We start from the raw sequence: 71,501 nt of genomic DNA on the forward strand, positions 1-71,501 counted from the left end.
GGGGGAGCTGAGATTGTTCTACAAGGACTCGTGGCATGCTTCAGGGGAATGGAGCGTCAGTATCAGCAGACGTAGGTCGGACGGCTAGGGTCTGCAGTCAAAGACGGTGGGCGCAAGGGGACTGAGGCTATTCTGCTCTCAAGGATCTTGTCCTTGGCCCCTCTAGACGCGGCCCTCGAATAAACTGGCCAGCCTGGTGAGGCAGCTGCAGAGAGCGCGGAAGGGGCTGCCCAAGAAGGTGAGTGTGCCTGAGGGACAGGGCCTCCAAGGCCAGGGGAGAGGGGCTCCTCCCTGAGGGCTAGAAGCATCCAGATCAGGACAGGTGGGACCTGCCACTCCAGCTCCACCTCCTGCCACCACAGTTGCTCAATGTCTTCTTCCCCCAGTGACCAGGAGGAAGTAGTCTAGCAGGCTGGGTAGAGAATGGATTTGGGGCTGGGGAGGGGCCCAGGGCTCCATAGCCAGGGGTTTTTTTTGAATTTCAAAAAGCAGGCCCTGGAGGGGATTAGGAGGAGTCTGATGTGTTCTGGGAGGGTGAGGGGAAAGCGAATCCAGGGGAAGCAACTAAGGGTCCTAGGCCCTTTTCCATGTGGGAAAGTGGGGTGGGCCAGGACGCTGAAGTCTTTTCGGGGAGGGCCCCTGTGGGCACCAGACAGCAGGGACTCATCCATCCCAAACCTACCCCTCATGACACAGGGTGTCGTCCCATACCTTGGCACTTTCCTCTGCGACCTGGTGGTGCTGGATACAGCAATGGAGGACTACCTGGAGGTGGGTGAGCCTGAGGATTGTGGAGGAGGGACCAGAGTCCTGAGGACAGGGAGCAGAGAGTCCCCGGACTGAGCCCTGAGCTCTGAGTCCTTCGGAGACCTCCCTTCCCCACAGCCTCACAGCCGCCCCTAAGAACTGGCATCTCTTGCCCATCTCAGTGCTGAGGGAAGGGACTCTGCGCCCATCTCCGTGCTGAGGGAAGGGAGTCTGCACCCAGACGGGTGGCCCAAGACTGGGCAAGCACCAGCGCATCCTGAAGGTGAAGCTGCATGCGCTCTGTGTGCATGGGCTGCAGCCTCTCCCTCAGACCTTGCCTGTCGGGGACAGTGAAGTCAGGACCCTGCACATCAGCCACACTTCAGGAGCCCAGCAGGCCCTGCCTGCCTGAGGCGTCTGCCGCTCCCTTCAGTCACCACAGACTGTTGTGCTGCAGGGGGCTGACCTGGAGCCCTTTCACCAGCCCCCAGTCTTCCTTCCTCTGGACCCCAGGGCTTGCCCTAACCCCAGTCTCATTGTGTGTGTGGCTTGGCGGCCCCCTCCTGGGTCCTGGCCTACGCGCAGCCTCAGAACGGGTGGGTGTAAGGTGCTAGGACTGACCGGGGGCCTCTTTCTGAAGGACAACGGTTGTCTGCTTTCCAGGGCAATGAGATCAACCACCGCAAAAAGAATAAGGTGAGCATACGTAGCCCAGGCTGTAGGGAAGGGCAGGCAACCCCCTATCAGAGACGCCCCTGGGAAGAACATTGCTTGGCTCCATCCACTCCCCTCCATCTCCCATTTCCTGGGACAGGTTGCTAAGAATGAAGTGCAGGACCCATCGAGTCAGTCAGTAGGGATCCAGAAGGGCATCAAGGAGAACTTCCCTTGATGGAGGAGGGGCTAATTCTACTAGCCTCTGAGAACAGTTTGGGACCAGATGAAGTTGCATGCAGGAGGGTGGTCATGTGTGCCAAGACCCAGGACCCGTCCCCTGTCCCGCTGCTCGGCCCTCACCTGGCCCTGTAGCTTCCCCACCCAGGCTCGGGGTGCATCCTGTGCCCTCTCTCCCGGCCCAGGAATACCGAGTCCTCACGGACATCATGCTGCTCCAGGCGGCGGCAGAGAATTACTGCCTAGAGCCCCAGCATCCATTCACGGCCTGGTTCTGGGCTGTGGAGCGGCTCAGCGAGGATGACAGGTGAGGCCCACTCAGGAGCTGGGTCAGGTGACGGCGGGGTGGACTGGACTCTTTCTGCTGGCCCCGCCTGGGATCCTCCTTCTAGGGCTCCCTGGGCAGCCAGACACCAGCTGTGGGAAAACCCTGGGAGGGACTCCTGAATGCCAGCTGCTGCTCAACTCACAGGTGTCCCTCTGTCCTTAGCTACACCCTGTCATGCCAGCTGGAGCCGCGGTCCTAGCTGGCCAGCAGAACACAAGCACCAGGACCACTGGCTACAGCCACCATCAGACCTGAACCCGTGCACACTGGCTGAGCCAAGGATTGCCCCTCGGCCCCTGGGCTACTTGTGGTGCACGAGCCCCATCCGCTGCTCAACACCCCTTCCTCTCCCCTACAGAATTACTTGTTCTGGAGGGGGCAATATTGAATATAAATAAAGGGTTGTTATTTAACCACAACAACAACAACAATAACAACAACAAAAAGGAATGAGAACCCTTGGGATTCAAGTTTTCTTACCAAAATAGTAATAGTAATAATAATAATAATAATAATAATAAAGGTTTTTATTTTCTCCTCTACCTGCCCACGTGTGCGTTTGGTTCTTTTATTTCCTACGGTAATGTACAACGTGTACAGACTCTCTTCTTCATTCCTGAACCCAGAAATCTTACAGAGTCAGCAGCTATTCAATGGGGCAGAAAGGAGAGGAGCCAGCCCTCCTCACTTCTGGTGGCACTACTCAATACTGGTGGCACCTCCAAATGCCGTTTCCTCAGAGGACAGGTTCATTTCTGTGTCAGGCATCTGGGCAAACAGCAGAGACAGCCCTCAGGACCCCTGAGATGGAGACGTTGCAGGTCCTTCCCCAGGAAGGCAACATACCCTGACCAGGAGAGTCCTGGAGAGTTCCTTCCCCTCCCCAGAACTATGTGCTGCCCAGGAGAGAGGGGCTGCTTCTCTCCCCTCTAAAGCAAGGAGGACGATGTCTTGCTTCCTTGGGGATATGCTATGTGTGCGTGTGCTTGTGTGGGTTTGGACCCAGTATTTGGGACTGACGGTTGTCGAGTTCAGTCTCCTGAATTGCATCAGCACGATGTAGGGAAAACACATGCAAAGAGATCCAACCCTGCCTGTGGAAGCTCCAAAACCTGAGGAAGATATTTTGTAAATGGAAGAAGGGCAGGCAGGACATCCCGTCCTCAGTTTCCCTATAGGCTCTCCAGGTTCACCCTTTACCAAGACTGGAATCCCCCTGGGATCCTTATCCAGGATCTCTGGATTCCTTTTCCCTGCTTCTTTTGGGTGAGGCTGGAGAAAAACTAAAGAAACTGGGAGGTGTCCCTGGCTCTATTCACATCTATGCTGACCGATTAGCTAGGATGTCCAGCCATCCTGCATTTCCTTACGCAGTTCTTGGCAAGGCCGTGGGGCCCTTCAGGCCCCTGACCCTCTTGGTCAGGTCCATGGTAGCCACTGCTCCCTGGCTGGGGCCTGATGGAGCAGAGATTGGTTCTCCCTTGCCAGGATAAAGGTTCGGATCCTTGACCAGAGAAACCCCACACTCTCCTGGCTGGCCAAGGGCACTGTCAGGTCCAGGTGGTTCTGAAGTCCCTGGTCTCCATCATCCACCAGGTGACACACCCATGTTCCACTCACTTGTCTGAAATGGGGAACTCGCCTGACACGGTAGACCAACACACACAGGGAATGTGAGCAGGGGGGAGAAGCATCTATCATGCAAATGGATGTGAAACGAAGCAAGGGTAGGAATCCTTCTCTCCAGACACAACAGACTCTGAACCGAAGGGGGGAGGTACGAAGCCACAGAGAAGGACACTACTTCCTCGCAAGGGAGGCCATGTAATAGGAGAGAACATCTCGAAATATGTAGACACGCACCAGGGGAGCACCCAAAGGCATCCAACAGTGCATAACAAATTAAGTCACCTTTGACAGCAGTACCATGCAGTGGGGGACTCTAACACCCCACATCTGCTAATGGACACAGGATCCAAACTGACAATCAACAAGGAATCTATGGCTTTGAGGGATGCACCCGTTTCAACACGTAGATGCAGAACCTTCCACCCTGAAACAGCAGCATCCGCAGTGCTTTCCAGTGCACATGGAACATTCTCCAGAGTAGATCACACGTTAGGGCACAACCCAAGTCTCAACAAACTCCAAGAGATGGATATCATCCCACGCATCTTTTCTCAGCACGATGCTACGGAACGCCAAATGAACCCTAAGAGCAACCCTGGAGAGACCACGAATCCATGGAAGTTCAATTACATGCTACCCAACCAGCACTGGGTCAACCCGGAATCCAAAGAGGATGTCCAAAATTACATGGAAGCAAAAGGACACGCCAAGGGTCCCCAACCTTGCAGATACAGCGCCAGGGAATCTAAGAAGACAGGATCCAGCACCACAAGAAAAATCCCCAATACCATCAGCTGACACATAAGGACCTAGCCAAAGCACAACACAGAGCTCCTGAGCAGTCGCTCAGCCTGGGCGAGTTGGAGCTCCTGCTGTTGGGTGCAGGCTTAGCTTCCATCTCGACTCTAAGTCCCAGCCTGGGGGGGGGTGTTCTTTCCTTTCTCCCAGAACCATCCCCACCAGGGCCACTGGGGAATCAACCCTTCAGGGGGTTCTCGGCAGAGAGAAATGGCCCAAAGGGCCCAGGAAACAACCACCCCTTCCCCGCTGGTGGATCAAGGTGGCCCATTCGCGTTCCCTCTGTGGAACATTCCACAGTGCTTTTGGGGGGACGACCCTCTCAGGCTCTGATGCCCAGGGTTTCTCGGCAAAGGGCAGATTCCGACTGAGTACCCCTGGGAGGGACCTGACACTCTGCACTTCCAGCATGCTCGCAGCTAATGCCCCGGCCACCTGTCCCCGGAGCACACGGAGAGACAACTTGCCAGCGGACCACTGGACAAAACGTCCTCTCTTTCACCACCAGGAAGAGATCGATGCGCAACCGTCTGGCAGCCACAAACAGGTGTTTGATTGTCAGGAAGATCAACAGCCAGGCAGGGCTTGGTCCACCCCCCCCACAGGCCTCTCCTCCTCCTCTTCTCCTCCAGAGTATAGGGAGGCAGGATGGCAGGAAAGACAGTTTGTTCAGTGGAAGCGAAATCCTGAGCTTGAGTCCCTTTCTCCCTAGTAGCCTGGGCACTCCTACGCTGCTTCCACTGTGGCCTCTGTGCAAGGCCATTCGAAACACCAGTGCTGGCTTGCCAAGTTCCGGGATACTGGGGGCAGAAAGCGATGGAACACAAGAGAGTCCCAGGGAAGTGACAACGGGTTTGGTCATGAAAGCTTGAAGCTGTCAAAGACCATCTCTTGCCCTATGTTCCCTTGGTCAGAAACCTTTCAGCAACCGCTCAGAGGAGAGACAGGCAGGTACAGAGCAGGGATGGGGAACCCTGGGAGCCACTGTGGACCGAACCTGGTGGTCTCTTCTCCACAATTCACACAGACCAAGATACAGACGGAAGACTTAACATCCGTGGGTGTTTTGTTAACATGGGCTTTGATTCATGTGTGACTTTCAGAAACAGAAAAGAATAAAGGGAATCAGGAAAGAGAGGCGATCAAAAAACACCGGCTCAAATATAGGGAACATACTGGTGGGAACCAGGTGGGCGGAGGGGTGGAAGTGGGGGGGGTGGGGATTAAGAAGACACTTACTGTGCTGAGCACGGAGTCACATACAGAACTCCTGAATCCCTACTCTTCAACTGAAACGACGAAAATACTCTACGTCCATTAGACTGTATTTTCAAAATTGTCTTTGAAAGGTGGGTATTAGGAGATGGAAGATGAGATTACGCTCTGAGAGTTTCCCAATCAGGTCTCCTCAGGCTGTACGTGAATGCACATTAAAGATCAGTGAAAGAGCCCAAAGACAAAAGTGACATCTGTTGATATGGAAAGGCCAGTGCCCACCTCTGTGATCACAGAAAAAACACACCTTCCTATGATATTGGCTGTCGTAAAAGCATTTCACCCACGTCCCCTTGGAGCTACGCTCCTCTGGTATTTCCATTCTACTTGGTTGTGTGTCCTCATGAAGTAGTTGAAGGAAATATTGCTACCCCGTGTTTGGTGGACTAAAGCAAAGCTGGCTATTTCTAGCCCCTGGAAGACTGGAGCTAGAGGGCCTTCTGGAAAACACTGCACAACTGGATCTCTCATCGTCTTCCAGAGAAGGAAAGGGAGGGGCCCCACAAGGGCACCAGGGGAACAGGAACACAGAGGAGGTTCTCCTGACACCAGCTTCAGGATCCCAACTCCCTGAGCAAGAATGAAGAACCCCCGTCCCCCCACACACAATGGACACATATCACTGGAATGGGTCAGTTCCCAGGAAAAGCGAAATGCGGCCAAACATGGAAAGGTACACAATAACCTCACTGAAAGAAAGCCCACTGGGATCCCCTGCCCTGGGTCTTAAGTTCCACCTATGCATGAAGCCATTTGATAATCACAGGGGAAGGGAGGGAAAACGGAATGGGAAGCCACCAGAGAGGGAGAAAAACGATGCGAGGCTCTTCCCTAAGAAACAAGCAGAGGAGCCTAACAAATAGCAGGGAGCACATGGGGAGTTAGAGAGGAGAAGGGAGTTGGGGAAAACTGGAAGGGGAGGTGAACCTTGAGAGACTATAGACTCTGGAAAACAATCTGAGGGTTTTGAAGGGGGGGGGGGGCGTGGGAGGGAGGGGGGGGTACCAGGTGGTGGGTATTATAGAGGGCACGGATTGCACGGAGCACTGGGGGTGGTGCAAAAATAATGAATACTGTTATGCTGAAAATAAAGAAAAATTAAATAAAAAAAAAAAAAGCAAAAAAGAAACAAGCAGAGGGTTGCTGGAGGGGAGGTGGGTGCGGGTATGGGACGATTCGGGCAGGAGCATAAAGGAGGGCATGCGATGGGATGAGCACTGGGGGCGAAACGCAACTGAGGAACAGCTGGGCACTACCTCGGAAGCTGAGGAGGTACTGTACGGTGGCTTACTGACTTTCCACAACAACAACAAAATACAATCCAAGGTTCTGTGTTCCCTTGATTTTCAATGTGGAAAATACGGGATGATTTCTTTTCTTCCCTCAAGCAAGGAAATGACATAGCCTATTCACGAGGAGGCAATGCTCAGGACATTCTACCCCTTTCAGCCCTAGAGAGGTTTTCAAACAGGCTTTCACCAGTTGCAGTCCTCATGCCCTTCTAGTCATTTCGGAGCACTCTTGACAGGGGGCAAACCCTTTTTTTCTTCAAGGTGACTCACCCCAAGCAGGTAATATCCCTACGTGCCACAGGAGCGACTACAGGTGCGCCCCCTCCATCCTTTCCGAGGGCCTCACTACAAGTTTTCCAGAAAGGTGGCATGGCATGAATAGTAGTGGCTGGAAGGTGGATGCTGCATGACATCCATCCCTTTGTTCACTTGAGGGATGACTAGGGGCAGGGTCTCCATCTCAGTCGTGGACGTGCCAGAGCTCTCCAGCTCCCCTTCAGACACGGCCCTGCCCTCTCTCCCATAGAAGAACCTGCAGAGAGAACTACGTGACCATGAACTGGGAACACACAACAACGGTACAAAGGTCTTACCTGAATTCAGCTCAGCATGGCAATGACAGACTGGTCCCTCTTGGAGGTTGTTCCCAGTGTCCTTGAGGCATTCGAACCCCTTCTTGGCGGCTGACTCCAGACAGTGGCTCACCTGTCACAGTGGCTCACGACAGAGGGATGAGAAGTTCCTCGGAGACAGGTGTCACACACACCACTATCATCACCCTTTGTCGTGGAAGAAGTCTATGTCCCTCGTCGGATTAAGAAACCCTTCAAACAGGACTGGAGCAGGGTGCAATAAAAGGCTCCCTTTGAAGAAGGGCTGAGCTTGGGGACATGTCCAGTCCTATGTCTCACTGCTGCCATCACCACACACAGTGCTGCCCCAAATGGGCAGGGTACCATTTCCAGTACACGGCTCCTGCTCGCCCACCGTACCTATTCCTATCATCGCGCCATCGCATCTGGTCAGGACCCCAGCATCAGGGGCCTGTGCGTCTCCAGTTCCTGCTGCTGCCTGCCTCCACCAGCGATCCTGTTTCATCTCTGAATTCCGAGCGCCGCGGCATCCATCTTCCTCACCTTCACAAAACAGGATTGCGCAATGATTTCATGGATACGGCCTGCAAGGCACAGGATGGAAAAGAAAAGGAAACTCACACACGGGACATTCAGGACACTTAAAATCTTTGTGACTTGAATGACGTTATCAACCAAGGGAAAGCACAGTCCAGAAGTCGGGAGAGCATGTTTGCAAACCATGGATCTGGCAGGTTCTCAATATCCACAATAGCGAGAGATCCCAGGAACTCAACAACATCAACAACAAAGAGAAAAACAAGTCAAATGTGATGTGTGAATGTACACATGGGCAAGAGACCTAACCTCAAAGCTATACGCAAGGAACGAAATTGCAAGCGATGAGATACCTTTATGCATCCATGAGGTTGGCTCCCCATGGAAAAAGAAAAACAAAACAAAACACAACAAAGCAAGCAAAGCAAAACAAAACAAAACACTCGGGAGAAAGGAAAAGACCAAGCCATGGCAAAGATAGAGAGAATTAGGAACCTTGCTGATTGGGTGTGGTAGGAATGTTTAAGGGTAGGGTTGTGAAATCAGTATGACAGCTCTTCCCAAAAATCGACTTTAGTGGGACACCTGGGTGGCTCAGTCTGTTGAGTGCCTGCCTTCGGCTCAGGTCACGGTCTCAGGATCCGGGGATGGAGTCCCGCATCGGGCTTCTTGCTCAGCCGGGAGCCTGCTTCTCCCCTGCCTGCTCTGCCTGCCACTTCTCCTGCTTCTGCATGCCTCTTTCTCATGCTGACAAATGAATGAATAAACTGTTTTTAAAAAATCAACTTTCGCACTACCGTGTGTTTTAGTACTTGCCCTTCTGTGCTAGGTACCCACATTCATGAACAGGATAGTGTGGTCCTGGAGACTTATCTGAGCACACCTTCTCATGGCAGCATGGTTCCTAAAAGCTAACCCATGAACGCAATCCAAGTATCTGTCCAGGGAGGAACAGATGTTGTATATACAGACGTTGGGATAGTATTCATTCGCTAAAGAGGACAAAAACATTGACATGCGCCACCCCGTGGGCGAACGTTGAGGAGGGTATGCTAAGTGAGAGGAGTATGCATGAAGATAACCAACTTTGACTCCACTCTGAGGACCTACCTAGAGTGGATTCCGAAGGACAGAAAGTAGAATGGTGTTTGCCAAGGGCTGGAAGGAGGCGCTCGCGGGAAGAGTCTGACGCACGCTAAAGAGCTTTAGATGGACAAGATGCCAAGGAGATGGGAAGGTGGGTTCCAGGGAGCTTGGACAAAGACATTAATGCTTTTTAAGACATTTAGAATGTACTCCGTGAACTTCATGGACTTCACGACCTAAAAATAAATTGCACTGAAAAGCTGCAAAGATGGAGAAATGAACACAGGACCACTTCATCTGGCCCTTTATACCCTTTCCAGGTAGGTCCTCTCTCAGCCATTCGACTTCTGCCATTTTCCTTGAGACAACATGGAGCCAACAAAATGTCCTTCTGTGCCTACTTCGAGGTTGAAAACCAGAATTGCCCCACCCGGGACAACTTTATGTGAGAAGGTATTTTTCAGAGTTAATTTCTTGAGGCCTGTTATTCCTTGATCATGTTTGGAAACAGAACCCAAACTGAACATTCTCCTTCGTCTGCTTGATTTTTCCTTCCCTGATTTTTTCCCCCCCCACTCAGAACCCATTGTTGATGCAAGGGCTTGGGGGTGTTCCTATGCCTGTCGTCATCTACTGACTTTAGCTTCTGCTGTTTCCAGTTTTGCTTACGTGTCATTCCTTTACCAAGTCAACTTTCCTGAGGCTCATTATGAATAGTAAAATATTTTCGGCCCCAGTTGGATTGAAAGAACTGACATCGAGCACTGTGCACGTCTCAGCTACACAACACAATGACTTCATTTTCCTAGGCCCTAAAAGGATGACCAGAATAAGTGGTGTTCACAAGGATTCTTGACCATGGGGGTGGGCGCAGGGAGTTCTTGGACATATTCCTTGGCTGTCTAGGAGTATGTTCCCAGGCGTGGAACTCTGGGATCCTACGGTAGATTGTTGGTTGGGAGCATAGGAGCTAACAAATGCCGGTGAGGACACGGAGAACAGGGAACCCTTGGACACCATCCGTGGGAATGCACACTGGGACAAGTCACTGTGCAACACAGTATGGAGGGTCCCACAGTCTAGAGATGGACCAACGCACCAAACAGTGCCATGCGAAAGAAAAGAGCAAGCGTTCCGTGAGACAAACGAAGAATACTCTGAAAGAAGGCTGCAGAGTCATTGGAGAGAAAAGGCCCGAAAGGCCTCACTGAGGGGGACAGCGCTGAGGACAGAATGAAAACAAGGGAGCTAGTCCCGCACAAGTCTGGCTGCCCTGTGTCATGAAGAGGGAAGGCACCTCTGCCTTAGAGCCTCACTACCAGAAGAGCTGGGTTGGCCAGAGGACATGAAAGAGGCATCCAGTGTGGCTGGAGAGCAACTGGGAGCAGAGCAGAGGGTAGTGAGGAAGGCAGGGACAGGGCCTCAGGCCTGGGAGACAGGTAGCGATCTCTTGTCCCTCTGCAACGGCATTGCCCCAATACCCTGCATCTTCAAATGCACGGACTGAATGCCCCCACGGTTGTTGCAGCAGAAGAGGAATGGAGGCACCATTTCGCATGCTTCCTCCACATCACCATACTTGTGAGCCCGTGGTTGTGACTGAGGCTGGACTAGCAGAGGATTTTCCCCAACTTAGCACCCATCATTCGGGGAGCCATTCAACTCAGAATCTGAGTTTCTGGGCGCATGTTGGCCTTGCCACTGCCTCCGTTCCTGGCACTGTGAGCCTCGATGGATGGCAGCCCCAACCATCTGGGCATGCTTTTCGCTTCAGAGTCCGAGAAGAAAAGGGGAACAAGGGAGAAGTGGACCATGAGCAAAGAAACTAGGAAAGTGCGAAACTCCTTGCCTGACATCTAGAGAAACACGAGGCATGTTATTTCATCACGTTGAGTAAGTACATCGTGTGGCTCAGAAGCCACTCGCTAACCACCCAGAGCTTGGAGAGTGATGCCTCCACCACAGGTCAGGATCCCTGGGAGCCACTGTGAAGGCTGCTCCCCTCATATACCAGAACGAGGGAAAGAGGTCTCATTCTAAAGCTATGTGGGAAACAACTGAACCGTTTCACTACCGAGGATGACCAAGTCTGCATCTGCGTGCATTTCCACCCCATCATGGTGCCCCATTATAATGACGCCAAGAGAGAAAAAGGGACGGTTCCAAAAAACGACACAAAGCCGGGACCCAGGCCTCCTCGGAGTGTTCCTCCAGGCCACGTCCCACCCCTTCCTGAAATTCATCTGGCCTTCTATGTGTGCCTCTGATTCCCGTGACACCGTCGCACACATACCACAAATACGGTCTACATACACCCTAAGATGTCCCAAGGAACTAGATTCTCCCTGGTCCCCACTATGCAGGTTGGGAATGTGGGCACTAGGGGAGACACACAATGACTGAGGACACAGGAGTGGGAAAGGACAGAGAACAAACGTCTGACTTCAGCTCTGTCTCCTGAAAGGGAGGACCTGAGTGCCAATTCCAGAGCATGGTGCCTCTGGCACTTTTGGCTCATAGTGTACAGTCCCGGGGAAGAGAGGTCAAGAGTCAAGTGAAGGGGCTGCAGAGAGGGGGTGACTTTAAGAAGGGCCCCAGGTATTAGAATCCTGAAAGCGTGACCTCATATTCTTCATGATAGGCCCCAACCGAACTTAGAACTCTGGTAACCAGGCACCCACTTTCAAAGGGCAACCTGCTCTCCAGCACACTTGAGTGGAGACCTTCGACAGAACACCATGTTCAGTTGTTGTCTTCCTACTTCCAGGGGTGCTGGGCCCACGGGAGCCCAGAGCCAGAGACATTACTGCAGTTGCAGACAGTGCTTCAGCCCTCTTTTCCGAAGCTTCTGGTCATGGGGCCGGAGACACCAACAGGTAACACAAGGCAGCTCGGGGCAGCCCACTGGAGAGCGGGCAACAACTGTGGTCCCACCTCAGCGGGCACACACCACTGTCCCTTACTGTGTGGGAGCGCGTCTCTCTCTCTCTCTCTCTCTGTGTGTGTGTGTGTGTGTGTGTGTGTGTGTGTGCTTGTAGAAGTGGGGACAGGGGATGAGGGATATGCCCTTCCTGGGCAGAAGCAAGCTGCCTGGTGTTGGAGGCTGGACCCATCTGTCATGTTCATACCCCAGGTCATAGCAGGCTGGATGAAAAGGGGAGGGCTGACACAATGATAAGGCTCATGGTAGTCATGAGCCTTAGAGTGTCCTCTGGCTACCTCCTTGCTCGATGTCTTTTCAGCCATCCCTCTTAGCCTGAACTGGAGAACACGATGTCTAGTGGGGGTGTCCCCTGGTGGCAATGTTCCGGGAGGCTGCTAATGGCTCTTGGCCCTGTGTCTATGGGGCACTGCATTTTCAGAGCTGCACCCCAGAGACTGTGAATGAGCTGGCTGGGGACTTCAACGACTCCAACTCGCTGGACAAGGGTCAGGTGTCCCAGGCCACCCAGGATCAGTGCTGCTCTGAGGTGAGAATAGGAAGAAGCTCCTCCACACCCAGGGCCCCCATGCAACGATGGGGACAAACCTGGGGCCTTCCCAGAGTGTTTCCACTTGACTATTCCACCGGCCCCACCCCAGAGTAACCCACACCTCCGCACATATGCCACACCTATGAGTAAGTAAGGGAGGAAGACACTCTTCACCTACGTGGGACTGGTAGACAATAGAGTGAATGCTTTCCGTGGCATGGGGGGGGGGGGGAAGTTGTTTTGTTTTCTTTCCTCTGGCCTTGTGTTGCTTTTCACGAAGCCATGAGTATCTGGGCCTTTTCCCACGGGTTTTACGATTTTCCCTACTCATGCCAGCTAAGCTGTGGAGAACCCAGCTGGGTTCTGGAGAACTGGCCCACGCCCTTCTAAATCCTCATGCCAGATAGGGTGATTGAACCTACCAAAGGGCCGGTGGGATCAAGCCATTCTACAGGTCTTTCTGGAATGTATCATCTCTCAGAACACATCGAATCCTAGGAGGTCCACCAGCTCACAGGCTCTTTCCCTCTAGGTCCTCACAGTCCCCCCTAAAGGACGTGGTCTGCCACAGTGACTCGGTCTAGCATTGCTGCTGGAACTTGACGTGACTCAAATTGCTTGCCCATTGCAGCAATGCTGCAAGGAACGGGCACCTCAAGGGTCCTCACAGATGATTTGGGTCACTCCATCTGCCAGACCGTAGACCCAAAGATTGGGTGGAAGGCCTCCGATGCCTCCTGGCCCAGGTAGCTGGCTCTGGCATGAGCTGCTGCAAGGCTTCAGCTACTCCACCTCCCTTGACAAGCAGCAGGGACCTCAGGCCACCAACAACATCCAGTCCTGGTCTGGGGTGAGAACGGGCCCAGGTTCATGGCCAGTCTCAGGACCCAGAGATGACCGGGGCCAGGCCACAACCCAGACTAGACACAACTGGCTGCCCTGGGGCCTGCCAAGGAAGGTGGTTTCCCCCTGAACCTTTCTGCCCCTGACAGCAACAGGCCAAACCGCATCAGCATAGGCGAAATGCCATGCAGCCCATGCTTTGGACAGATCTCAGACCCAACGCGGATGATCTTGAGCAGGCTTGGAGATTCTCAACCTCTCTTTTGTCCTCTCGACAGCAGGGCTCCTTCCTCAGGACTCCATGGCATACACATACAGATCTTCATACAGGCTGGGAAGAGACAGACAGGCTATTGCTGTCCAGCTAACCACACATGTTGAAGGCACCAGTACATTTAAGCCTAGATGGGTCCTTTGGAGGTTGCTTTTAGGTTTTCAGCCAAGAACCTTTTTTCTGGGTGGGCACACAAGTCCCTCGTCGTCTTGCCCAAGTTCCCAAAGGGATGGGAGGATGCAGTCTGAGCTCCAGACCCTGCTCTTCCTGGGGCTTCACGGCGTTGAAGCTGACTATGTTGCTCCCCACCCCGCCCCCTTGTCTGCCTGCTGGAAAAGGCATCATCCCTGTCCCCGGACGAGGCCTGCACGATGCTGGCGCTCAGAGAAGGCGCAGTGCAGAGATGGGGACATTCCCTGCTGCTATCCTTCCCGGATAGAAGCCTCTCAAACGTCACCACCATGTGCTCCATCTATCAGATGTTCACGTCAGCCCAGCAGGTCCTGGATCAGCAGTTCCCGAGGTGAGTGCCCACCCCATAGCCAGCACAAGGGGGAGCCTTCCGTCTACTAGTTGTAGGTCTTGGGAATGTCACTGCACCTCTCTGACTTTCCCTCTCCTGTCCGGAAAAGTGGAGGTGCTAAGAGGATGAACCTCGTAGGGCGACTGCAGGGAGTCATGGGAGGAAACATGGCACGCGCCTCTCTGGGGCCCGGCTCTGCAGAAAGGGCTGCTGGACATGCTGGGCATCTTCGCGCTGAACATTTCCCTCTCCAGGGAAGACGCGTTCAGGCTCAACCCTCACAGGCCTGTGGTCCTTCTGGGTCTGTAGAAAGGAAACGGAAAGCTGGCAGCTTGCCTATTGGCAAAGGACCTCTGAGATGCCATCTAGCTGCTCCTGACTGTGGTCCTTTATGTGCCCAGGTCGAGGGGACACTGGGAGCAGGCAGAGCAGCCCAAGGGCCACTCAGGATTTGCAAAGTCTTGTTTGGGATGATTTCATTCAATCATGGCTCTTAAGCACCTAGGAATGCAGGCACTCTCTAGTCACCAAGAGCAGTGAATGGGTAACGTAGAGACAATGTCTGGGTCTCCATTCTCGTCCCAGGGTCACATAGGCACTCTCCACATCCTAAGCACGCATGTCTAGCGTTCATCAGATGGGGCATCTCTGTGACCTACTCTAGGGAAGAATGGATCCACCTCTCTTGGGACCACGAGGATGCACCTCTACGATCAAGGAAGAACAGGATAGGTCTTTGGGTGCCAGAGGAGGTCCTGCTGCCTCCACAGAGCAGGGTGGGAGGCGACAGGGGATGTTGCTGGCGAGGGATGTTCGGAACCATGGATCTCCCAGGACTCTCGATTTCCACGGGAGAGCTCAGTGGGGCGGCTTCCTCTGAAGAAGCCAAAGAGTCCGAGAGAGGTGTGGACGGGATGCCAAGCACTCTGGGAAGCAGAGCCCATTGTGGGCTGAGTTGGTGCCTACAACAGCCATCCCTTGGATGGTCCATTCTTGCTCCGCCTGCCCCTATCCATACCCACCTCCGCCGACCACCGCCAGTGGGGCCAAGGACAGAAAGGGTGGGGACCGGACCACTCAGCCGTCGGCCTCCAACCAAAGCCCAGACACTGGTCCGCAGGGAGGATGCATGACTGAGGGGCCAAAGGACAGACCTATGGGAGGTCCCTCCCTCATCCCACGTGGTCAGCAGTCAGCAAGGACAGCTCCAGAGGGGTTGCACGTGGGCTGGCGCCATTCTGTGGGGCCCACACCGAAAGAATGGTGCTGTGGGAGTAGCGTGGAAAAGGAAGGGCAGGCCAGGTCTCTGACTCTGCCCCACATTTGACTTTCCCCAGCACTCTGTGTCCCATCTTGGGAACCTGGCCCGAGCAGACACGGCAGGATATCGGGCAGTCCCTGCACACTGCCCATGTGGAGGTCAAGGGGGCCTATGTGCACGTCACGTGGCATGACCGGGACCTGAACACCCATGCCCCCGTTCCGCTGAGGCAGCGGCAACTTCTGCAGCTCACAGAGGCTGAGGCGGAGGGTAAGGGGCATTGCAAGCTGGGAAGGCCATCTGGGATGGGGCTCATGGGCTGGGTATTCCTTGAAAGGCCACGGGGTCCGTCCTGTTCAGGGAAAGGCACATGGAGTGTCAGTGATGTGGCTGAATCGTTCCCCTTACTCCCCCCCCGTGTCCGCTATGCGACGCGTTCCAGCAGCTGAGCCGGCCAAAGAGCCTCCCATGGAGCGAGAGGCAACCCTGGCTCTGCATCAGCCATCACCTTCAGGGTCCGAGCCAGCCTCCCCTCCACCGGCTGCTCCAGAACTGGAACAGGGGCTCCTAGGTTACGGATGGTCGCCGGGTCCTGAGGCACAGACGGCTGGGCCATCGGCTTGCCTGGGAGTTTGCACGCCAGCTGTCTCAGCTGCCACTGAGCCCACTCCAGCCGCAGAGGCATCCTGCCAACCCAAGAAGCGGCTCAAAGAGAAGGAGCCTGACCTCCTGGACTTCCCTCCCAAGCTGGTGGCAGAGCAGCTCACCTACATGGATGCGGTGAGCAGCTGGGCCCCCAGGGCAGGAGGGCAGGGCCGGCTTTTCTTCTGCTCTCCGCTGCCCTATACCGGCTTTTCCCTGATGTGGACTCCTAGGATATAGGGCCAGATCTCAGCTGCAGCCCTAACCGACCGGGGAAACCCATCAGGGTTTTTTAGACCTGAGCTTTCACTGTCCAGCTGCGGACTGTGGAGACAGGCACGGAGAAGGACTGAGGCAGAGGTACCACGCAGATGCAATGAGTCAGAAGCGAGAGCCCGTAAATGGGAAGGCTCTGGTCCCCCGCGGGGAGGAGGGCAGCTCCCTGGGTGCAATCCCGTCCACGGGTCGCCCCCACCCATCTGCCTGGGAGCCTGAGCACCATCAAACCGGGCTTAGGCATCTGATGCGTCCTGAAGGACAGGCTAGACACGGAAAGCCATGCTTTCAGCCACCAGGTGACAATGGGCACCTGAAAGGAGACAGGGACCGCAGGGAGGAGCATTTGGAGGAGGAGATGCCCCCTTGGGAGCACCACCTGGAGCGGCCCCCTGGACATGGAATGATCAGGGTGCACACGCCTTCCTCCCTTCCCTTGCCTCTCTTGGCTCCTGGGGCATCCCGCACTGGCTTCCCTCGGAGAAGAAGAGGGGCATGAAGTCCAGGCTCTCTAAGCAGGCTCCGGCCACATTCGCAGCCTCCTGAGCTCCCAGCTCTGACCTGGGACCCCTCCCGAGGACATGAGCCTTGCATGGGCGAACATGTGTGTGGGGCTCAACACACCTCCCCCTGTCCCCTAGGAGCTGTTCAAGAAGGTGGTGCCCCATCAGTGCCTGGGCTCCGTCTGGTCCCGGAGGAACAGGCCTGGCAACGAGCACCTGGCACCCACAGTCCGGGCCACCATCGCCCAGTTCAATGCTGTGGCCAGCTGCATCGTCACCACGTGCCTTGGCGACCCAAGCATGACAGCCCGGGACAGGGCCGTGGTGGTGGGCCACTGGATCCGGGTGGCCAAGGTATGCTGTGGGAGGCCCAGCTCCCTGAGGCTCTCCTGAGCCTCGGGAACTGCTCTTCTGTCTTGCTCCCTTCTCAGGGCTGAAGGCCCTGCTCTAAGGCCTGTGGTCCCTAGGCTCTTCCTCCCGGGGGCATGGCCCAACGTTGGGACGCTCAGTTCCCACGTGACTCCTCCTTTGCAGTGAGGGAAAATCCTCCCTCTCGCCAGCGCCAGCAGTGTTCCTCTTTAGGGCTGACCTGTGCCCTTCTGCAGCTCCCTGGACATCAGCTTCACCCGTGGGGGAGCCCTAAACCGAGGGGGGCACTAAAGCTCTCGAGCATCTGGGGCTCCTGCTCTCCCACTGACAGCTCCTTCTCTTCCCTCCCCCAGGCCTGTCAGATCCTAGGGAACTACTCCTCCCTGCGTGCCATCCTGGCGGCTCTGCAGAGTGCCTCCATCCACCGCCTGCAGAGGACATGGGACAACGTTTCCAGGTGAGGAGGCTTCTCTGCAGGAGGGACCAGGATGGAGGCGGGATCTCCCACAGGCCTGTCCTTTGCCCCCCTCAGTCAGCTTGGACCTCCTGGGAGGCAGCAAACCCCGACCAAAGGACCTGGGCCCGGGGCTGCTCCTCTCAGCCTTCCTGGGGAACAGGCCACCAGGCCTCTTGCTTGAGAAATCCAATGTCCTCCATGCCCCACCCTGGCCTCAGCTGAATCCCATATTTCCACGTGGTGACTTGGCAGCCACTGAAGTCTCTGCCCATGGTTCAGCCAGAACCCCACCCAAACCGAGCTGTTCAATTAAGCTGGGAAGGGACGCCCAGGGGGACGCCCAGGAGAAACTCCCTCCCATGTCCTACGAAGATCCCAGTGCTCAGAGCAGCCCAGAGCAAACCCTCAGCCAGCCCCGTGGACATGCGGGGCTTCTCCAAGAAAAGGGACTCGCACTCTACCCTGCCACCTTAGGACTCCCCTGAGCCTAACTTCTTTCCCTCTCTTCCAGGAAGAGCTTCCGAACATTCCAAAAGCTCTGCAGAGAAGACAACCCCCAGGGCAGGGAACTACTCATCAAGGTAGCACGGGAGGTGCAGGGCTCCAAGGACAGGAGAGGGGTGTGAGGAGGCATGATCCTGTGTGGATGAAGTAGGGAATGGCCTGAAGCATTCCTCGGGGAGCAGAAGCCTTTGGCAGGAATGTGCTGACAGCCTGGGCTGAAGATTCCCCCTGGGGCTGGGGACAAGCGGGTGCTGCCCATCCACACTCCCTAGGCTAGATTTCAGGTCTCTCTGTGTCCACCGAGAAGGTCCACCTGGGGGCCCACATGAACGCGGACAGCCCAGAGGACAGGCCCCTGCTCACAGATGGGGTGGGGATGGGTTGTGGGCCACAAAAATGATGATCCTAAGAGGATCCTGAGTGCTCAGGAGACCACAGGAGGTAGGTGGAGTTCCCCCTTCTGCCCATGGGAAAAACAGGCTCAGGGAGGCCAGGCTCCAAGCTCCAGGTCCCCCATGGACTGAATGGGGGAGCTGAGATTGTTCTACAAGGACTCGTGGCATGCTTCAGGGGAATGGAGCGTCAGTATCAGCAGACGTAGGTCGGACGGCTAGGGTCTGCAGTCAAAGACGGTGGGCGCAAGGGGACTGAGGCTATTCTGCTCTCAAGGATCTTGTCCTTGGCCCCTCTAGACGCGGCCCTCGAATAAACTGGCCAGCCTGGTGAAGGCAGCTGCAGAGAGCGCGGGAGGGGCTGCCCAAGAAGGTGAGTGTGCCTGAGGGACAGGGCCTCCAAGGCCAGGGGAGAGGGGCTCCTCCCTGAGGGCTAGAAGCATCCAGATCAGGACAGGTGGGACCTGCCACTCCAGCTCCACCTCCTGCCACCACAGTTGCTCAATGTCTTCTTCCCCCAGTGACCAGGAGGAAGTAGTCTAGCAGGCTGGGTAGAGAATGGATTTGGGGCTGGGGAGGGGCCCAGGGCTCCATAGCCAGGGGTTTTTTGAATTTCAAAAAGCAGGCCCTGGAGGGGATTAGGAGGAGTCTGATGTTCTGGGAGGGTGAGGGGAAAGCGAATCCAGGGGAAGCAACTAAGGGTCCTAGGCCCTTTTCCATGTGGGAAAGTGGGGTGGGCCAGGACGCTGAAGTCTTTTCGGGGAGGGCCCCTGTGGGCACCAGACAGCAGGGACTCATCCATCCCAAACCTACCCCTCATGACACAGGGTGTCGTCCCATACCTTGGCACTTTCCTCTGCGACCTGGTGGTGCTGGATACAGCAATGGAGGACTACCTGGAGGTGGGTGAGCCTGAGGATTGTGGAGGAGGGACCAGAGTCCTGAGGACAGGGAGCAGAGAGTCCCCGGACTGAGCCCTGAGCTCTGAGTCCTTCGGAGACCTCCCTTCCCCACAGCCTCACAGCCGCCCCTAAGAACTGGCATCTCTTGCCCATCTCAGTGCTGAGGGAAGGGACTCTGCGCCCATCTCCGTGCTGAGGGAAGGGAGTCTGCACCCAGACGGGTGGCCCAAGACTGGGCAAGCACCAGCGCATCCTGAAGGTGAAGCTGCATGCGCTCTGTGTGCATGGGCTGCAGCCTCTCCCTCAGACCTTGCCTGTCGGGGACAGTGAAGTCAGGACCCTGCACATCAGCCACACTTCAGGAGCCCAGCAGGCCCTGCCTGCCTGAGGCGTCTGCCGCTCCCTTCAGTCACCACAGACTGTTGTGCTGCAGGGGGGCTGACCTGGAGCCCTTTCACCAGCCCCCAGTCTTCCTTCCTCTGGACCCCAGGGCTTGCCCTAACCCCAGTCTCATTGTGTGTGTGGCTTGGCGGCCCCCTCCTGGGTCCTGGCCTACGCGCAGCCTCAGAACGGGCGGGTGTAAGGTGCTAGGACTGACCGGGGGCCTCTTTCTGAAGGACAACGGTTGTCTGCTTTCCAGGGCAATGAGATCAACCACCGCAAAAAGAATAAGGTGAGCATACGTAGCCCAGGCTGTAGGGAAGGGCAGGCAACCCCTATCAGAGACGCCCCTGGGAAGAACATTGCTTGGCTCCATCCACTCCCCTCCATCTCCCATTTCCTGGGACAGGTTGCTAAGAATGAAGTGCAGGACCCATCGAGTCAGTCAGTAGGGATCCAGAAGGGCATCAAGGAGAACTTCCCTTGATGGAGGAGGGGCTAATTCTACTAGCCTCTGAGAACAGTTTGGGACCAGATGAAGTTGCATGCAGGAGGGTGGTCATGTGTGCCAAGACCCAGGACCCGTCCCCTGTCCCGCTGCTCGGCCCTCACCTGGCCCTGTAGCTTCCCCACCCAGGCTCGGGGTGCATCCTGTGCCTCTCTCCCGGCCCAGGAATACCGAGTCCTCACGGACATCATGCTGCTCCAGGCGGCGGCAGAGAATTACTGCCTAGAGCCCCAGCATCCATTCACGGCCTGGTTCTGGGCTGTGGAGCGGCTCAGCGAGGATGACAGGTGAGGCCCACTCAGGAGCTGGGTCAGGTGACGGCGGGGTGGACTCTTTCTGCTGGCCCCGCCTGGGATCCTCCTTCTAGGGCTCCCTGGGCAGCCAGACACCAGCTGTGGGAAAACCCTGGGAGGGACTCCTGAATGCCAGCTGCTGCTCAACTCACAGGTGTCCCTCTGTCCTTAGCTACACCCTGTCATGCCAGCTGGAGCCGCGGTCCTAGCTGGCCAGCAGAACACAAGCACCAGGACCACTGGCTACAGCCACCATCAGACCTGAACCCGTGCACACTGGCTGAGCCAAGGATTGCCCCTCGGCCCCTGGGCTACTTGTGGTGCACGAGCCCCATCCGCTGCTCAACACCCCTTCCTCTCCCCTACAGAATTACTTGTTCTGGAGGGGGCAATATTGAATATAAATAAAGGGTTGTTATTTAACCACCACAACAACAACAACAAAAAGGAATGAGAACCCTTGGGATTCAAGTTTTCTTACCAAAATAGTAATAGTAATAATAATAATAATAATAATAATAATAATAAAGGTTTTTATTTTCTCCTCTACCTGCCCACGTGTGCGTTTGGTTCTTTTATTTCCTACGGTAATGTACAACGTGTACAGACTCTCTTCTTCATTCCTGAACCCAGAAATCTTACAGAGTCAGCAGCTATTCAATGGGGCAGAAAGGAGAGGAGCCAGCCCTCCTCACTTCTGGTGGCACTACTCAATACTGGTGGCACCTCCAAATGCCGTTTCCTCAGAGGACAGGTTCATTTCTGTGTCAGGCATCTGGGCAAACAGCAGAGACAGCCCTCAGGACCCCTGAGATGGAGACGTTGCAGGTCCTTCCCCAGGAAGGCAACATACCCTGACCAGGAGAGTCCTGGAGAGTTCCTTCCCCTCCCCAGAACTATGTGCTGCCCAGGAGAGGGGCTGCTTCTCTCCCCTCTAAAGCAAGGAGGACGATGTCTTGCTTCCTTGGGGATATGCTATGTGTGCGTGTGCTTGTGTGGGTTTGGACCCAGTATTTGGGACTGACGGTTGTCGAGTTCAGTCTCCTGAATTGCATCAGCACGATGTAGGGAAAACACATGCAAAGAGATCCAACCCTGCCTGTGGAAGCTCCAAAACCTGAGGAAGATATTTTGTAAATGGAAGAAGGGCAGGCAGGACATCCCGTCCTCAGTTTCCCTATAGGCTCTCCAGGTTCACCCTTTACCAAGACTGGAATCCCCCTGGGATCCTTATCCAGGATCTCTGGATCCTTTTTTTCCCTGCTTCTTTTGGGTGAGGCTGGAGAAAAACTAAAGAAACTGGGAGGTGTCCCTGGCTCTATTCACATCTATGCTGACCTAGGAGCTAGGATGTCCAGCCATCCTGCATTTCCTTACGCAGTTCTTGGCAAGGCCGTGGGGCCCTTCAGGCCCCTGACCCTCTTGGTCAGGTCCATGGTAGCCACTGCTCCCTGGCTGGGGCCTGATGGAGCAGAGATTGGTTCTCCCTTGCCAGGATAAAGGTTCGGATCCTTGACCAGAGAAACCCCACACTCTCCTGGCTGGCCAAGGGCACTGTCAGGTCCAGGTGGTTCTGAAGTCCCTGGTCTCCATCATCCACCAGGTGACACACCCATGTTCCACTCACTTGTCTGAAATGGGGAACTCGCCTGACACGGTAGACCAACACACACAGGGAATGTGAGCAGGGGAGAAGCATCTATCATGCAAATGGATGTGAAACGAAGCAAGGGTAGGAATCCTTCTCTCCAGACACAACAGACTCTGAACCGAAGGGGGGAGGTACGAAGCCACAGAGAAGGACACTACTTCCTCGCAAGGGAGGCCATGTAATAGGAGAGAACATCTCGAAATATGTAGACACGCACCAGGGGAGCACCCAAAGGCATCCAACAGTGCATAACAAATTAAGTCACCTTTGACAGCAGTACCATGCAGTGGGGGACTCTAACACCCCACATCTGCTAATGGACACAGGATCCAAACTGACAATCAACAAGGAATCTATGGCTTTGAGGGATGCACCCGTTTCAACACGTAGATGCAGAACCTTCCACCCTGAAACAGCAGCATCCGCAGTGCTTTCCAGTGCACATGGAACATTCTCCAGAGTAGATCACACGTTAGGGCACAACCCAAGTCTCAACAAACTCCAAGAGATGGATATCATCCCACGCATCTTTTCTCAGCACGATGCTACGGAACGCCAAATGAACCCTAAGAGCAACCCTGGAGAGACCACGAATCCATGGAAGTTCAATTACATGCTACCCAACCAGCACTGGGTCAACCCGGAATCCAAAGAGGATGTCCAAAATTACATGGAAGCAAAAGGACACGCCAAGGGTCCCCAACCTTGCAGATACAGCGCCAGGGAAGCTAAGAAGACAGGATCCAGCACCACACAAAAAAAAAATCCCCAATACCATCAGCTGACACATAAGGACCTAGCCAAAGCACAACACAGAGCTCCTGAGCAGTCGCTCAGCCTGGGCGAGTTGGAGCTCCTGCTGTTGGGTGCAGGCTTAGCTTCCATCTCGACTCTAAGTCCCAGCCTGGGGGGTGTTCTTTCCTTTCTCCCAGAACCATCCCCACCAGGGCCACTGGGGAATCAACCCTTCAGGGGGTTCTCGGCAGAGAGAAATGGCCCAAAGGGCCCAGGAAACAACCACCCCTTCCCCGCTGGTGGATCAAGGTGGCCCATTCGCGTTCCCTCTGTGGAACATTCCACAGTGCTTTTGGGGGGACGACCCTCTCAGGCTCTGATGCCCAGGGTTTCTCGGCAAAGGGCAGATTCCGACTGAGTACCCCTGGGAGGGACCTGACACTCTGCACTTCCAGCATGCTCGCAGCTAATGCCCCGGCCACCTGTCCCCGGAGCACACGGAGAGACAACTTGCCAGCGGACCACTGGACAAAACGTCCTCTCTTTCACCACCAGGAAGAGATCGATGCGCAACCGTCTGGCAGCCACAAACAGGTGTTTGATTGTCAGGAAGATCAACAGCCAGGCAGGGCTTGGTCCACCCCCCACAGGCCTCTCCTCCTCTTCTCCTCCAGAGTATAGGGAGGCAGGATGGCAGGAAAGACAGTTTGTTCAGTGGAAGCGAAATCCTGAGCTTGAGTCCCTTTCTCCCTAGTAGCCTGGGCACTCCTACGCTGCTTCCACTGTGGCCTCTGTGCAAGGCCATTCGAAACACCAGTGCTGGCTTGCCAAGTTCCGGGGTACTGGGCAGAAAGCGATGGAACACAAGAGAGTCCCAGGGAAGTGACAACGGGTTTGGTCATGAAAGCTTGAAGCTGTCAAAGACCATCTCTTGCCCTATGTTCCCTTGGTCAGAAACCTTTCAGCAACCGCTCAGAGGAGAGACAGGCAGGTACAGAGCAGGGATGGGGAACCCTGGGAGCCACTGTGGACCGAACCTGGTGGTCTCTTCTCCACAATTCACACAGACCAAGATACAGACGGAAGACTTAACATCCGTGGGTGTTTTGTTAACATGGGCTTTGATTCATGTGTGACTTTTCAGAAACAGAAAAGAATAAAGGGAATCAGGAAAGAGAGGCGATCAAAAAAACACCGGCTCAAATATAGGGAACATACTGGTGGGAACCAGGTGGGCGGAGGGGTGGAAGGGGGTGGGGGTGGGGATTAAGAAGACACTTACTGTGCTGAGCACGGAGTCACATACAGAACTCCTGAATCCCTACTCTTCAACTGAAACGACGAAAATACTCTACGTCCATTAGACTGTATTTTCAAAATTGTCTTTGAAAGGTGGGTATTAGGAGATGGAAGATGAGATTACGCTCTGAGAGTTTCCCAATCAGGTCTCCTCAGGCTGTACGTGAATGCACATTAAAGATCAGTGAAAGAGCCCAAAGACAAAAGTGACATCTGTTGATATGGAAAGGCCAGTGCCCACCTCTGTGATCACAGAAAAAACACACCTTCCTATGATATTGGCTGTCGTAAAAGCATTTCACCCACGTCCCCTTGGAGCTACGCTCCTCTGGTATTTCCATTCTACTTGGTTGTGTGTCTTCATGAAGTAGTTGAAGGAAATATTGCTACCCCGTGTTTGGTGGACTAAAGCAAAGCTGGCTATTTCTAGCCCCTGGAAGACTGGAGCTAGAGGGCCTTCTGGAAAACACTGCACAACTGGATCTCTCATCGTCTTCCAGAGAAGGAAAGGGAGGCCCCACAAGGGCACCAGGGGAACAGGAACACAGAGGAGGTTCTCCTGACACCAGCTTCAGGATCCCAACTCCCTGAGCAAGAATGAAGAACCCCCGTCCCCCCACACACAATGGACACATATCACTGGAATGGGTCAGTTCCCAGGAAAAGCGAAATGCGGCCAAACATGGAAAGGTACACAATAACCTCACTGAAAGAAAGCCCACTGGGATCCCCTGCCCTGGGTCTTAAGTTCCACCTATGCATGAAGCCATTTGATAATCACAGGGGAAGGGAGGGAAAACTGAATGGGAAGCCACCAGAGAGGGAGAAAAACGATGCGAGGCTCTTCCCTAAGAAACAAGCAGAGGAGCCTAACAAATAGCAGGGAGCACATGGGGAGTTAGAGAGGAGAAGGGAGTTGGGGAAAACTGGAAGGGGAGGTGAACCTTGAGAGACTATAGACTCTGGAAAACAATCTGAGGGTTTTGAAGGGGCGGGGGCGTGGGAGGTCGGGGTACCAGGTGGTGGGTATTATAGAGGGCACGGATTGCACGGAGCACTGGGGGTGGTGCAAAAATAATGAATACTGTTATGCTGAAAATAAAGAAAAATTAAATTAAAAAAAAAGCAAAGAAACAAGCAGAGGGTTGCTGGAGGGGAGGTGGGTGGGGGTTTGGGGGACGATTCGGGCAGGAGCATAAAGGAGGGCATGCGATGGGATGAGCACTGGGGGCGAAACGCAACTGAGGAACAGCTGGGCACTACCTCGGAAGCTGAGGAGGTACTGTACGGTGGCTTACTGACTTTCCACAACAACAACAAAATACAATCCAAGGTTCTGTGTTTCCTTGATTTTCAATGTGGAAAATACGGGATGATTTCTTTTCTTCCCTCAAGCAAGGAAATGACATAGCCTATTCACGAGGAGGCAATGCTCAGGACATTCTACCCCTTTCAGCCCTAGAGAGGTTTTCAAACAGGCTTTCACCAGTTGCAGTCCTCATGCCCTTCTAGTCATTTCGGAGCACTCTTGACAGGGGGGGCAAACCCTTTTTTTCTTCAAGGTGACTCTCACCCCAAGCAGGTAATATCCCTACGTGCCACAGGAGCGACTACAGGTGCGCCCCCTCCATCCTTTCCGAGGGCCTCACTACAAGTTTTCCAGAAAGGTGGCATGAATAGTAGTGGCTGGAAGGTGGATGCTGCATGACATCCATCCCTTTGTTCACTTGAGGGATGACTAGGGGCAGGGTCTCCATCTCAGTCGTGGACGTGCCAGAGCTCTCCAGCTCCCCTTCAGACACGGCCCTGCCCTCTCTCCCATAGAAGAACCTGCAGAACTACGTGACCATGAACTGGGAACACACAACAACGGTACAAAGGTCTTACCTGAATTCAGCTCAGCATGGCAATGACAGACTGGTCCCTCTTGGAGGTTGTTCCCAGTGTCCTTGAGGCATTCGAACCCCTTCTTGGCGGCTGACTCCAGACAGTGGCTCACCTGTCACAGTGGCTCACGACAGAGGGATGAGAAGTTCCTCGGAGACAGGTGTCACCACACCACTATCATCACCCTTTGTCGTGGAAGAAGTCTATGTCCCTCGTCGGATTAAGAAACCCTTCAAACAGGACTGGAGCAGGGTGCAATAAAAGGCTCCCTTTGAAGAAGGGCTGAGCTTGGGGACATGTCCAGTCCTATGTCTCACTGCTGCCATCACCACACACAGTGCTGCCCCAAATGGGCAGGGTACCATTTCCAGTACACGGCTCCTGCTCGCCCACCGTACCTATTCCTATCATCGCGCCATCGCATCTGGTCAGGACCCCAGCATCAGGCCTGTGCGTCTCCAGTTCCTGCTGCTGCCTGCCTCCACCAGCGATCCTGTTTCATCTCTGAATTCCGAGCGCCGCGGCATCCATCTTCCTCACCTTCACAAAACAGGATTGCGCAATGATTTCATGGATACGGCCTGCAAGGCACAGGATGGAAAAGAAAAGGAAACTCACACACGGGACATTCAGGACACTTAAAATCTTTGTGACTTGAATGACGTTATCAACCAAGGGAAAGCACAGTCCAGAAGTCGGGAGAGCATGTTTGCAAACCTGGGTCTGAAAGGTTCTCAATACCCACAATATATAGAGATCTCAGAAACTCAACAACACCAAAATAAATAAACAAACAAACAAACAAATAAATAAATAAAATTTTTGTGTGAATGTACATATGGGAATTAGAAATAACCTCGAATCTATACAAATGGAATGAAATGGAAAGGATACTTCCCAGCAATAATATTTCAGGAAATTCTAATTATAACAAGCAATGACATACCATTACATAGCCATGAAGTTGACTCGCCATGGATACTGGCTGGGGAAATACTTAGAATACTCGAAAAGTTCAAGTGTTGGCCAAGATGCAGAGAAGTTGGAACCATGTTTTTTGTGTGTGATAGGAATATTTAAGGGCATTGTTTTGGTATTAGTAAGGCAGTCCTTCATAAAAATCAACTTTGAAAATGCCATGTGTTTTAGTCATTGCACTTCTGCAGTAGATAACCAAATTAATGGACAGGGTAGTCTTGATGATTTATCTGAGCACACCTTTTCATGCCAACGTTGTTCCTAAAAGCTAACCCATGAACGCAATCCAAGTATCTGTCCAGGGAGGAAAAGATGTATATACAGTCATTGGGATAGTATTCATTCTGTAAAGAGGAAGAAAACATTGGCATGCCCCACCATATGGGCGAATGTTGAGGATAGTATGCTAAGTGAAAGGAGTATTCATGAAAATACCAACTTTGACTCCACTCTTAGGACCTACCTAACGTAGATTCCTAAGGACAGAAAGTAGAATGGTGTTTGCCAAGGGTTGGAAGGAGGCGCTCATGGGAAGAGTCTGAGTCATGCTAAAGAGCTTTAGATGGACAAGATGCAAGGAAATGGGAAGGTGAGTTCCAGGGAGCTTAGACAAAGATATTACTGCTTTCACGACATTTAGAATGTACTCCTTGAACTTCATGGACTTCATGACCTAACAATAAATTACACTGGAAAGTGTAATTTGCTAAGATGGTGAAATGAACACAGGACCATTTCATCTGACCATTTATACCCTTCCAGGTAGGTCCTATCTCAGCCATTTGACTTCAGCCATTTTCCTTGAGACAACATGGAGCAAACAAAATGTTGTCCTTCTGTGCCTTTTTCAAGGTTTAAAATCAGACTTGCCCCAAACAGGACAACTTTATGCGAGAAGGTAATTTTCAGAGTTAATGTCTTGAGACATTTTATTCCTTGATCATGTTTTTAAACAAAACCCAAATTGAACATTCTACTTCATCTACTTGAATTTTCATTCACTGATTTTTCAACTCAGAACCCAGTGTTGATGCACGTGGCCTGGATGTCACTATGCCTATCATAACCTACCGACTTTAGGTTCTGCTGTTTTCAGTTTGGTTTACCTGTCATTCCTTTGCCAAGTCAACTTTCCTGAGGTTCATTATGAATGGTAAAATATCCTTGGCTCCAGTTGTATTGAAGGAATTGACACTGAGCACCATTTCAGCTACACAACACAATGATTTAATTTTCCTAGGCCCTAAAAGGATGACCAGAATAAGTTGACCACCATCACCTCTTAGAGATACAAAGAGAAAAGAAAGAGCAAAGAAAGGAAATGTTCTTCTTTGTGTGATGAGATCTCTCCAGATGGCCTCTCTTAACACCTCTCAAATACACCATCGAGCAGTATGAACTGTAGTCATAAGGTTGTACATGACGTCCCTCTTATATCTTTCTCTTACAACTGGAAGTTTGTAGCTCTCCATGATTCACTCAATCCCTGCCCCACCCTCTGCCCTCTGCTTCTGGCTCCTTCAATCTGAAGGCTTTTGCTGAGTTTGCTTTTCTCCTTTTCTCTTCTTGGTTTCAGATTCCACATAAAAGGGGAAAATATATCTTTTTTGTAGTATCTTTCTATATCTCTATTCCTGCATACACTTAGCTTTTGGCCTTCCTCTCACTTATTTTCACATGGCTTAAAAGTCCAGGTTTCATCACATTTGTCATGATTTCCTTTCCTATGAATAAATAATATCCTAATATAGATTTAAACTCCTCTTTACCCTGTCAACACTAATGAGCATGGTTGTTTACAGTGTCTTGCCTGTTGTAATTAATGCTTGATGAAGAAGAAACAGAATAAGAAGAAGAAGGAGGAGGAGGAGGAGGAGAAGGAGAAGAAATAATTGTCTTTGAACATGGAGGTGGATGCTCAGATTTCTTGAACATATCCCTTGATTTTTTTCATTATTGTGTAATGATAGTCACCATTAAATGTATCATTAGTTTTTGTTGCAGTGTTCCAAGATTGTTTTATGTACAACAACAAGTGCTCCATGAAATATGTGCCCTCCTTAATAACCCCCACCAGGCCCACACATCTCCCCTCCAAAACCTTCAGCTTGTTTCTGAGAGTCCACAGTCTCTCAGTTCATCTCCCACTCATATTTCCCCCAATTCACTGTTCCTTTCCTTCCTCCAATGTCCTCCATGTTAATCCTTGGGTTCCACGTGTGAAACCATATGCTAATTGACCTTCTCTGCTTGACTTATTTCACTCAGCACCATTTCCTCCAGTTCCATCCATGTTGATGCAAAAGTTAGGTATTCATCCTTTCTGATGGCTGAGTAATATTCCATTGTATATATGGACCAAAGCTGCTTTATCCATCCTCTGTTGAAGGGCATCTTGGCTCTTTCCACAGTTTGGCTATTGTGGACATTGCTACTATGAACCTTGGGGTACATATGGCCCTTCTTTTCACAACATCTGTATTCCTTGGTTTTCCGTATGCCAAAACCACTTGTTCATGGACCACATGGAGAAACAAGGTGTCAGCGGTCCAATCCAAAAATGTTCACCGCTTTCAGCACAAAATAGTGATTTATCAGCACCAGTTTGACAGCAACAAAGAGGCATTTTGAAAGCCAGGAAAATGAACAGCAAGGACAGGGCTTTGTCCACACCTGCAAGGGTCTCCTCACATTCTCTTCCTCAGTAGGTTGAGTCAGGATGGAAGGCGTCAATAGTGTATGGGTTTCATTAGGCCAGTGGCTTCCCTTTCTTCTTTCCTCCTGGATCTCTGTGATGTGTGCAGAGCACAAACTCCTTTTAAGAGGGATGGCTGAAACTGAAAATGGGTATGGTGGGAGCCTGAGTTCCTGAGTCAGCCCTGACATGTGGGCAGAGGCAGGCGCTGGTGGCCACCCTGAGTGTGGTGCACAGGGTTACTTGGAAATCCACAAAAATGGGCTGGAGGAGCTTGTGAGGGGAGTGGCATGAGGCACTGCTGCAAACTACACTGATTTCCCAAAGGATTTTACAAGTGCTCACACAAGTTTTAACCTGAACCCTCAGGGAGATTAGAGTGAGGCATCAGTACAGCCTAAGGGTGTAGCAAAAAACAGGGCCTGACACTTGGCTCATGCGGACTCTGGAGGGGTGAGGCTGGCTGGGTATAGATTTGGGATAAAGGCACCAAGGAACAAACGGGCTCAGGAGGAAAAAGAGCTATGACCTGGCGATACAGTGGAAGGAGGAATACCATTGCACTGAAAAGTGAGACTGGTTTCTGAGAGTGTCCTTGAAAACTCTGAACTAGAGAAAATGGTCTCAATCCAGCCCTCAGAGGGAAAACACACACCAAAAAAATAATGGACATTTATGAAGGGCTTAGGAAGCCAGATGTTCCAGTGAACTGAGCATCAACCCACAGTTGGAATCTGGGAGGGAAAAACCATTGGGTTGGCCATGACCTGAGAAGGGACCTTAGACCAGTCACATTGCCTTTCATTTTCCTCATCTGCTGGGGACAAAGGATGACTTTCAGTTCCAAAGTTAGCAGCAGGCCTATAGGAGAATGCACCGCAAAATGTATACCTCATTCCATTTTGTTTACAAAAGATAATTTGGGGACACCTGGGTGGCCCAGTCAGTTAAGCCTCTGCCTTTGGCTCAGATCATGATACCAGAAACCTGGGATCAAGTCCCATGTCAGGCAGCCTGCTCAGCAAAGACTCTGCTTCTCCTTCTTCCTCTGTCTCTCCTCCCTGCTCATCTTCTCTCTAAAATAGGTCTATCTATCTCTCTATCTATAGAGAGAGAGATAGATATATAGATAGATATATTTTTAAACATAATTTGGAAGCCTTGATGGATTACCTCTCTGTGAATGCCAAGAAGGGGAATAGAATTTTCCAGAATAAGAGTGCCAAATGTGCCAAATACCACACCCCCTTATCATCTTTAGGAGAAAGTTTTTTTTTTTTTAAACAAACACCATTTGATGAGTTTGACACACAGACATCATCCTCAAAAGTTCCCTAATGCCCTTATAATCCTTCCCTCCCTCAACCATCCTGTCACCAGGTAATCACTGTTGCTTGCTTGCTTGCTTGCTTGATTTATTTAGTTTTGTGCAAGGGTGCTCTTTATTTTTATTTAAATTTAATTAATTTGCATGCAAATTATTATTAGTTTCAGAGATAGGGGCCACGGATTCCTCAGTCTCATATAATACCCAGTGCTCATTACATCATGTGCCCTCCTTTATGTCCATCACCCAGTTACCCTATCCCCCCACCCACTTCCCCTCCAGCAACCCTCAGTTGGTTTCCTATGATTAAGAGTCTCTTATGGTTTGTCTACCTCTCTTTCATCTTCTTTCATTCTTCCTCTCTTCCCCTATGATAAAATGACTGTTTTGTTTTATAAATGCCTAAGATGAGTGAGATCACATGATAACTGTCTTTCTCTGATTTATTTTGCTTAGCATAATACCCTCCAGTTCCATCCACATCATTGCAAATGGAAAGATTTCATATTTCTAGATGGGTGAGTAGTATTCCCTTATATATACCACATCTATACCATTCCATGTATATACCACATCTTCTTTATGCATTCATCTGTCAATGGACATTTGGACTCCTTCCATAGTTTGGCTATTGTGGACATTGCTGCTAGAAACATTGGGGTGCATGTGTCCCTTTGGATCACTACATTTGTGTCTTTGGGGTAAATAGCTGGTAGTGCAATTGCTGGGTCATAGGGTAGTTCTATTTCCAACTTTTTGAGGAACCTTCAAATTGTTCTCCAGAGTGCTCCACCAGTTTGCATTCCCACCAACAGGGCCAGAGGGTTCCCCTTTCTCCTCACCCTCACCAACATCTGTCATTTCCTGACTTGTTAATTCTAGCCATTCTGACCAGTGTGAGGTGGTATCTCATTATGGTTTTGATTGGTATTTCCCTGATGCCAAGTGATATTGAGATTTCTTTCATGTGTCTGTTGGTCATTTGCTTGTATTCTTTGGAGAAATGTCTATTCCTGTGTTCTGCTCGTTTCTTGATTGGATTATTTCTTTTTTGGGGTGTTGAGTTTGGTAAGTTCTTTATAGATTTGAGGTACTAGCCTTTCTTTTTTGGGGTGTTGAGTTTGGTAAGTTCTTTATAGATTTGAGGTACTAGCCCTTTATCTGACAAGACATTTGCAAATATCTTCTTCCATTCTGTCAGTTGTCTTTTGGTTTGGTCGATAGTTTCCTTTGCTGTGCAAAAGCTTTTTACCATCATGAAGTCTCAATAGTTCATTTTTGCCTTTGTTTCCTCTGCTTCCTGTCACTTTAATTTTGCATCCCCTGAATTTTATATACATGGAAACAGGATGTACACTCTGTACAGTATGGCTTTTTTACTCACCATAATAATTTTCAGATTCAACTTTATTGTGTGCATCAATAGTCTGTTGCTTTTTGTTGTTGAGTAATATTCCATCATATGGATACACTAAAATTTGTTCATCCATTCACCTTTTGATGAGCACTTCAGTTTTGTCCAGTTTGCTTTTCTAGATTAAGCTGCTGTGAATAGTCATGTCCACATCTTTGTATGGACATATGCCTTCATTTCTCTGAAAATAGAAAACCTACACAGAATGGGAAACATACCTTTTTAAGAAACTGCCAAATTATTTTTCCTAGTGGTTGTACCATTTTACACGTCTATCAGCAGACTCGGGACAGTTGCAGTTGCTTCACATCCTTGCCAAAACTTGGTGCGGTCAGACATTTTAATGTTAATTGTACTTGTAGATTTTGTAGTCGTGTCTCAATCCGATTTTCGTTTCCCTTTCCTTAATGACTAATGATGTGGCACATCTTTTCATGCAATATATTTGCCATTGTAAGACCTTCTTTGGGGAAGTGGCTGATGGAGATGAAAAACTGGATTGTCTTAAAATAGAGTTCTAAGAATTGTTTATATATTCTAGATACAAGTCTTCTTCAGATATATGTTTTATAAACATCTTCTCCCACTTTATGTCTCATGGAGGATTTTTGAGAATGAAGAAGTTATAGCTTGAAGGGTAGATGGTACTCCCAGTCTGGTGTAATTCATTCTAGAGTCTCTGGTCCTTTAGTAGCTGCTTCTGCTGCCAGACCTTCCTCCAATTCTCGCTCATCACAGTGACATGGAAACATCAAGTCATCTCCATTTAAAAACTGCAGGTCAGGTATGACCTTCACTGCCCACACTCCATCTCATTTGAAGCAATGGTGCCACATTTCCACAATTTTCTTCCTTGTTTGGTAACACATAGGGAATATTTTTTTCCTCATATATACACTGTATGTTTTAAATACATGCAATGTTGTCAGTTATAGCTCAGTTGAAAAAAAAAAAAAGCTTCCTGTAGCAGTTATGATAGCTGCATAACACATGACCTCAAATCTTACAGTCCAAATAAACACCCTTTTTTATTGCTCAGAAGCCTACAGTTCTGCTGATAGGAGGCAAGCTCCACTATCTCAGGTTGGCTCTCTTACATGCCTGCAGTCTCTCTATTTGCAAGGGGTTCAGCAGAATTCAGCCCCCATATTACCGTTAACCTGCTGTTTAGGTCTCTGTGCTTCCAGTTCACTGCATTGTCATACTAACATGGCTTCCGGCAGGCTGTGGGATCCCTCTTATTAGCTGCTGGGCTCAGAAGGTTTGTAGACCTCTAGGACTGTCTTGTTTGGATTCTCAGAGAGACAGACCCTGAGAAAAACATTTGAGTCTAAGTAGCTTATTCCAGGAAGTAGAGAAGTGGAGATGGAAAAGAAGGTAGAGGGGCAGCCAATACAGTGTCTGTGTTAATAAAGAGGCAACCACTGTGGGAAACTGGAGCACTGTGCCACTGGGAATGTGCTTCCGTATTATCTCATCCAAGGGACAAAGAATGGAACCTTTGCTGAGGCTGAGAATCATCTGCTGAGAGGTACATGAGCTTCTTTCTTCCTTCATCAGGGCTTTGACTCTCAGGGTTCTTCCTCAAGGCTTTGTTGCAAAGGAGGTGCTGGCCCCGGAGGCTGGGACTAGTCTGGCCAGCTAGGTTCCCACTGACCTATTTTAAGTCCACAACAAGTAGGTAACATCTACCATGTTCAAGGACCTGGTGGGTAATCACAAAGTGCAAAAGACTCAAACAATACCAGTAATAAGTCGACCTGTTTTCCTTCACAGCAGAATCACCTAAAGCCACTTTGGGAAGAAACCAAGGGGGCTGAATTTCTGCATGTAAGGGTACTGGTGTGCCAGTAGTGCATTGGCTGTACCTGTCATGGCTTTGCTGTGGATCAGTAGGATGGAATGCCCATCAGAAGCCAGTACTCCATCATCTCGAGCATGCATCACCAAACAGAAATCTGCTTTTTTTTGAAGCAGCAGATATTTTTAGTGATTTATCAGGAAAAGCTTTGTTACACAGGATGATGGATCACTGCAGAACATTAAAGAAATCCCTGCAGCCTCATAATTTGAGAGTCTATGAAGGAATTGAAGTTCAATGCAAGCAAACTTAACAGTAAGAAGAGTCTACAATGCCCTAGTTTCTCAGAACATATTGTGTCAAAACTTGCACAATGTGGCTTCTAACCTACTGTGTTCACAAAATGAACAAGGGCTGTGACAAATTCCTGCTTCCAATCCACAGAGTCTTTCCCAGACTCGGACTGAATGTTTCTGGACCTGCATATTATTCTGCCTTTCAGATTTTCACCATCTCACAAGGCTCACCATCTCACCATTTGGGCTCTTGTCCCCTCTCCTGCCTATCTCCAGCCACATTTTCAATCTACTGTATAGATGGATACCAATCTGAATAACTTCTGAGGTTCCAGCAGCCTCAGCAGTATCGACATTCACACACAGGTTAATTGATGAACACATTCATTCATTTCAGGAAGTAGTGTTGAAAGTATCTGTGTGACCAATATTAGGGAACTCACAAAACCCCAATAAATATTCACTTACACTGTTTGACATGTGACCCACCCACACTGGAGAGGACAATCTGCTTCACTGTTCACCAGCTTAAATGTTAATCTCATTCAGAAATACCCTCCACAGACACAGCCAGAACAATGCTTGACCAAAATATCAGGGCACCCCAGAACCCAATCAAGTTGACATATAAAATTAACCATCCTAATATTCTTCATTTCTGCCAGCATCCCCAAGTATGGAGGGGCCTTAGTTAATTAAATCAGTCTCTGTTCATGGATATCTGATGATTTTTCATCTTTTGTTATTGTAAGTAGCTCCACGATGAATAGCCCTGTGCACACATATTCCATTTGTTTGCCACTGCATGGGTGGTTCAGCTTCCCACTGGTGGACTTTCTGGGTCAATGGATAAACGCATACATAACTGACCTCCCTGGGGACTATAGCATTTTGCATTCTACCAACAGTGTCTGAAAGCACTTGTTCCCTAAGGAAACAGGGATCCATGTTTGGTCAAGAACACCACCACTCTTGGCTATGGAGATTGGTTTAGGACCAAGCTGGCCAATAGGAGGGACTGATGAGAGTTTTTGTGGAAGCATGAGGACAGAGAAGCTGTCTCTCCCTGGCAATGGCTCAGCTAGTCGTTGTAAACCTCCCGGCTCCGGGGCAGCCATGTACAGAAAGCCTGGTCAAGAGTGATACCAAGAAAGATGTAGTGGCCAGAGAGACAGAAAGGACTGAATCCTGATGGACGAATAGAGCCCCTGGACCCAGCTGGACCTGAATAACAGGCTGTTCCTATACTTTTTCAGTTATGAAACCAAAAATTCTGTTTTTACACATCGAATACCATTTCACTTTCATGTAGAATCTACAAAATAAAACAAGCAAAAAATACAGGAAAAAAAATACCCATGAATTGAAACTAGGGGCTGCCAGATGGGAGGATGTTTGGGGACAGGCAAAATGAGCGAAGGTGAGTGGAAGGTGTAAGCTTCCAGTGATGGGACGAATAAGTCACAGGGATTAAAAGTACAGCATAGGGAAAATAATCAGTGGTATTGTGAAAGCATTGTATGGTGACAGATGGTAGCTACACTTGTAAGCATCATGTATAGAATTGTCCACTCACTATGTTATACACCTGAAACTAATGTAAAGTGGTAAAGTGTGTATCAACTCTACTTCCATTTTTGAAAAGTTGAAATGAATCCATTTTCCTACAACCAAGAGAGCCCTACCAGATGCAGCATGCTGCACAGAATATGATCTCTGCCTTCGTGTATATTTAGAATTGAAATAAAGACATGAAAAACAATGAGAACAATGTGAGACAGAGTAGTATCAGGTGCTGTACTTTGTTATAGTCTGAGTGCCATGAGTCCTTCAGAAGTCAGAGGAAGGGCAGGCAGTGGGCCTTGATAGGATTTGGGTGGGTGGAACTTTGAAGAGCTCCATAATTCTGTGCCTGCAATTGGAAATCTGATATTGTCCAAGAATCAAAAGTTTTGTTTTTTGGTTTTTTTTTATCGTGTTGGGGCAAACTTGTATTCAAGGTGAAAGTACAGAAACTTTAAACTGCTGTCTTAGGGGATATGGCCTCAGACCCTTCCAAGGGTGATAGATATGTCATATTTGATAGATGCATGGTTTTACGCTTCCAACGTCTGAACTATTTAAATTCTGAAACACATTTGGCCCTACAGAGTGCCTAAAAGACTGTGTCTCTGTGCTTCATGTGTCCGGGAAGTGAGGAGACATCTTTTCTGAGGCCTAGATATTGGGGTTGATGTCAAGGAACCCAAAAGGCATGACTTGAAAGGCACCCATCCCATGAGCAGCAGGGAAAAGATAGGATGGCTTAAGCACTTTAGATGTACAAACAATCCAGTGTCTCCAGGTGATAAGTCTCTACTATCACCCTAGTGATACCCAGTGGGACTGCTGGGTAAAACTAGTCAAACTATGATCTTCCCAAAGTTGCTTCATCAAGGGAACAGGTGGGGAAACATCCAAGTCGGGCCACTCTCATTGGTCACATGGACACCGTGGTGCTGGCCACCCATTCAGCGTGTGAGTGCCCATCTTCCAACTGACTCAAAAGTGTCAATAAAGTGCCATGTGCTATGTGCTGTTTCAGATCCTTAGCTTGAGGCAGGTAAACCCCTAAAGGCAGAGCCTGAGGAAAGGATTTGAGCCAGGTGGCTAACTCGGAGGTGGCCCAGGATTTGCTGCGGAAGTAAGGCAGGAACATCATCAATACAGGACTTGTCAAGGAGTGAGCTACTGCTGTGAGCAGCTGGGACTCCCTCCTGTTAAGAACCTCTAGGAGACTATATGGAGCATGCCTCAGAATTGCCCCACTGAGCAGGGAGGAAGCCGGGGAACCTATCCACCCACTGGCTGAATGTTGCACGAGGGGCAGTGTCTTCCATCCCCCAGGAGGAGAAAAAGGGAGAGGCAAACAGGTACTAGAGATAGGTAGGAAGCTGTCAGGGTGCACAGAAACTTCCCACCAGCTGCAGGTGAGCACAAGGTAAGCTGAGAAGATGTGGCACACGATGTCTTCTTCAGGGATTCCACTAAGAGTTCCCACCCAACATTTGCTCATCTTGATTGGCCACACTGTTCAGCTGCCTCTCTTCTCTGGCCCCATAGAAGCCCCCAAAGTCAGGGGGCTTTGTTTCCAATCATAGCTGTATCCTCCACGCCTAGTATGATGGGTGGGTCAGATCAAAGTCCAGTTAGGATTTACCAAATGATCAGATACCACAATATTTGTTTCAGTTTCTCCCTGGGTTCTTTATTCCAATTGTTCTCCACAGAGTGCACTGCAGGTAAGATGGCAGTTTTCTTCTGCTGCCACTGACTGAAGGCAGGGTTGGGAAAGAATCCTTTCCATGTCCTCACATTAACCACATTTGGCCCTCCCTCCAGATGCTAAGGCAGGAGGCCTCTGTGGCTGGACCAAGTCATTGCCCAACTTCCTGCCCACCCCTGGCAGGAAGCAAACCTTTACTCTAGGTGCCTTCTCAGGATCAGGCAATGTCCTCACTTACACTCCACACAATAGCTCTTACACTGGCCATCATAAAAGTCTCAGAGCTGGTTGGCTCTCTTTGGGTTTCCCAAGATAAGCAGACTCACTGCTGCCCAGATGTCTGGCTGCTGCCTGGCCCTTGGGTAGCTTCATTCACCAGTTTTGCAGTGATGTAAAAGGAAGCTTCTTCTGTCAGTTTAGGATAAACATAATCCTTTCAGCAGTGACTGATTCTAAACTTCCATACAGGCAGGGCCTAGGGGAAGCCCTCTGGTTGGAAGGGGGAATCAGAGGATTTATGGAGAGCTACCTTAATATGGCAAGCACTTCAATATCACTTAGATGGTATGCTAATTTGCAGTGGCTTAATGGAGAGGTTGTTGGATTATAGGAAGCTAAAGGATGCCATCACTTGGGCCCCTATTCCTTATGAACGAGATGCCCTACGATAGAATTGGTCATGAATGGGATGGGTGAGAGGCAGAGCAAAGCCAAAGAAGACCTCAGCATTTAGCCACCTTGAAAATTCACGTGACCTCTGCTGGTTTTGTTTTTAATAACATGAGTGTTTTTGCAGGCAAATCAGGTTAAATATCTGTTAGATACTTATATATTTAGATATTAAATATCCAAGCTCAGTCCTGAGCTTGAATGAGTATCTTTTGTTTATAGTGGTACAATTTCCAAGAATTCCCCTGGTGCAGGTGCTGCCATCCAGATCCTCATCTCCTCAGCACTGGTACTAGAGAAGTGCCTCCATCTGCCTAGCTGAGAAACTGTTTACCACATCACTGACTGATCTGCGGAGATTTTGGAATTTGTAAATCCCTGTGTTTCCCTGAATGAAAACAGACATTGTGCCAGAAACTCACTGTCAGAGAGAAACGTCTAATATTGGTAAATATTATTTATCTTACTTAGCAAATAAGAAAGAGGCCAGAGTGCCCATCTCAAACCAAGACTCTTCCTCACAGGATGGATGCGACTGGGTGAAGTAATGAACAGAATTCTTTCCTTCATCTACATATGCATTTGGAAGTGGAATTGTGTCCTGTCACAAGACACCTAGGTTTTAAAACACAAAAGATAACATGTCTTTATGAGGTTGAAAGCATGTAACTCTTACTATGGTGAGGCGATGAGTCAGTGGCAGATAGGAGATGTCCTGTGGGTTGATTTATTTTTTGCTCCCCTCTGTACTGCTAACATGGGAATGCCTTTTTTTCACATAGCTCAGTCCCTGAAAGTCCCTGAAAGAGCGTTTTGTGACCTGTAACCTGGCCATTTCAAACTATCCCTTGCAACAGTGCCAGTCTTTGGAATTTCAGTGTTGACTAGGAGCTGTGACTACATCACATCACTTGTGTCCCTTTATGAGAGAAAATTGTTGTAGTTCAAATATAAACCCTATGATTTCAAATATCTGGAGTGTGGATACCCAAGGCAAGAAGCCATGGCCATGTATAGAATACTTCCAACTTCAAATACTCCATCCCTTTTTCTCCATAAACCACTGAAAGATCTCAGAAATCCCAATATTCAAAATCCAGATAGTGAACCTCGAAAGAAATCTGCAAGCATTAGAATAACTGTATTCAAAAGTCAAGTCACATTAGCTCAACAATGGATTTATGACTTATTGTCAACCATGTGTATATTAGCCCATACCCTTTACTTATGACTGCTGCATTTACCTGGTGCATTTGGACTTTGTGTTTTGAATTACAAACCTTATGAACCTCTCACTGGTCTAAATGCCTATTCAATTGTGGCTACAAATGGCACAGAAACTGCTGCTGATGTGCAAAGGCTGACAAAAAATCTCCAAGTCTGTTTGAACATAGTTTAAATCGAAGAGGGTTTCAATAGGATTCCATTATAATTTGTTCTACTAGTGTCAAAATGAGTGCAAAGAACAAAAGAGAAATTGTTTTAAGGTTGCTTTATGGAAGCAATTCACTCGTTTGAAACAAGAAATGACACTGAGCATAATCAAAAGATAAAATTGCTAATCGTATGATGGCTGACGTGGTTCTTCATATTCTATTGAAAGACATTCAGTTAACTGTCAAGCCTGTTAACTCAAGTGCTACAGGAAGGGCATTTCTTAAAGCAGTGCCATCTGGTTGCCTCAGTTTCCCAGGTGACTATGAGTGGTTAGAGCATATTCATCCATATTCTAGTCCATGCAAATCCACACAGCATTGCCTCTACTCTCAACCTCTCTACTTGCTCTCCAAGCCTCCTGCCATTTCATCTTCTTGAAGCAAACCCTTCTCCTCTCTCCTCAGAATCCTCCAACAACTTCCCAGTGCTAAAGAAAATGGTCTGCACTCCTCAGGCTTGTGAGCTTGGGACAGCTACCCAATATCCACTGTTCATTCATGTCTTACAACACTGATTTTCTTCCAGGGAGCCATGCCCTGTTAGAAAATAGCAGGTACAGCCTCCCTTGTGGCCAGGGGTGGTCTATGAGCTGTACTGGAAACCCTGGGACTTCCTTAAGAAAATGCTTTAAGGGGAGCTACTTCACCTGGATGGTCATGGCCTATCATCCTTTTATCTTCTCCTCGGGATCAGACCTATAACATGGACAAGATGGTGGAAGCTCCTACTGCCAACAGATAGCCTCAAGGGTGGAGAATCAGAAAAGTAGATGGAGCACAGGTCTTTGAAGCTGTCATACCAGTTCTAGTGAGCCAACACCTTGACTTCTTATCCATGAAAGAGTTACCACCCAGTATACTGAAGCTACAGAATTTGTAGCTGCTGACCCAATTGCTAATGGATAGGGTTGGCATGGAACAGTCTCCATACTTAGTGCTTTAAGCTTCCCTATCAACTTTTGCATCACTTATTTCTCAATCCTAACGCAAGCTCATTCCAAACAGGCACAGATCTTGGATTCCTATATCAGGTTTGCCAGCATGCTAGTTCCAGGGATCTGTATCTTCTACTTCCTCCCAGAGACAGTCTACCAAGCCTGGTTGCTTCTTCCACCCAGCCTTTTAATTTTTTTTTAAGATTTTATTTATTTGACAGAGAGAGAGATCACAAGTAGACATAGAGGCAGGCAGAGAGAGAGAGAGGAGGAAGCAGGCTCCCCGCCGAGCAGAGAGCCCAACACGGGGCTCAATCCTGGGACCCTGAGATCATGACCTGAGCCAAAGGCAGAGGCTTAACCCACTGACTACCCTGGTGCCGCTCCAACCAGCCTTTTAACAGATAAAAAAGGGGGCAGTGATCTATTTTACATTTGGTGGATTTTAAAAAAGCTTTTTAATGATCTTCTGAGTATATGTACCAGGAATCAGGACAGGTGGACAGGCCCTGTTCAGGGGCAAGAAGTGGGGTCTGGCCTCAGCTGCTTCTGGGCACCTGGCAAATCATCCCCTTGCTCCATTACTGGTCACAGTGACGGAGCGCCTGGATGCGGTGAACTTGTCAGCTTCCTTCCAGGCACGTGGACCTTTATTTTAAAGTTATGATCACTGGAAGATATTATCTCAGTCCCCAGGTAGTGAAAGATCTTTCACAAACAATGTCATGATTGGAGTGACTCCTCCCAGAGCCGCCGGTCATAGAAGTCAGGCTGTACCTGCTAACCTCAGTCTGTCTGAGCTCCCACCTGCTAAGAAAACCCCTTATCAAATAGACAAAAGCTGCTTTAAAGAAAAATGGGTCTGTGGGTGAATCAGCACTCTAGGTGAATGGCTACAGGGCTCTATTGTCTAAACAAAATGACAGGAAAAAAGGAATTCAATTGGATAACTAATAGGTGAAGGGGATTAAGAGTACTTGTGAGGAGTACTGAAACATGTACAGAAATGTTGAATCAGTATATTGAACACCTGAAACTCATATAACACTACATGGCAATTATACTAGAATAAGATCATTTTAAAGATTGTATTTGTTTATTTGTCAGAGAGAGAGAGAGAGAGTAAGCACAAGCAAGGAAAGCAACAGGCAGAGGAAGAAGCAGGCTCCACTCAGAGCAAGGACCCTGATGCAGGACTGAACCTAGGACTCTGGGATCGTGCGTGACCCAAGCCAAAGGCAGACACTTACCCAGTTGAGCCACCCAGGCATCCCGAATTTCTTTTCTTTCTTCCCCCACTTAACATGCCTGACACAATGATGAGGTTAGACTTTAATATAGGATGAAAACACGAGGCAAACTTTTAGTGATGTCACTTTAAGGTCTGGCTGATTTGTCATTTCACTACTATTCTTCATAATCTTTATCAACCAATTGCTATAACCTCTCTTTATTCAAAATAGGCATATTTTACATAAATGATAGGATTCAGTCTCTACCTCTCTTTCTCTTTGCTTTTACTCCTCTTTTTAATGTTAGTTCCTAATTTAAGGCTCTGTATATAATAACTATTCAATAATTCTTGGAAAATAATCTCTGTAATTGAAATTCATACCACATTCAGAAGTACCATTAACCTATTTACAGGTGGGAAGCCTGACCATCGGGTTTAATGAGTTGCCCTAAGTCAGAAATTAAGTCTGTCTTTGAGATTTCAAATGCATTACAATATTTTCATTGAGCCAAGTTTTTAATAGTGCTATCTGCTGAGAAACAGATGATCATTTGCGAACTCAAAGGTGTTTATTAATTTGTCTGCTTGCTTTCCTCTCCCTTGTAAGTAATGATATCAATAAGTAGTCACATTTGTGAATACTCACTCGTGCCCTCTATTTATTCACATGGAAGCCCTTTCTCAATTAAAAGCAAATGATCTACCATCTCCGTTTGTCTTATAGTGGGGTCCAGACTGCTTGCCAGGATTCCAGGGCCTTCAGTCTTGGGACTTGGCAAGTCTGGTGAAGGCGAGGAGTGAGGAATGGAGGTGGACACAGTGGGAGGGAAGAATGTTTACACAACTGCCCTGGAGACTCCCTCTCTCCCAGGTGCAGAATCCCCATCGAAATCTAGGGAACTTAATCTGAAAAATCTGCATGTGCTGGGAGGAGTGTGTTCTCACGAATGGATGTTGGTGCTTCTCAAGCAAAGGTTTCCTAAATCTGGCCACTGCAGAGTGTGAAGCTTGCCTGTTGACTCACACCTACTCAACTGTATTATCAGGTCCTGACATCCCAATTACAATAACACCCAGTGGGTTTCTCCATGAAGGACTGTATCTAACACTGCTCAGGTCCTCCGGGCCTCACCTGTTTCTTGGTCCAGCCACAGCAGACTCCAACTTCTTTTCACAGGTACAATTCAGTAATGTTCGAGACTGGCCTTATTAAATGTCACTTGATCCCAGTACAGCAATAAGCACTACCAACAAACAAACCTATGAAAGCAATGGGATTATCCCTCCATTTCCTCACACATAATCCCTTTCATACCATTTCCACTCTTTTTTAATAGAAAAGATCATAACAGAGCCTCACAAAAACCTGCTTCAGGAAACACCAAAGGAAGTGGAAAGATCCTTATCCCACTTGGGAGCCCCAGTGGAAACCCTCAAAAGGAAGAAGGAGCTCAGTGTGGTTCTTCCCTAGTAGGGAATGACCCTCCAGTCCTTCCTATCCCTCCATCCCTCCTGCCGCCAACCCCACCCCACGCCAGAGAACTAAGCCTTCCCAGCCCTGCCTACACATCCAAGTGTAAATGAAGATGGTATCATTTACTAGCTTACACAAATTCCCTAGACAATGGCATGAAATCATGAAAGCAGGTTGCTCAAGATTACAGACCTATACAGAAAAAGGGGAAATAAACATTCAAGGTGAACTTGACAACTTAAATAAAACAGAATTTTATAAATAGAACAGTGAGAACAAGGAAAATAACCTCATCAGACCTAAGATAGAAAACACAGACAAGGATAAATGTCATTAGTGATGCACTGTTACTTAAAAGCTAATATGACTCTGGTGACAACTGTCTTGGTCCCTGTCCTCTTTCCCTCTGGGGATAGTTTGAAAAATGCCACAAATTCTTCTTTAGCTGAAGCCACACCTTTAGATGACACACACCCACAAATGATTTGGGGCAGCCAGTCCTTAGAAATATAACCCAGTTATGGCTGGAGAACCTCAGGCAGTCTCTATTCTAAGGGATACAAGAAAACTCCTGGAGCAGAGCTGGACCGAACCCACAGTGGAGCCCACCCCAAGCAACCAGCAGCCAGAGACAGAACCACCCCAACCAATGGAGACTGGTGAGGAAGAAAAACAGACACTTGTTGCCATAAGGCCTATGTAAGTCATGGGGTTTGAGGAGCTGTTTTTCAACATTACTGTGGAAATGTTGACGGGGAAGAAGAAACTCACACCAAGAAGCTTCACCAGCCATGAAGGTCTGCAAGCCCATAAAGAGATGACCCCAAGGATAACATAGTAATGAAAAGCAGAAAAAAAAATGGATCTGAGTAACAGACGCTGCCCACTGATACAAACTTTCTGTCAACAAAAGTCCATGCTAATCAGGGTGCAGGCAAGACTCCTTTTCCTGACACTGGCCAGTAGATTTTAGAACTTCCTGTGTGTGCAGTATACTGTGCCAAGGGCAGATGAACGACCTGGAGCTTCATACCTCGTAAGGAGGTAAAATCCACAGAGGGAAGCCCTTTTGACTCAGATCATAAGACAGCAAGTATGCTGATTGTGCTTCAATGCTAAATCAACACTTCACATCATCATTTAAACACTTTAAATCATCATCATTAGTATGAAAGAGAAATATACATTTGAAAAATGCACCTATTTACAGACCTAAAAATGTCCCTTATACAGATTATATGCAAATACAAAATCCTAATGTGGATGAAATACTAACTACCTAGCAGATGAAAGGCTCAGCTCAGTCCATCAGTGCTGTGAAAGGGGATGTGGTCAAGGACATGGTGGGAGAAGGCTAGTGGAAAAGGGGGAATCAGGAGTCGGGACTAGTCATCCCCTAAAGTCAGCTTGCACGGAAGGATACCTGGTGTGATACACCACCTAATATGCCACCATGCAAAATTATTTCTAGTAAGTTCTGGAAAGCATTAAGAACTCAAAGAGAAAAGTCCAGAAGAGTCTGGAACAGAAAAGAGTCCAGACTTTTCAAAGAGAAAAGTCTGCAAGCACACTTTTTCTGATGCCATGGAGACTTCAAATTTCAGAAAAACTCTCTCAAGTGCCATGTTTTCCATCCACATCCACTTTTAGGTATTAACATCACTGGACATATTTGACACGGAATTATTCCTGGAGTCATCCAGAAGTTAAGCAATAACGGACTGAAGATAACCCTTACCACACCCCATGGCAACATAAGGAGATGCTCTCCTTTCTCCTGCCTGAATCCCAGCCCCTATCCCTCACCTCCCCACAAGATGCTTGACACCAGAATCAATAAATAGATAACCATTAGACTAGGCACACAGCAGGGATGTCCCCTCTGGTCGTCCACTGGTTTCCATCCATGTTCCTAGAAATCCAAGCTTCCCACATGACCAACATTTCTGACTGTCACTTCCATGTGGCTCTGGGCATCACTTAATCTCACCCCAGCTTCCTAACCACAACCTGTCCACGCCCGAGATCCAATAAAGCTCACCAAATCCCCTCTCCTGCACCAAATCTCTTCTGGCTCCACCTAAAACATGGAGTCCCTTGAGGGGACTGCTTCCCTGTAGACTGCCAGGTAAGTCTTTCATTATTCCTACACCACATACTGCCGGGCCTAAGATGTCGTCGGCATCCTCCCTGCTCCACACTGCAATATCCAGACCAGGGCAGTGCTTCCACTCATGCACACCAACGCTTCTTTGCTAGTCACACAACCAGTCTGCATGCCAACTAGCCCACCCACCCGAGCAGCACACAGTCTTCCGCTCATCCCGGCATACTCACAGAAGATTTCAGGGCCTGGCTCACTCTTTCTCTTGTAACTAGCACTGATTTCAGCATTTCCAAAGGTCATGCCTGACTTCCACACTGCAAGGAGGCTGTCCTCCACCCCCTGTCCCACCATGCAGGTATGCCCAAACCAGACCCTAGACCCAGGCACTGCTTTTCACCTCCCCACATCTGGGGGTCCTGTCACCTGCCATTTCCCCTTGTCCCTGCTCACCTTCTAGAAAGCTAATTCCAGCAGCTCTTCAACCCTACCAGGTCCTTGAACCCAAACACCACACCATCTGGCCACTATCTATATAGGCTCAAGTCTTCCCTTCTTTTTCTCTCCTATTTGGTTTCCACAGCCCACCTTTTTAATCAGCTCTTGCACATTACCCCCCAATGCCCTTCTTTTCCCCTTTCTATATTCACTCAAGAGAACCCCAGGCTCAGTTTCGGTCTTGAATCAATTCAATGTAGTTCTGTGCACACAGGCCATGTACTAGACATAAAAAGGCATTTAAAAATTGTTTTAGGAGGAGGAGTCAAGATGGCGGAGAAGTAGCAGGCTGAGACTACTTCAGCTAGCCAGAGATCAGCTAGATAGCTTATCTAAAGATTTCAAACACCTAAAATCCAACAGCATATCAAAGAGAAGAAGAACAGCAATTCCAGAAACAGAAAATCTACTACTTTCTGAAAGGTAGGACTGGCGGAGAAGTGAATCCAAAGCCACGGGAAGATAGACCCCGGGGAGAGGGGCCAGATCCCGGCAAGCGGCATTGCAACGGAGCACAAAATCAGGACTTCTAATAAAAAAAAAAAAAAATCAGGACTTTTGAAAGTCTGTTCTGCTGAGGGACATCGCTCCAGAGGCTAAAACGGGGTGAAGCCCACACGGGGTCAGCATGGCCTCAGGTCCTGCAGGGTCAAAAAAGGATCGGGGGTGTCTGAGTGTCGCAGAGCTTACAGGTATTAGAACGGGGAAGCCGGCTACAGAGACAGAGCCAAGAGTGAGCTCACAGCTCGGGATTACCTTGAACCGGTCGCAGGCTCAATGAGCTCGGAGTGTGGCTGGAAGTCAGGCAGACAGAGTTATTGGGCACTGTTCTCTGAGGGCACACTGAAGAGTGGGGCCCCAGGCTCTCGGCTCCTCCAGGCAGAGACCAGGAGGCCAGGAGGCCGCCATTTTCATTCCCGTCCTCCAGAACTCTAAGGAAAGCACTCAGGGAACAAAAGCTCCTGAAAGCAAACCTGAGGGGATTACTCAGCCTGGCCCTAGAAATTCCGCCTGAGGCAAAGACACTTGAGAGTCACTACAACGGGCCTCTCCCCCAGAAGATCAACGAAAAATCCAGCCAAGACCAAGTTCACCTACCAAGGAGTGCAGTTTCAATACCAAGTAGAGCAGCAGAATTCCAGAGGAAGAGAAAGCAAAGCACGGAACTCATGGCTTTCTCACCATGATTCTTTAGTCTTGCAGTTAATTTAATTTTTTTTCTTTTTCAATTTTTTTTCTAGTCTTCTGCTATAATTTTTTAACTTTTACCCTTTTCTTTTTTAACATTTTAAAACTAGTTTATCTAATATATATATATTTTTTTCTTTTTTATAATTTTTCTTTATTCATTTTCTTTTTATAATTGTTTCTTTTCTTTCTTTCTTTCTTTTTTTCTTTTCTTTTTTTTTTTTTTCTTTCTGAACCTCTTTTTATCCCCTTTCGCCCCCCTCACGATTTGGGATCTCTTCTTTTTTGGTTAAAGCATATTTTCCTGGGGTTGTTGCCACCCTTTTAGTATTTTACTTGCTCCTTCATATATTCTTACCTGGACAAGAGGACAAGGCAGAAAAATTCACCACAAAAAAGAACAAGAGGCAGTACCGAAGGCTAGGGACCTAATCAATACAGACATTGGTAGTATGTCAGAACTAGCGTTCAGAATGACGATTCTCAAGGTTCTAGCCAGGCTCAAAAAAGGCATGGAAGATATTAGAGAAACCCTCTCAGGAGATATAAAAGCCCTATCTGGAGAAATAAAAGAACTAAAATCTAACCAAGTTGAAATAAAAAAAGCTATTAATGAGGTGCAATAAAAAATGGAGGCTCTCACTGCTAGGATAAATGAGGCAGAAGAAAGAATTAGCGATATAGAAGACCAAATGACAGAGAATAAAGAAGCTGAGCAAAAGAGGGACAAACAGCTACTGGACCACAAGGGGAGAATTTGAGAGATAAGTGACACCATAAGACGAAACAACATTAGAATAATGGGGATTCCAGAAGAAGAAGAGAGAGGGGAGCAGAAGGTATACTGGAGAGAATTATTGGAGAGAATTTCCCCAACATGGCAAAGGGAACAAGCATCAAAATCCAGGAGGTGCAGAGAACGCCCCTCAGAATCAATAAGAATAGGTCCACACCCCATCACCCATTAGTAAAATTTACAAGTCTTAGTGACAAAGAGAAAATCCTGAAAGCAGCCCGGGAAAAGAAGTCTGTAACATACAATGGTAAAAATAATAGATTGGCAGCAGACTTCTCCACAGAGACCTGGCAGGCCAGAAAGAGCTGGCATGATATATTCAGAGCACTAAATGAGAAAAACATGCAGCCAAGAATAATATATCCAGCTAGGCTATCATTGAAAATAGAAGGAGAGATTAAAAGCTTCCAGGACCAACAAAAACTGAAAGAATTTGCAAACACCAAACCAGCTCTACAGGAAATACTGAAAGGGGTCCTCTAAGCAAAGAGAAACCCTAAAAGTAGTAGATCAGAAGGGAACAGAGATAATATATAATAACAGTCACTTTACAGGCAATACAATAGCACTAAATTCATATCTCTCAAAAGTTACCCTGAATGTAAATGGGCTAAATGCCCCAATCAAAAGACACAGAGTATCAGAATGGATAAAAAAAACAAAACCCATCTATATGTTGCCTACAAGAAACTCATTTTAAACCCAAAGACACCTCCAGATTTAAAGTGAGGGGGTGGAAAAGAATTTACCATGCTAATGGACATCAGAAGAAAGCAGGAGTGGCAATTCTTATATCAGATCCATTAGATTTTAAAACAAAGACTATAATAATAGATGAGGAAGGACACTATATCATACTTAAAGGATCTGTCCAACAAGAAGACCTTACAATTTTAAATATCTATGCCCCGAACGTGGGAGCAGCCAAGTATATAAACCAATTAAGAACAAAATCAAAGAAACACATCAACAATAATACACTAATAGTAGGGGACTTTATACTCCCCTCACTGAAATGGACAGATCATCCAAGCAAAAGATCAACAAGGAAAGAAAGGCCTTAAATGACACACTGGACCATATGGACATAACAGATATATTCAGAACATTTCATCCCAAAGCAACAGAATACACACTCTTCTCTAGTGCACATGGAACATTCTCCAGAATAGATCTCATCCTTGGTCCTAAATCTGGTATCAACCGGTATCAAAAGATTGGGATCATTCCCTGCATATTTTCAGACCACAATGCTCTGAAGCTAGAACTCAACCACAAAAGGAAATCTGGAAAGAACAAAATACATGGAGACTAAACAGCATTCTTCTAAAGAATGAATGGGCCAACCAGGAAATTAAAGAAGAATTGAAAAAAAACTCATAGAAACAAATGATAATGAAAACATAACGGTTCAAAATCTGTGGGACACAACAAAGGCAGTCCTGAGAGGAAAATATATAGCGGTACAAGCCTTTATCAAGAAACAAGAAAGGTCTCAGGTACACAACCTAACCCTACACCTAAAGGAGCTGGAGAAAGAACAAGAAAGAAACCCTAAGCCCAGCAGGAGAAGAGAAATCATAAAGATCAGAGCAGAAATCAATGAAATAGAAACCAAAAAACCAACAGAACAAATCAACGAAACTAGGAGCTGGTTCTTTGAAAGAATTAGTAAGATTGATTAAACCCCTGGCCAGACTTATCAAAAAGAAAAGAGAAAAGAGTCAAATAGATAAAATCATGAGTGAAAGAGGAGAGATCACAACTAACACCAAAGAAATACAAACAATTATAAGAACATACTATGAGCAACTCTACGCCAACAAATTTGACAATCTGGAAGAAATGGATGCATTCCTAGAAACATATAAACTACCACAACTGAACCAGGAAGAAATAGAAAGCCTGAACAGACCCATGACCAGTAAAGAGATTGAAACAGTCGTCAAAAATCTCCAAACAAACAAAAGACCAGGGCCAGATGGCTTCCCGGGGGAATTCTACCAAACATTTAAAGAAGAACTAATTCCTATTCTCCTGAAACTGTTCCAAAAAATAGAAATCGGAGGAAAACTTCCAAACTCATTTTATGAGGCCAGCATCACCTTGATCCCAAAAACCAGACAAGGATCCCATCAAAAAAGAGAGCTATAGACCAATATCCTTGATGAACACATCATCAAGGAAAATTGAAAATTCTCACCAAAATACTAGCCAATAGGGTTCAGCAGTACATTAAAAGGATTATTCACCATGACCAAGTGGGATTTATTCCAGGGCTGCAAGGTTGGTTTAACATCCGCAAATCAATCAATGTGGTGCAACACATCAATAAAAGAAAGAACAAGAACCATATGATACTCTCAATAGATGCTGTAAAAGCATTTGACAAAGTACAGCATCCCTTCCTGGTCAAAACTCTTCAAAGTGTAGGGATAGAGGGCACATAACTCAATATTCTCAAAGCCATTTATGAAAAACCCACCGCAAATATCATTCTCAATGGAGAAAAACTGAAAGCTTTTCCGCTAAGGTCAGGATCACGGCAGGGATGTCCATTATCACCACTGCTATTCAACATAGTACTAGAAGTCCTAGCCTCAGCAATCAGGCAACAAAAGGAAATTAAAGGCATCCAAATCGGCAAAGAAGAAGTCAAACTATCACTCTTCACAGTTGATATGATACTATATGTGGAAAACCCAAAAGACTCCACTCCAAAACTGCTAGAACTTGTACAGGAATTGAGTAAAGTGTCAGGATATAAAGTCAATGCACAGAAATCAGTTGCATTTCTCTACACCAACAACTAGACAGAAGAAAGAGAAATTAAGGAGTCAATCCCATTTACAATTGCACCCAAAACCATAAGATACCTAGGAATAAACCTAACCAAAGAGGCAAAGAATCTATACTCAGAAAACTATAAAAGTACTCATGAAAGAAACTGAGGAAGACACAAAGAAATGGAAAAATATTCCATGCTCCTGGATTGGAAGAATAAATATTGTGAAAATGTCTATGCTACCTAAAGCAATCTACACATATAATGCAATTCCTATCAAAGTACCATCCATCTTCTTCAAAGAAATGGAACAATAATCCTAAAATTTATATGGAACCAGAAAAGACCTCGAATAGCCAAAGCGATATTGAAAAAGAAAGCCAAAGTTGGTGGCATCACAATTCCAGACTTCAAGCTCTATTACAAAGCTGTCATCATCAAGACAGCATGGTACTGGCACAAAAACAGACACATAGATCAATGGAACAGAGTAGAAAACCCAGAAATAGAACCTCAACTCTATGGTCAACTAATCTTCAACAAAGCAGGAAAGAATGTCCAATGGACAAAAGACAGCCTCTTCAATAAATGGTGTTGGGAAAATTGGACAGCCACATGAAGAAAAATGAAATTGGACCATTTCCTTACACCACACACGAAAATAGACTCAGAATGGATGAAGGACCTCAATGTGAGAAAGGAATCCATCAAAATCCTGGAGGAGAACAGGGGCAGCAATGTCTTCGACCTCAGCTGCAGCAACATCTTTGTAGGAACATTGCCAAAGGAAGGGAAGCAAGGGCAAAACTGAACTATTGGGATTTTATCAAGATCAAAAGCTTTTGCACAGCAAAGGAAACAGTTAACAAAACCAAAAGACAACTGACAGAATGGGAGAAGATATTTGCAAATGACATATCAGATAAAGGGCTAGTGTCCAAAATCTATAAAGAACTTAGCAAACTCAACACCCAAAGAACAAATAATCCAGTCAAGAAAGGGGCAGAGGACATGAACAGACATTTCTGCAAAGAAGACATCCAGATGACCAACAGACACATGAAAAAGTGCTCCACATCACTCGGCATCAGGGAAATACAAATCAAAAGCACAATGAGGTATCACCTCACACCAGTCAGAATGGCTAAAATTAACAAGTCAGGAAATGACAGATGCTGGCGAGGATGTGGAGAAAGGGGAACCCTTTTACACTATTGGTGGGAATGCAAGCTGGTGCAACCACTCTGAAAAACAGCATGGAGGTTCCTCAAAATGTTGAAAATAGAACTACCCTATGACCCAGTAATTGCACTACTGGGTATTTACCCTAAAGATACAAACATAGTGATCCAAAGGGGCACGTGCACCCGAATGTTTAGAGCAGAAATGTCCACAATAGCCAAACTATGGAAAGAACCTAGATGTCCATCAACCGATGAATGGATAAAGAAGATGTGGTATATATACACAATGGAATACTATGCAGCCATCAAAAGAAATGAAATCTTGCCATTTGCGACAATGTGGATGGAACTACAGGGTATCATGCTTAGTGAAACAAGTCAAGCAGAGAAAGACAACTATCATATGATCTCCCTGATATGAGGAAGTGGTGATGCAACATGGGGGCTTAAATGGGTAGGAGAAGAATAAATGAAACAAGATGGGATTGGGAGGGAGACAAACCATAAGTGACTCTTAATCTCACAAAACAAACTGAGGGTTGCTGGGGGTGGGGGGTTGGGAGAAGGGGGGTGGGGTTATGAACATTGGGGAGGGTATGTGCTTTGGTGAGTGCTGTGAAATGTGTAAACCTGGCGATTCACAGACCTGTACCCCTGGGGATAAAAATATATTATATGTTTATAAAAAATTAAAAATTTTAAGAAAATTGTCTTAAATATTGAATGCATATGTAAAAGAATAAGCTTCATAAACATGTAACTTGTGATATATAATTAAAAAAAAAAAAAACACTTTAATTCCACCCACCCAACCAAGCATCCAAGCCTATCAGTCTTTTGTACCACCATGCCAGCAACCCCCATCCACACTGTTCACCCAACCTACAGTCCCCTCCAGGGCCAACAGCAGATACACATGTGCCTGTATGCCCAAGCACAACCAGGCTGGCCCAAGAGAAGGAAAAGGCCCCAGAACCCTGGCATAATGATTCTGAAGCATACTGGAGCCTAAACTACATATATATTCCTCCTTGCAAAAAGTGAACCAAGCTCCTCTTTTAGCTTTGCCAATAGATTAGTTTCTTACATCCATTACAGCCTGTTGTATATACCCGTTAGAGTGCAGAATTTTAAATTCTTCCCTAAAAACATACACATATCCAAAATGTTACCATGATTAATAATTTACTTCCATAGATATTCTCCACACCATTTAAACTAAAAATTAACAGTGGCCTAGAGAGACACTGTTGGTTTCCCTCCAGCCCCCCACCCCACCGATTCCCACAATCAGACCTTTCCTCTTCCTAACAGAGCACCTCTCTGCACAGAGTCAAGTCCTTTCGGGAGGCTGGCCTATCCCTGGCCCTAGGAGGGAAGACCTGATGCTGTTGAGCAAATTACAGTGCCAACACACCCCTTGCCAGTGATAGGTTTAGGCTCAAGCCTGTGACCTAACACTTCAATAAGAAATGGGAAAAATTATGATGGAGATGTCTGGAAAAGATTCATTGTTTTTAAAGAGACACAAAGAAGAAGAATTTCTTCTGTTTCTGCCTCTGGATGTTGTTCTTTCTGGGTGCAATACTTGTAAGGGCTGCAGGCATTTTGCCACCTTGAAGACAAGACTGCCACACTGAGGACACTAAGGATGGCAAGACAGGGAGGCAGAGCAGGTCTGAGCTGTTAACATCACAGAACTGCCGAATGAATTAGCTGTCTCAGGGTTCATCCTAGCTTGGGGCTGCTTTTATAGGAGGAAAAAAAAAATCCTTATCATTTGCATTTCAGTTTTCTTTTACCTGCATCCAAAAACATCCTTGTAAAAACACCGAAATAAAACCTGACAGCTGAACAGGAAACAATTACCAGTTATGACTGAAGAAGTTGTAAAAGATAGCCATCCTAAGAAAATGGATTACCTTCATATCTTTATATTTAGAAGGTAAACAAGATGTAGAAAATAAAATTCTTACGAGTCAGGAAGATATTAACCCTTTGTAATCCAGAACTGGCAATCCACATGTAAAAGTCATTCTATATAAAGACGGAACCCAATTGCCTAGTGCTAAAGTTTTAAAAAGTAGAGCTGATTTATTTAGATATTTTGACATACATTTCTCAAATACAGGATCCTAACATGTTCTTTTTAACTAATAGGGAGTACCAATATAACACACAACACAAATATATACCAATGATATACAATGTTTAAGTCAAATGTGCTTCATATACATTTTAATATATCTATACCTTCAGTAGGATCAAGTTTCATCAGACTTTTAAGTCAATGCAAAATTGCCTCTGCTTCTCTTGATCTGAATTGGGGCTAGCCTATATTACAGTCAAAACCACTCATCAGGAAGTCACTGATAGAAATAAAACAACAGATAAAGTAGGAGCTAGCTGGCAACCTCTACCTGCACCCATCTCCAGCAACTAAGGAAGTAGAAAAGTGATGATGAGGGCAGAGAGAGCCATCTTACTTACGTCAAATAATTATTAATAATTATAGTAATGGCTTACAAAAGAGCTTTGATTATATTAACTTAATTAAATCTCTAGTAGCCATAGGAAGCAGGTACCATCCTTAGGGTGAGTGGAAGGTCAGAGAGGTTAGGTTAGACTTGAACCCAAGCAGTCAGGCTCCCACACTGCTCTGCCATATCAGTATTAACAGGAAGTGTTGAGGAGGTACGGGGAAGTATAACTGGAAAATGATTTTTTAGAAGACTTTATTGATTCATTTGAGAGAGAGAGAAAATATGAGAGAGAGAGACAGGGAAAGAGACAGAGAGACAGAGAATAGGAGTGGGGGAGGGGAAGAAGGAGAGGGAGAGGGGGAAGAAGACTCCCTGCTGAGCAGGGAGCCTGACACAGGGCTGAATCCCAGGACTCTGAGATCATGATCTGAGCTGAAGTCAGATGCTTAATCAACTGAGCCACCCAGGTGCCCCCAAAACATGATCTTTTTTAATCATAAAGATCTGGTAGAAGTCACAGAATTAAAGAGTTGCTAAATCTAAAAGTGGACTGACCCAGACATTGGTTTATTTAGGACACCAAAGTCAGCTTGCACATGGAATGACCTTCCTCCTGGACAGGTTACAAAGGTGCTCTTTCCCCGAAGAACCTCAGCAAAGGCTGAAATGGCCTTCCACAAAGGCTTCTCTTTACCTCTGGAAATCCATCACAATGTCCCCCAACCCGCCAGCAGCTACAAACACAGCCCACTGTATTCCTTACAGAAAAAGCCAAAGGCCTCTGGTCACCAGGCAGCCTCTTCTCACTCCCAGGCCTCAATCTGCTAGCAGCATGGGAAAGCCAGAAACCCACAACCTGAGGAATGGGTGGCAGATCATTTGTTATAGGAGTCTAGCAGAACATAAGAAAGCCATTTAAGTATTATGTAAGTCTTCACTTACTGATGTGGAAAAAATGGCCAAGAAATGTTAAGTCAAAAGTCTAGGGTTAGGGGTGTCTGGGTGGCTCAGTGGGTTAAAGCCTCTGCCTTCGGCTCGGATCATGATCCCAGGATCCTGGGATCGAGTACCACATCGGGCTCTCTGCTCAGCAGGGAGCCTGCTTCCTCCTCTCTCTCTGCCTACCTCTCTGCCTACTTCTGATCTCTGCCTGTCAAATAAATAAATAAAATCTTAAAAAAAAAAAAAAAAGTCTAGGGTTAGACTCTGCCTAATGACCATTCAGGTAAAACTGTGTTTCTGTGTGCTACGCACCTAAGACAGACACAGACAAACAGGGGGAGAGACAGAGAGAGAAGAGGATGCACATAAGCAAGGGCAAGCATAGAAAACATGCTTACCAAAACTGGAACAATGGACATTAGGAGATCGCAGAATTTGAAGAGCTTTCTCACACTTCAATTATTTTTTTGCTCATTTGTATCATTCCAATGTTTACAATGAGTACATTAAATTTCATAGCCAAAAAAACTATGCACAACAACATGGATGGATCTTGAAGGCTTTATGCTAAATAAAATAAGTCGATAGAGAAAGACAAATATGTACTCAATGATCTCACCTGTACATGGAGTAGAAAGAAAGAAAAAAACTGACTGATGCATTGGAAGAGAAATCAGACTTGCTGTTACCAGAGAGGAGAAGTAGGGTGGGAGCGGGAACTAATGGAAGGGAAAAATAAAATAAAATAAAATAAAAAATAAAAGAGCCGCTAGAGTGTTTTGGAGAGATCTTTTTTTCAGACATTTTTCAAAGCCTAATTCCTATGACAAAGGAAAGAACAACTCAGCAAACACAACACCAAACTATAATGTTCTCCAAACCTGTCTTACTCTTTAAAACTGAAGTACATTCAAGACCCACACAATATATTAAATAGTATTTTCACCAACACCAAAATGCCCCCTAAAGCAAATAACTTAAATTTCTTCTGTCCAACACTGTAATAGAACTGTTACAACACATATGTTGTAGATAATACCTTGTAATGGCCTGTTGGTATCTTTAGGGAAAGCTGTGTTTCTCTAATTGCCATTTACCAAAAAGTGCAGAAAAATAACAGAGCCAGGCAAAAAGAAATTATCTCCGCCCAGCCACTCAATAACTTGTACTGACCCAGGGTCAAGCACATGTGTGACACCCCTGAATGGAAAAGATGATGACATTACCAATCATGACAAGTTCATATAAAAGACCTGGTGGCCTTAGCACACATTCAGTCATGTTTCTTCATTCTGTGTAAACCTGGCACCAACAAGCAACTTCCAGAATACAATCTCCATCAGGTATTCCATCGGCTAGCAACAATGGCTTATAAAAATGAGGTCTTTTCAGGTTATACTGAAAAGAGAGATCAAGAGTCAGAGATCAAGACTCCCTCGGGTCTTTCCATTAAGAAACACAATATAAAGTACAAATGGGGCCCTAATTTAGCAGGTTCCTGAAATGAAGCCAAGTATTGGCTTCTATTGGCAATCATCTATATAGATAAATTAATATTACCCTGACCAATCAATATTTTCCTGTGCTCATTCTTTTATAGCAGCTGGAAGATCTATCTCCATTTTTTGTCAACATCAGGGGTAATTTTGAGGGAGAGAGAGAGCACCAAAGAGAGGAGGGGAGCGGGAGCAGAAGCAGAGGGAGAGGGTGAGAGAGAAACTTTTGCAGGTTCCATACGCAGCATGGAGCCTGACACAGGGCTCAATCTCACAACCCTGAAATCATGACCTAAGCCAAAATCAAGAGTCAGATGCTTCACTGACTGAGCCACCCAGACATGCCAGGAGTACTATCTAATATATCTGCTTCTTGCCTCTTATTGATATTTGGGGTAACACAGCAAGCCCGCCTCCATACTGTTACAAGCCTGGGCTGCTGTGTGGGCCCCGTTACAAGGCCCACAGCAGTCTAGCTTTCCTGTCCCATGGGCTGCAGCCAACCTGTCTTCTCATCACTGCTCACTGCCACAGTAAGGACAGACAGACCATGTGTGCCCACCTTCTGCAAAACCTGCTCCTGCTATGGATTCCATGGCTACTCACTTCTCTTCTCCAGCACCACTTTTTTCCCTTACCTCTTCCCTTTTCTGTCTCCAGTCACTGCTCAGTATTGGCGCCAAAGATCTGACTTTTTAGAAAGCAAGTCAAAAGAAAAGAAAGGCGTTCTTTACAAAGAAAGATCCTGAAGGTCAACTCAGGTCACTCCCCTGCTCATCCACCCCCTGGGGCTTCCCATCTCACCCTTCAAAAAAAATAAAATAAAATAAACCCAAGTTCTCCGTGAGACCTACAAGCCCCACCTGGTCCTACCATTTCCTCATCCACCCCCAACTCCTCCAACTCTATTGACTTCCCTTAGATTATCAAGCATATTGATGACTCAGAGTCTTTACATTTACAGTTCCCTCTGTTTGGAACACTACTCCCATAAATAATCCCAAACTGTTCCCTGCTCAATCCAGTTCTTGACACTAAACCCCCCTCTTCAGGGAGGCCTTCCCTGACCCTTCCATCTAGACCAGCATACACCCTCCCCAATTAAGCTTCATTTTCCTATAATCATTACCTGAAACTATACACTTATTTGTTATTTGTTTATTGTTCATCTGCCCCAATAGACTGAAAACCTCATGAAACTGGAGCTTCATTTGGCCCACAGCAAGCCCTCAGTATTACTTGCAGAACGACTTCAAAAAAGTGTATACCATCTAACATAGAGCTCAAAGAGTGGGAAATCCATTTATTAAAAGGGAAACCCTTACTTCCCTCCAATTAGATAAATCCCCCACTATAACTCCCACAGGTTTAAGTAAAATTTATAAAATATCATGTAAGGTTTTCTCGGTGACCTAGGATTATCAACACAAAAGTCAATGCTCTCTTGATACACATGGGCATAAGCAGAGATATGAGCAGTACTGTTTTATGTGGGAATGTATCAGAATGCCTTTCCAGAACTACTTTCTCAGGAATAGATGAGCCAGAATGAGATTCAGTCTCTAGGAACAGGGCAAATAATAGGCAGGCCAGCTAATCAGAGTATACCATCTCCTACAGGAACAGGTCCATGACCCATGGAAAGCCAAACAGTGTGGTCTCAAGATCTGGAGCCCAGAGGGGTCACACTCTTCTCAAGGGTCACTAGCTTTCAGGGACCATCTCTCCTGCACCTGGCAGAGACAGTCTGACAATGAGATGGAAGCACAGAAAAGAAACAAACACAGAGCCAAGAGTGGAAAGGAATAATTTTCACCAACAGGGAGGTCAACAAAGAGAGTGGACATGAGAATGGGTGGGTGTTCTGGACTCCACTTACATCCCTGTCAACATACATACATACTTAAAGCCAAATGTACCCCTGGAATAGTTGTGTGTATCATTAAATTCCCTCCTTTTGAAGTCAGACTTTCTGCCACTTACAACCAAGAATCTTGACTCATACAAATATGCTCAACATATACAGCTAACCCTTGAACAATGCAGGGACTAGGGGTGACTACTCCCCCCATTTAACTTTTGACTCCCCAAAATCTTAACTCATAACAGCCTGTTGACCAGAAGCCTCACCAATAACATAAACAATTAACACATATTTTGTATACATGTAATATGCACATGGTATGCTGTATTCTTACAATAACGTAAGCTAGAGAAAAGAAAATGTTATTAAGAAAATCATAAGGAAGACAAAATACATTTACATTTCTGTAGTGTTATTATAAAAAAAAAATCACATAAAAGTGGACCCATGCAGTTGAAACCCACTGTTCAAGGGTCAACTGTACTATCACTTGGGTGGAACAGAATTTTTTTAAAAAGAAAAAAAAAATCCCTCAACTGGTTAAACACACACACAAGTAGTTGCCAGGGCTGGAGGGAGGAAAGAACAGAGACTGCTTCATGGGTACAGGGTTTTCTGTTGGAGTGATGAAAATGTTCTGGAACTAGATAGAGGTGTGATGATTGCACAGTACTGTAAATGTTCTAAAGCCAGTGAATTATTCACTTTAAAATGATTAATTTTATATTATGTGAAATTTACCTCAATAAACAAAACTTTAATTGTGAAAACAATGCTGCAATGCATTTTTAATCGCCTTTAAGTGTACCTGTCATCATTTCCTAGAAAAGGAAATTAAGCTAAATGATATGTAAATTTTTAGCATATTAGCACATACTAACAAATTACTTTCCAGAGAGATCATACCAAATTAGAATTCTATCAAAGGTATACTGGAAAGAAAAGACAGACAACCAAGAGGAATCATTAAGGGAAAAAACACACACCAGGCACCTTGGTGGTTCAGTGGGGTAAGCCTCTGCTTAGGTCATGACCTCAGGGCCCAGGATCAAGCTCTGGGTCTGGCTTTCTGCTCAGCAGGGAGACTGCTTCCCCCCTCTCTCAGCTTGCTTCTCTGCCTACTTGTGATCTCTCTTTCTCTCTCTCTCTGTCAAATAAATAAAAAGTCTTAAGGGGCGCCTGGGTGGTTCAGTGGGTTAAAGCCTCTGCCTTCAGCTCAGGTCATGATCCCAGAGTCCTGGGATCTAGCCCCACATCTAGCTCTCTGCTCAGCAGGGAGCCTGCTTCCCTTCCTCTCTCTCTCTGCCTGCCTCTCTGCATACTTGTGATCTCTTTCTGTCAAATAAATAACTCTTTAAAAAAAAGTCTTAACACACACAAACACCAGCAACTTTGCTAAAATAATAGGTAAATACATTCTTATTTGTAAGTTTATATATCCTAGAGAACTGAAGTGACACTTAAAACACTGGTTCTTATCACTTCTTCATTTGTGACATATATATGTATAATTTAAACACTTGTTCTAATTTTTCCTGTTGATATATAGGCGCTCTTTATGTACTGAGGATATAACTATATCCTATCCTATAAATTTCAAATATTTTTCCAGTTCATTCCTTACTTTTCACTTCAGTTAAAATGATGTGTCTGCTTGTGCACATATTTATTTTAGGTACAGAAGGAGAGGATCAGAACCATTCTCTCCAAAATAAACAGCTGCAATATGACACACGCGCGCGCGCGCGCGCGCACACACACACACACACACACACTCACAAGATATTATTTTACCTCTAACCCAAAGTTCAGCGTAAGCTCTACTACAACAAGCCTAAATAAGCCAAACACATCCTTCTCTTATCAGACATAAAATCCATGGAAAATGGAGGCTTACACTGTTTGTCCAAGAAATATGACCATATAGAAATAAAACACGTTAAATCCCTTTCAGAAGTTGTAAAGAAGCAACATATGTCACTGTTCCCCTCTCTTCCATGCGGTCTTAAAAATACTACCAAAGATCTCATTAAAAGAATTTTTCCTAGTTAGAACCAGTCCTTTTGGAGGGACAGTGACTCTGTTTCAGTTGCTGTATATTTAAAATTTTACAATAGCGTCTCTGCAATTTGGTTTCCATGAAAGAAGCCTCACCCAAGCCTATCCTTCCCAACAGCCCTCTGGTCCGGCTGCCCCTCTCCTCTGACCTCTTTGCCTAACCTCTTTTCCCTTTTGTCCACACTTTGTCCTCTCCTACAGCTCTTCTCCTTGGGGTTAGAGGGGTGGGTGTGATAATGAGTGCATGTACCCAAGGGAGAAGGTCAGGGGACTCTTTCAGGAGACCTTAATTCTCAGTCTCAAATCACTACTTTAACGGTGGGAACACTGGCTTGTGAAAACAATCATTGGGGCAGGAAGGCTTTTAGAAATTTTTCAAAATATCAGGTAGCTGTTACTCTCCCAGAGACTTACACCCGCCTATTTGGAAATCACGTTTTGGGGTTTGCTTTTTAAATAGTTGTTAATTCTAGACTTGGATTGTAAGCTCTGGCAATCCCAACACTGGATATAGCAACTGGAACATATTCTGTCTGAATAAAAAATACCTGCTAAATGAACAACAGGACCATGGAGCCAGCCGCCTCGATTCAAACCCTGCCTCTGTCACTTACCAGCTATGTCACCCTGGACAAGATTCTTAACCTCTCTGGATCTCATCCATAAAATGAGGAGAATATTACCTACCTTATTTGGAGGATTACCTGAAATAATTCACGTAAAAGTATTTCTGGCAGTGCTGGGCACATGGAAAGTGCTGATTAAATGCTAATTATTACTATTACAAATAAAGAAGTATGTTACCAAAACGAATCAGATAAACAAGAAGCTCTTCAAGTTCTCAGTGTATTTATCATCTAGGAGGAAACATCCAGCAGATACAAAGCCAAAGGCCATAAATGCCAAACACAAAGTTCAAAATGCCATGGGAATTCTGAGGAAATATCATCTCAGGGCAGAGGGATAAAGAAAGTTGATGTGGAAAATGTAGTGTCCTCACGCTGTCTCCTGAAAGGGTTTTAGATGGTAGGATGGACACCTCTGGGGAAAGGGATGGTGTGTCAGTTTGGGCTCCCTGAGAAGGAGACACCAAGACAGCATTACACCTGTAGGAGATTTATTGGGGGAACTGGCTGTGAAGGGGAAAAGGGAGAGACCTGAGAAGGCATGGGGAGGTTGAACCACAATGCAGGTCTGACTCCCTGTGAAGGAGACAGGGAAGGAAGGAAGGCTGGAAGGGAGGATTTCAGACTCCCAACTCAATCTGAAGAGGGTCTTGACCAACCCATTGGGAGTCCTCATGCCAGAGTCACCCTTCAGAGGCATCTGGATCTTGCGTGAGTGGACCACAGTAGTAGCCCCACTTGCTCAGTAACTGCAAGTAGCCAAAGAAAGCTCAGCTTTGGCTAAGAAGTGGTGGTGAATCTAGAGGGCAGCAGCTGGAGCCATCAGTCAGTCATGATCCCCAAAGCAGAGGCCTAAGTGATACATTCTCATGGTCCCACAGTGGGGCACAGGCAGTGTCACTAGTAACTATTTGTCCTTGAAACCCTGGTTGACGTTCAGTGAATATGTGCCATCACTTAAAATCAAACGCAAGACAATATCACAGGGCTCCTTATCTTTTTAGGCTAAAGCACAGTTGCAATAGTAAAATGAAATATTTACTGTTAAAAGGCCTTTCAGATGTGGGTTCAGTTTCTAAAATAATACAAAAGACATAAAAATGGTAATGAAATCTCTCTTTTATAAAAATCACAGTTAAAAACTTGAAATGGACATTCAGAACTACGTCAGAAACAAAGTTTGACTAAGAATCTGAAAGGTAAGTCCTTTCTGAACTGGTAGCTTCGGGCAGCATATTGATCCAATGAGAATATAAGAAAACACTGCAAAAGGGCAAGGTGCCACACGAATATGTATAATCCCAAGACATCTTATGTGAGGTGAAGTGGCATTCAAGGCAAAAATGGAGAAGATCAAAATTACCCTTAGCCACTAGAGCCACACCCAGCAGGACAGATGGTCCCACAGAGGAGAGGCATGAAGGAAGGAAGACCATTGAGAACACAGCACTTCCCTGGGCCCACCCACTGCACTCGGGGACACATAGTCACTGAGTGGAAGGCCAAACAATATGTGCACTCCCTAACTGTCCTTGTTTTACATATATATACATTTCCTGGCTTCTGGCCAATTACTGAATACGTAAGTTAAATGCATTTATGAGAGTGTTCCCTCAAAGAACAACAATAATCAGTAACAGGTCTTACTGATTACAGTAATTCCTTTGTTTTAAGGCATGGGAGAGGGAACAAGACACCCTTAGTCCCTATTACTACACGGGCAAGAAAACTGGCTCAGTAGCCAGGTCTACCTCTTTACCTTCACAGAGAAAACAGAAGCCAGGGCAAGAGAGCTCCCTCCACATCTAGGACCCCATTCTTAGTTCCTCCAAGTGGCCTTAGAGGAAGTGATGTCCCTCTTGTCAAGCCTGATCTGCTCCACACCCTTCATCCCACTGAAGGCCTCACCTTTGTCCATCATTTGTATTCCCCTTCTCTGCACGGCTTCTTCAATTTTGCTCTTTCATTAGTTCCTTCTTCTACATATATATAAGATCAATTGGCTCAGCTCTCAGAAAAAGCACACCCACACATACCAACCCACCCACCCATCCTTGACCTGGGATTTCCTCCCTCTCTTTCTGGCATATGAATCTGTATTCTTTCCACTTCAAGACCCAGAACTATGACTCAAGCTAGCTGAAGCAAAAACAGGGTGTTACTGACACCTGCAACCAAGAAACTCAGAGTTGGAGATGGCACAGACACAGCCGACCTCTCCGCTCACAAAGGGTCTGCTGCACTCCTCTCATCCTCCATCTCTCTGCCCCGCTTCCCTCTCATTATGGATTCCATTTGAGGTTGGCTCCCTCCACACTGGGGAAAGATGAACGCTGGCAGCATCTGCTATACCCTCAGGGTTTGCGATCCAAAAGGTGGGAGCTCACACTCCCCTGGCACTCATGTTTCAAATCTCAGAAAGTCTGAGAATCTTGGGCCAATCATCAAGGGGGCAAAACTAGATCTGGCCCCTACCCTCTACTTAGGTCTTCCTGGCTCCCAAGAACTACCACACCACAGGATAAAAGCCAATGGACACTAAACTCCATGGTGGCCACACCATTGTCTTCACACAAGTTCCTCTCTCTGCAATCCCCTCATCCCCAATCTGTCCCCCGGGGAAACCTCATATTCATCACTCCAAATCCACCTCAGACCGCATCTCCCTCAGGAAGCAATGGCAACCTCTCCAAGAGGCATAGGTTCTGGGATTCTGCCCTATGAATATCTAAATACACAGCCCTCCCGAGCAGATAGACAGACAGAGAGACACACACACACACTCATTCATACACTCATGAGAAAATGTGTAATGAACTGAAATATCTTTTAAATCTGAAGACAGCATAGTTGTCTACTACTTTTATATATTACAGTACAATAACATATTCCTCCTTTAAAAAAACTTAAAGGTTGATATCCAGGATCTATAATGAACTCCTCAAACTCAACACACACAAAACAGACAATCATATCAAAAAATGGGCAGAAGATATGGACAGACACTTCTCCAATAAAGACATACAAATGGCTATCAGACACATGAAAAAATGTTCATCATCACTAGCCATCAGGGAGATTCAAATTAAAACTACATTGAGATATCACCTTACACCAGTTAGAATGGCCAAAATTAGCAAGACAGGAAACAACATGTGTTGGAGAGGATGTGGAGAAAGGGGAACCCTCTTCCACTGTTGGTGGGAATGCAAGTTGGTGCAGCCTCTTTGGAGAACAGTGTGGAGATTCCTCAAGAAATTAAAAATAGAACTTCTCTATGACCCTGCCATTGCACTACTGGGTATTTACCCCAAAGATACAGATGTCGTGAAAAGAAGGGTCATCTGTACCCCAGTGTTTATAGCAGCAATGGCCACGGTCACCAAACTGTGGAAAGAACCAAGATGCCCTTCAACAGACGAATGGATAAGGAAGATGTGGTCCATATACACTATGGAGTATTATGTCTCCATCAGAAAGGACGAATACCCAATTTTTGTAGCAACATGGACGGGATTGGAAGAGATTATGCTGAGTGAAATAAGTCAAGCAGAGAGAGTCAATTATCATATGGTTTCACTTATTTGTGGAGCATAACAAATAGCATGGAGGACATGGGGAGTTAGAGAGGAAAAGGGAGTTGGGGGAAATTGGAAGGGGAGGTGAACCATGAGAGACTATGGACTCTGAAAAACAATCTGAGGGTTTTGAAGGGGTGGGGGGGGGGGGGGTGGGAGTCGGGGTACCAGGTGGTGGGTATTATAGAGGACATGGATTGCAAGGAGCACTGGGTGTGGTGAAAAAATAATGAATACTGTTATGTTGATAATAAAAAAATAAATTAAAAAAAAAAACAACTTAAAGTTTAAGTGGAATCAATTTGCCATTTTGAAAGACAATTTTTTAAAAATGAACAATTCTCTACAGTTTTATCTGTAGAAAGGTCAGTATTCTAAACAGCTAGTAAAATGATCCATGCCCAATTACAAGTAAAACACCAACAAAATCAAAATACAAGTTAAAAAAAGTTTACATCAGGGCGCCTGGGTGGCTCAGTGGGTTAAGCCACTGCCTTCGGCTCAGGTCATGATCTCAGGGTCCTGGGATCGAGTCCCGCATCGGGCTCTCTGCTCAGCAGGGAGCCTGCTTCCTCCTCTCTCTCTCTCTGCCTGCCTCTCTGCCTACTTGTGATGTCTCTCTGTCAAATAAATAAATAAAACCTTTAAAAAAAAAAGTTTACATCAAAATATTCTGGACCTATCAATTAACTCTCTTCTCAGAATAAAAGGAGGAAGTCAGCCTTTTTCAGTTGTCCCAAACAAAACATCTGAGCTCCATTGGACTTTTATCCTCGGTTCATACTTCTCTCATCAGAAGTCCAGACATTCCTGAGCCCTAGAGGCAGGGAGTAGTGTATTTCGGATAAACACATCTGTGTCCAAAGTTCATCTCACGTTCCTGACGCTACAAATATAAAATGTTGGTAACTGATGAAAAATTAGGAAAGTGAGCATTATGGCAAGGTGACTTTGCTTCAAACAAGGTTAAATGAGAGAGACAAAACAAAGACATCCTGAAGAGCCTGAAATTACACCTCAGGATTTGCTCTGGTTGTAGAATGTCCTTTGGCACTAACATCCATGCGAATATTTTACCACCTGCTCAGCCTGCCCAAGGCCCAGAGAGGCCAATAAACAGGAAAACAAAAAGGGAGTCTTTTTATCTTCTGCCATCCTGAAATCAAATATAGCCTCCCTAGAAGTCTCTAGTCTCCCTAGAGATATAAGACTACCTACATTTAAGTCTCCCTAGAAGAATCTAGTAAAACAGACTAGGAAGAGAACAGCACAAGTCCAAGCAATATTTTTGGGAGACATGCAAAAAACCCTAGGGCTTTTGTTTCTATGTTAATATCCAGTGTGGTGGGTAAATATATATATAAATATGCTTTTGGGTCAGATAACTAGCAGAGGTACAACACGGCCTTTAGAATCAGGAATCCCAGCTCTGCCGCTAACTGACTGAGTGCTGACAGACAAGCAGTTAAGCTCACTGAGCCTCAGTTTCTGCACCCTCTCAGTGGAGGGTAGGAACACTGCCTGCATCAGAGGTTGTGGGAAGTTGTGATGGAACCAGGATGAAAATAAACAACCATACCATAGCTTTCTACCCTACTATTATGTTCCAGACCCCCTGTCCCACAACCTCCTAGACATCTCCACTTGGATCTTGCCCTTTTCTCAAAATCAATGCCCCTAACACCAAATTCGTCTTTCCCTATCATTAGCCAGGATCTCCACCTAACTCCTCTGGCCCTCCTCCCGACACTCCCATTCTCCAAGATGCCTCCCTCCAATGATCAAATTACACCAATGTGTCTATTGATAGTCGGACTGCAGTGCACATGGTAGTCTCAATCCTTGCTGCTAGTAGGCTCACTGGGAGCAACATTTAGGAAATGAGAGCAGTCAACTGAGTCATAAACATGTTCAAATCCAGCAATTTGACTTCAGTGGAATCTGTCCTAAGGAAATGACACAAAATAGAGACAAAGCTGCTTCCCAAGATGCTTAGAGCAGTATTATTCAGATCAGAGAAAAAAAGAAAGAGAGAGCGAAAGGAAGGAAACAGTTCAGCCATCCAGGAAATGGTAAGCTAACTTACAACACAGAGTTTCAACAAATGTTTGTAGTTAATAAAAATGGGAGGAAAATGCAAATAATAAAATAACTTTAAATGGCAACATTTAAAATTGTAAGCAAGGGGCTCCTGGGTGGCTCAGTGGGTCAAAGCCTCTGCCTTCAGTTCAGGTCATGATCACAGGGTCCTGAGATGGAGCCCCAGGGTCCTCTCTGCTGAGCAGAGAGCCCAATGCGGGCTGAGCAGAGAGCCTGCCTCCCCCTCTCTCTGCCTGCCTCTCTGCCTACTTGTGATCTCTCTCTGTCAAATAAATAAATAATTTTTTTAAAAGATTTTATTTATTTATTTGACAGAGAGAGATCACAAGTAGGCAGAGAGGCAGGCAGAGAGAGGAAGGGATGCAAGCTTCCCACCGAGCAGAGAGCCCTATACGGGGCTCGATCCCAGGACCTGAGATCATGACCTGAGCCGAAGGCAGCGGCCCAACCCACTGAGCGGCCCAACCCACTGAGCCATCCAGGCGCCCCAATAAATAAAATCTTTAAAAAAAAATTGTAAGCGAACTTGTCCCTATCTAAAGTAACAAATGCTTAAAAGGAAATAGACCAAAACAGTCCATTTTACTCCATCAATATATAGAGAGCATTTGTGAGAGACTCCTCTCCACTCTGGTTCCAAATATTGGGACCAAGCCCCAATGTCACTCGATTTGCCTTGACTGAGGCCTCTTCTCCCAGATCTCTTCTGCTTCAGACTGATCACTCCTCGCCTGGCTTCAACACACTTGTTTCATTACTTAACTGAGACAATCACTGGTCCCCGCTGCCTTGGCCCTTTGAAATCCCGCCCCTCTTCTCCATTCATGGAGTATCTTCTTTCAGACCCTTGTCATTTGTCTCTTCTTTCTCTGCCAGCAGGGTCACCCCTACCATCACCACTCACCCCCAATCCATTTTCCTCGCCCTGCTGACAGCCAGGCAGCTCTCAATTCTTATCATTTGACTTGCTAAGCATTCTTCAAGAGGGCCCTCCCACCTGCAAAGTAAGATAGGAGCTTCCAACTCACACGAACAACACCTTTTGTGATCTGACCCCCAAACTGCCTCAGTTTCTGCCAGTCAGGCTGCCACTCCTCTCCCCCAACCAAGATCCCCCAGTCCAACTCACTGTCCTGTCCCTACCCCTGGCCTACATACCACTCTAGTCACTGTGAACACCCTCAGGGCAAGAATTCTACCACTCTTTCTCATGACCAGTGTTACCCTGGGACTCCCTTAATGGACAGGAGGAAGGAGCAGGCTGGTGTACTTCACCTCTCTACATCATTGCCATGTGTATTTCCACTACCAGCTTCCATCTCCCCTTGCTTGGAACTGCCTTCCTGCTGCGCTTCCCATATGCTAACCTTGCTCTGTCCCGTACGCAGCTACTAGCCACATACAGCTACTGAGCCCTTAAAATGCAGCTAGTGTAAAATGAGACGTGCTAGAAGTGTCCAACACGCACTGGATTTCAAAGACTTGATATGAAAAACAGAACACAAAAAAATAATAATGTTTTATATTGGTTACCTGTTGATATAATACAGACTAGAGCTGTGGGATTCAATAATGTGCATTATTAAAATTAATGTCACCTCTTTCTTTTTACTTTCTTAAATGTGGCTACTAAAAATTTTGAAGTTACACATGTGGCTCAGTAGTCTAGACAACCTTCAAGGGATCAGCATGAGGAAAGCCTTCCTCAAAAGGCCCTTCTGTTTGTGCCACTCTTCATGATCTTTTCTGACCCTTTGGAATCCTAAAATGGAGTCCAACATAGAAGCCACTATCTACTTATATGCCATACTATATGCTTCCTGGTACATCATTCTTCTTGCTACATCAATACCATTTATAGATGGGGATTTGTAGTAGGGACTCAACCTTTAACTAAACATGGCATCTTTGCTGGAATAAGATAGCAATACACGGATTTTTTTTGGTTTCTGTTTTGTTTTGTTGACTCATTTACTCTCCCATTGATGATTTCAACAATGCAGGGAGAACTGGAAGTCAGGGGACCTAATGGCTCTTTGGTCTACCTGTAATTAACACAATGCATATAGGTCATGTGCACATAGATCCACGGCTTGGCCCCTTGCAAGGTCTATCTGGTCCTCAGTCTCCACCCTTGTAAAATAAGGTTAATGGTATCAGGCCAATCTACAATACACAATCAGATTAAAGTAGCTAAATAAGTTCTAACTGGAATGAGAACTACTCTACTTTCCACAGTTCGTTGGGTGTCTCGCAGTTTGTGTTGTCTTTAACACGACTAATTTTTAGAAAGAGAGAGCAAATTTATAGCAACTATCCAAATACCAGGGATGGTGTGGGAAAGTACCTATCAAAATACTTTTCCTAGTCTGTTCATGATGGAGGACCAGTAATAGGAGAGGAAACTATTACATGCCTGCTGCAAGCTGAAGTCATTTATACCTTATACTCACAACACATTTTACAAAGTAGACATGACCATACCCATCTGACAGAGTAAAGAAACCGAGGTTCAAAGACAGGCTAAGTAACCAGCCAAAGTGATGTTGCCAACGACTGGAAATCCAGGTCAGTGGTATCATCTTTGTAAAAAAGAAAATCTTTATTATTGCTTGAAGACAAAATATGTGAAAATCAAGAGTATTACAAGAAATATGCAAATAAAAATACAACAATAATGTCTATTCATTTCCTTCAGTAGTTTTCTTGCTCTTGGCTAATTCTTGTCTTTCAGATCAAGAGACCATTTTTTTTCCTAAGTAGACTTTTTCTTTAAGTAGCAAGCAAATAGGGTATATGATGTGCTAGGAACTTGTCCATGAATGTACTGTATTTCTTTAACATTTTTAAACCAGAGTTGTTGGCCAGAGTTTACGTGAGACATTATCACTAGAAGTCTCCAGACACATTTGCAAAAATGTAGTCCCTATGGGTAAGACTGCAGCCAGAAAGGACACTGGGTCATTCTACAAACAAATGCATCCACAAAAAACAGCCTCATATCAAAGAACCTGCCTGTGGTACAAACTGAGGTCATCATGAGCTCAACGAACTGAAAAAAGAAAGTTCCTCAAAATAAAATACTGCACCTTAAAGTGAAACCACAATTACACAGTCTCAAAAATGAACTACTTTCTCAGACTGGTAACAATGTACTGTGCATCTCTAAGAAGCCAAACTCATCTAGGTTTAATCGATTCCACCTTTACAAAATGGAGCCAACATAATCCTGCAGATTTGGACAGAACAAAAGTTCAAATTCTACAGAAACAGTCCCAGAGTATCAAATCTGTTCCTTTATCAAGTGTCCCCGCGGTAGTATTTATCAGTCACTAGAAGAACTCTGCACAATGCAACCTGTGTGAGCATGAGATTTTACTACAGGGAGGAGACAGGTCAGTTTACCAAGGACACCACACTTCACTTTCACAACTCTTGAAAACTAATCTCTAACAGTAAGTAATTAACAGTAAGTAATTAACACCACACTTCACTTTCACAACTCTTGAAAACTAATCTCTAACAGTAAGTAATTAATTTTCATTCATTCCAAACTGAACGAGATAGTGTAAACCTCAAGGAATCTGAGATTGTAAATAACCTCACTTGGGAACCAGATGTGTGTGTGTGTGTGTGTGTGTGTGTGTCCTCTGAGGTACTTCACAGGGTATAAAAAGAAATAATTAGCAAGTTTTAATCTCATGGACAAGATCTTTATCTAAAATTCTCACATATAAAATGAATTCTTTTATGTCATATTTCCTCAAGTGTGTTTTTTCCCTCATTTTAAGAATAAAAAAGACATCCAGAGGAAACAAGGTGTCCTTTTCTCAGCCTCCAAAAACACTAGGGACAGCACAGGTAGCACAGGTGTTTGGTCTTAAACAAAAGTTAAGACTAAGTAGGGGAAGAAAAAAAAAAAA

General features: G+C 46.8%; 3 protein-coding genes across 6 annotated transcripts; all 3 read left to right on the forward strand.

The window, feature by feature from the left end:
- The first annotated feature begins 528 nt into the window (after window positions 1-528).
- Window positions 529-2,400, forward strand: LOC123392519 (ral guanine nucleotide dissociation stimulator-like). Its single transcript, XM_045081809.1, has 4 exons — window positions 529-771; window positions 1,411-1,443; window positions 1,827-1,948; window positions 2,132-2,400. The coding sequence occupies exons 1-4, from the start codon at window positions 688-690 to the stop codon at window positions 2,166-2,168; spliced, it is 276 nt and encodes a 91-aa protein (XP_044937744.1). The 5' UTR covers window positions 529-687; the 3' UTR covers window positions 2,169-2,400.
- An 8,955-nt stretch (window positions 2,401-11,355) lies between these two features.
- On the forward strand, window positions 11,356-19,050 carry LOC123392544 (ral guanine nucleotide dissociation stimulator-like; the record flags this gene model as incomplete). The annotated part of the gene is made up of 9 exons (XM_045081984.1): window positions 11,356-12,055; window positions 12,542-12,649; window positions 14,108-14,292; window positions 15,630-15,823; window positions 15,996-16,333; window positions 17,113-17,328; window positions 17,697-17,800; window positions 18,312-18,381; window positions 18,997-19,050. Coding segments are annotated over exons 1-9 (1,407 nt in total), but the record flags the coding sequence as incomplete, so codon positions are not given.
- Window positions 19,051-19,052: 2 nt separating this feature from the next.
- On the forward strand, window positions 19,053-21,281 carry LOC123392518 (ral guanine nucleotide dissociation stimulator-like). Of its 4 annotated transcripts, XR_006607238.1 has the most exons (5): window positions 19,053-19,069; window positions 19,524-19,598; window positions 20,239-20,271; window positions 20,653-20,774; window positions 20,953-21,263. XR_006607238.1 is itself a non-coding variant. In XM_045081806.1 (4 exons), the coding sequence occupies exons 1-4, from the start codon at window positions 19,349-19,351 to the stop codon at window positions 20,987-20,989; spliced, it is 465 nt and encodes a 154-aa protein (XP_044937741.1). In that variant the 5' UTR covers window positions 19,061-19,348; the 3' UTR covers window positions 20,990-21,270. The 4 variants fall into 4 exon arrangements, 3 of the variants coding, with proteins under 3 accessions (XP_044937741.1, XP_044937743.1, XP_044937742.1); XM_045081806.1 differs by having other exon boundaries at window positions 19,061-19,598; window positions 20,216-20,271; window positions 20,953-21,270; XM_045081808.1 differs by having other exon boundaries at window positions 19,061-19,598; window positions 20,953-21,262.
- Window positions 21,282-71,501: the final 50,220 nt, after the last annotated feature.

This window comes from Mustela putorius, unplaced genomic scaffold (genome assembly GCF_011764305.1).
Source record: "Mustela putorius furo isolate JIRA1106 unplaced genomic scaffold, ASM1176430v1.1 tig00000585_pilon_pilon_pilon, whole genome shotgun sequence".
NCBI lineage: Eukaryota > Metazoa > Chordata > Mammalia > Carnivora > Mustelidae > Mustela > Mustela putorius.

Coding starts and splice junctions, on each gene's coding strand:
- LOC123392518 (XM_045081806.1), top strand. CDS start 19,349: ATGTTCTGGGAGGGTGAGGGGAAAGCGAATCCAGGGGAAGCAACTAAG. Junction 19,599..20,215: donor CAATGGAGGACTACCTGGAG/GTGGGTGAGCCT, acceptor CTCTTTCTGAAG/GACAACGGTTGTCTGCTTTC. Junction 20,272..20,652: donor ACCACCGCAAAAAGAATAAG/GTGAGCATACGT, acceptor CTCCCGGCCCAG/GAATACCGAGTCCTCACGGA.
- LOC123392519 (XM_045081809.1), top strand. CDS start 688: ATGACACAGGGTGTCGTCCCATACCTTGGCACTTTCCTCTGCGACCTG. Junction 772..1,410: donor CAATGGAGGACTACCTGGAG/GTGGGTGAGCCT, acceptor TCTGCTTTCCAG/GGCAATGAGATCAACCACCG. Junction 1,444..1,826: donor ACCACCGCAAAAAGAATAAG/GTGAGCATACGT, acceptor CTCCCGGCCCAG/GAATACCGAGTCCTCACGGA.